The sequence below is a fragment of the Salvelinus sp. IW2-2015 genome, linkage group LG18 (genome assembly GCF_002910315.2).
Source record: "Salvelinus sp. IW2-2015 linkage group LG18, ASM291031v2, whole genome shotgun sequence".
NCBI classification, from domain to species: domain Eukaryota; kingdom Metazoa; phylum Chordata; class Actinopteri; order Salmoniformes; family Salmonidae; genus Salvelinus; species Salvelinus sp. IW2-2015.
The window spans coordinates 55,424,877-55,496,965 of NC_036858.1; the positions used below are offsets into that span (position 1 = coordinate 55,424,877).

The 72,089-nt window shown below is 42.8% G+C and overlaps 4 protein-coding genes across 6 annotated transcripts; 2 read left to right on the plus strand and 2 right to left on the minus strand.

The window, feature by feature from the left end:
* The first annotated feature begins 2,224 nt into the window (after positions 1-2,224).
* On the plus strand, positions 2,225-8,087 carry LOC111977885 (leucine-rich repeat-containing protein 59). Its single transcript, XM_024007651.2, has 8 exons — positions 2,225-2,427; positions 2,713-2,823; positions 3,096-3,155; positions 4,323-4,481; positions 5,528-5,632; positions 5,930-6,002; positions 6,902-7,096; positions 7,195-8,087. Exons 2-8 carry the CDS (start codon positions 2,725-2,727, stop codon positions 7,536-7,538), a joined length of 1,035 nt encoding a protein of 344 aa, XP_023863419.1. The 5' UTR covers positions 2,225-2,427; positions 2,713-2,724; the 3' UTR covers positions 7,539-8,087.
* Positions 8,088-8,191: 104 nt separating this feature from the next.
* On the minus strand, positions 8,192-11,292 carry nat9 (N-acetyltransferase 9). Its single transcript, XM_024007653.2, has 7 exons — positions 11,227-11,292; positions 10,762-10,854; positions 10,302-10,411; positions 9,950-10,090; positions 9,730-9,789; positions 9,499-9,593; positions 8,192-9,202 (listed from the first exon to the last, which is right to left on the minus strand). Exons 2-7 carry the CDS (start codon positions 10,836-10,838, stop codon positions 9,041-9,043), a joined length of 645 nt encoding a protein of 214 aa, XP_023863421.1. The 5' UTR covers positions 10,839-10,854; positions 11,227-11,292; the 3' UTR covers positions 8,192-9,040.
* A 4,002-nt stretch (positions 11,293-15,294) lies between these two features.
* eme1 (essential meiotic structure-specific endonuclease 1) lies at positions 15,295-45,031 on the minus strand. Of its 3 annotated transcripts, none has more exons than XM_024008337.2 (9): positions 44,897-45,031; positions 28,591-29,345; positions 28,283-28,410; positions 26,723-26,812; positions 21,892-22,007; positions 21,422-21,566; positions 18,701-18,816; positions 18,372-18,561; positions 15,295-18,273 (listed from the first exon to the last, which is right to left on the minus strand). In XM_024008337.2, the coding sequence occupies exons 2-9, from the start codon at positions 29,312-29,314 to the stop codon at positions 18,097-18,099; spliced, it is 1,686 nt and encodes a 561-aa protein (XP_023864105.1). In that variant the 5' UTR covers positions 29,315-29,345; positions 44,897-45,031; the 3' UTR covers positions 15,295-18,096. The 3 variants fall into 3 exon arrangements, with proteins under 3 accessions (XP_023864105.1, XP_023864103.1, XP_023864104.1); XM_024008335.2 differs by having other exon boundaries at positions 21,892-22,013; XM_024008336.2 differs by lacking the exon at positions 44,897-45,031 and adding an exon at positions 42,390-42,453 and having other exon boundaries at positions 21,892-22,013.
* Positions 45,032-45,223: 192 nt separating this feature from the next.
* LOC111978332 (large ribosomal subunit protein bL27m) lies at positions 45,224-59,587 on the plus strand. Its single transcript, XM_024008339.2, has 4 exons — positions 45,224-45,326; positions 58,433-58,561; positions 58,703-58,770; positions 59,062-59,587. Exons 1-4 carry the CDS (start codon positions 45,287-45,289, stop codon positions 59,266-59,268), a joined length of 444 nt encoding a protein of 147 aa, XP_023864107.1. The 5' UTR covers positions 45,224-45,286; the 3' UTR covers positions 59,269-59,587.
* Positions 59,588-72,089: the final 12,502 nt, after the last annotated feature.

Below are 72,089 nucleotides of genomic sequence, written 5' to 3' on the forward strand. Positions count from 1 at the left end.
TTGGACCATGATCGTTTGTTGATGATGTGGACACCAAGGAACTTGAAACTCTCGACTCTCCACTACAGCCCCGTTGATGTTAATGGGGGCCTGTTCGGCCCACCTTTTCCTGTAGTCCACGATCAGCTCCTTTGTCTTGCTCACATTGAGGGAGAGGTTGTTGTCCTGGCACCACACTGCCAGTTCTCTGACCTCCTCCCTATAGGCGGTCTCATCGTTGTCAGCAAACTTAATGATGGTGTTGGAGTCGTGTTACAAGCACAGTTTTGTTTCCACTTTTCCTCTCCTCGATTAACTTAGTAACACACGTACTCTATGCCTCTGACTATATGATGACAGTCTACTACTTCTATAGATCATGTTAAGTGCATTCATGACTGTTCATTATTCCTCCTAACTTATTTTAAACTTTATTTAACAAGGCAAGTCAGTTAAGAACAAATTCTTATTGACAATGACGGCCTACACCGGAAAATGCTGGYAKAATTGTGCGCCACCCTATGGGACTCCCAATCACYGCCAGATGTGATGCAGCCTGGATTTGAACCAGGGACTACAGTAATGCCTCTTGCACTGAGATGCAGTGCCTTAGACCACTGCGCCACTCGGGAGCCCATAATGCATCACATAGATGTGGATAACTGAACTGTGCTYTATAGCTGACAGGAGCTGTTTTTGTGTAACTTTTCTTACCTGGGGGTTAGAGATAGGTGACCCTACAGCTAATTTAGGATGTCAATAACTGCATGTATTATCAGTGTGTGTATTGTTCATCTCCAAGGACATRCTCCTGACAATCTACCACAGCAGGATAACAACTCACCTGGACTACTGTGCTCACAGGAGGCTGCTGAGGGGAGAACAGCTCACAATAATGACCAGAACGGAGCAAATGGAATGGCATCAAACACCTGGAAACCATGTGTTTGTTGTATTTGTTACCATCCCGCCTACTTTGCTCCAGTCATTACCACGAGCCCGTTCTCCACAATTAAGGTGCCACCAACCTCCTGTGACTGTGCCACAGTATGGCGTCCCTGCCTACGTCAATGCAATAAGACAGGTTTTAACCAGCTACAGCGTATCATCAACAGGYCTGCTCGTATCAAAATCGGGCATTCACAGAAGGAACACATATAAACAGGTTCTTCTGCAAAAAGCTGTAATCCAACCACTGACGGACAGGATCCATTACAACAGCCTAGTGACTGTTTTCAAGCGACACAGCACAAACTGCCTGAATACGTCAGATCTGTTCAGGTGGGAGTCTCCACCCGTCCTCCAGGGGGCGTACCAGAGCAGCAGCCAAAGTCTATGACCAATAGGACCCCCACCTACTAGCACTACTTGTGGCAGTCTGCAGWTCTTTGAAACATGTCTCTGGAACAAGCTGTACTTATCCACATGACAACTAGCCAGCATGTCCACCTTCAAAAGAGCTATACACATATCTAGATCAGTGGAGGCTGCTGAGAGGAGGACGGTTCATAATAATGGATGAAATGGAATGGCAAATTGTATGTTTTTGATACAATTCCACWAATTCCCACTCCAGCCATTACCACAAGCCTGTCCTCCCCAATTAATAAGGTGCACCAACCTCCTGTGCTGTATATGCTTCAGTGTATGGTGTGTTTTAATTGATTCTTTGGAACCCAAGACTCCCTGGAAAACAGTGGCATTTGTTACTGAGTGGACTATCCTGGCTAAATAAATACAAATTAAGAAAATATCAAAGTGTACCTGCCTAGTGGTTAGAGCGTCAGGCTAGTAACCGAAAGGTTGCTGGATCGAATCCCCTAGCTGACAAGGTAAAAATCTGTCGTTCTGCCCCTGAGCAAGGCAGTTAACCCACTGTTRCCTGGAGGCCAAAGACGTGGATGTCGATTAAGGCAGCCCCCTGCACCTCTCTAATTCAGAGAGATTGGGTTAAATGCGGAAGACACATTTCAGTTGAAGGCATTCAGTTGTACAACGGACAAGGTATCTCCCTTTCAAGCACTATAGAAAGAGTACTTATGTTACCCAACTTTGTTCCTGGTTATAATAAACTGTGTGCTTTTCATGTCATTTTTCAACTAAATAATTGTATTGTAGACCATGCTGAACAACAATAAAAAAWAAAAAAACCTTCATGTGTGTGTTCGTGTGAGAGACTTGCCAGTTGCTCCTCCAAAGCTGTAGGTGGCGATAATGCTCTGAAATGTCGCGTCATTGCCCCACCGCCAACTGGACTGCGAGTTCAATGAATGACGTGGATTTTCATTGTAACAACTAACGCCACACAAATTATATTTGTCAGCGATTTAATCGCACTGTACGAATATTTTGCCAACTGTCTTTAAAGTAGAGATTCGTGTAGTATTTATTAGTAGGAATAGAAGGTCTGAGACGCTTGAAAACGGTTGTGATATCTCAGTGAAACATGTGAGTACTTTGACTAACGTTACCAAGAAAAGGTTACGTTGCTGTGTAGTCACTGTAGCGACCAACAAAAGAAAGTCAATTTGTAGCTAACTAACGTTAGTCAGTTTAGCTAAGAAGTGATTACAACGACAGTAAAATAATAACATTGCAACAACGTAGTTTACGTTAAATAGCATGTTGGCTAGGTGGGATACAACAGCTAGCAAACCATAATCACCATGTCAGTTAGCTATTCTATTAGCTATGAAAGTTTCTGTTTACAAAATCATGTGTATTCTCCCCCAGCCAAAACTCAGGATGAGTAAAAATAAGGTGTTGAATCTGAAGGACAAAATCGATGGCAACGAGATGGATCTGAGTCTCTGTAACCTCACTGAAGTTCCTGTTAAAGAACTAGTAGGCCCACAACGACACACACATTACCTTTATAAAGCCATATATTGTAGGCAACAGTGGAGGCTGGTGGAATGAGCTACAGGAGAACAGGCTCATTATAATGGCTGGAATATAACAAATGGAATGGAGTCAAACATGTGGTTTCCATGTGTTTGATAGCATTCCATTTATTCCATTCCATCCATTACAATGAGCCTGTCCTCCTTTAGCTCCTCCCACAAGGCGCAACTAGTATGGAATAGTCATGTTGTCATACACTTGTGTGTTTTCAGGCTGCCTTCCCTAAAGTCACAGTCCTGGACCTGTCCTGCAARAATATCACCTCCCTGCCTGTGAGTAACCTTGAGTTAACCTAGTCCCAAAGGTGGTGATTCTTTCCATTGTGTACAGCATAGCCACACACATTTACATATAAAAACAAATTTATGTGAGAAATGGCGGTGGAAACACCTTAATGCCCAAATATTGATATAATAACCATCATATAGAAGCAAACTTGAAGTCACGCGATGACATTTGTGTGGTCCTCCCAGTACGAAGCATGCAGTTTATTAGGCTTCAGATAAAATATGTAATGAGGAACTTCACAGGATGGTGAAAGTGCAKGGTGATGAGTTTGTTGCTCCTTTCCAATAKATATCAAGGGTCTTATTCTGGTGACATGATCGATCTATCTTTGGCAGCCATTTGACAAATAAAAATAATCTCTTTTATCTATTATAATCTCATTTTGTAGGCTAGCCTACCTGCACTGTATCTGCGAGCTGTGGGCTATGCACACTTTCCAAGACCAGAGTGGGCACATTTGCTATTTAACGCAACAGTCTTTGTGACAAAATTATCGGTAGAGTTGAAAATGCAATGGAAACACATTGAACTTTTTATTCGGTACATGAAATTGTAAGCAATTTAAAGTACCTATTATGTGCACTACGTCATCACACACTGCTTTTTATCCGCAACAAGTCAGTTTGGTGGTAACACACCACTGGTGGGAAAATGTGCATATTTACTTTATGCAGATTTTAGAATATTTGCATGAAAATCTGTCGCCAATTGGATGGAAACTGCAGTCTGATTTATTAGGCAAGAATGAACCCAGCTCCAAAGCCAAATGCTTGTCACCACAGCCTTCAGTTCGGTCAGTTGTGTTAGTGCTAGGCTGGAACTAAAGCCTGCTCACCCTGTTGCTCCCGCCTGAAGACAATTGGCTAATGTCACTGACTAATGTATAGTAGCCAACCCAGCTGGATGGTCAAGGAGTTGTACTATAATGAAGTAAAGGAGGAGAGATGTGTGGGTAGAGCAGGAGAGAAGACGCGTAGGGGGTAGCAGAAGTAGTGTACAGTACCTTGAGTTTCCTCTGAGTGTTGCACTTGTGCAGACATTCCACTGTCTCCTGTCAGTGGATCATAGGCGCCATGGTGGAACATTGCAATAGGAGTGGAGAGAGATGATTATTACAGACTGTACATAACAGTGTGTGTGTGTGTGTCCAGCTGGAGTTCTGCAGCCTGAGTCACTTGGTCAAGGTGGACCTTAGTAAGAACCTCATGACCGTTCTACCTGATGATCTGGGTCGCCTTGGCAACTTGCAACACCTGGACCTGTACAACAACAAGCTGACCATTCTGCCTGTCAGCTTCTCCCAGCTCAAGGTGGGTAACAAACACACACACAATAGGGCTGGGAATTGTCAGGGACCTCACGATACTAAACCGTATCTAATCACTGAACTTAGCATTTTTTAAAGGGGGAAGCATGTTTCACCATTGGCACCCATGTTACAGAAAGACACAGATAATGAAACATATCTGCCTGGGTGTAGTAGTTAGTTCCCATCATTACCAAGCTCTTCTAGAGTAATWGTTATAGCAGGGAAACTACAGCACAATATAAGGCCCATGTTCATTGATGCAATTCTGCTGGAAATAAGTTGGACTAAGAACTAGAGAGAATGTATTCAAAGCAATCACCAGTCCCAACTAAGTGGGCAAAATTTGTGTATGTGGAAATGCTGCTGACTTGGCAAAATTAGTTGGTGATGACTTACATTTCTCATGTAAATAAGAGGAAAAATAGACCTTTCCCAAACATCAGTGTACAGACAGCCCAGAGAACCTGCTTATGCAACCATTTGATTGTGTTAATGTCTCAAGCCAGAGGGACATAGTGTTCCTATGTTCCAGGAAGCAATACAAGCTTCAAATSATGCGCTGGTATGAAAAACATATTCACCCCGTGTCCCTAAAGTCCCTSTATTCTCCTGGCATTTTCAACACTATTATTCATTAACATCATCATTAGTATAGTAATCTGCTTAATTCTATAATATATAGTCATATTTACTGATACTTAATAACTTTTTGGCAGAAACATTAGTAAAGCCCTGGGAATAAACTTTGAATCCGCCCATCAACAGTAGGAAAGGCTAACTGTAATCAACCAATCCATAACGTTTTACAACAATCAGAAAGTTCTATTGTTTGTTCATTACAAACAGGTTTAAAAACAGTGAGTCATACATCCCTTTCATGTCCAAGACTATACAGTAAACTACAATAAGGATAAGCCAGCTATCTTTGAACTCTGTAAACTCCAACATGACCAGTGGCATATGGACAGAGGTTGAAGACAGACAACAATTCACACAATCGCAACAGGCTTATTTTTTTCCTGTGTGTGTGTGTGTGTGTGTGTATAGAACCTGAAGTGGCTGGATCTAAAGGACAACCCTCTGGAAATCAACCTGGCGAAGGCTGCAGGAGACTGTCTGGATGAGAAACAGTGTAAACAATGTGCTGCCAGGGTAAGACTGGGAGGGAGGCGGTGGGAAGGGAGGTAGAGGGAAGTAGAGGAGATTCCACAACTCTTGGAGGACAATGGAAGTTGATAATAAAGCTTATTCATTGTTAAAAGAAGCAGGGAGGTAGGGAGGAAAAGATGGACTGAGGGAGAGGGAGGGAATAAGAGGTAGGAAGGGAAGTAGAGATGAAGAAATATGAGAAATTAAGGGAGAATTGGGGAGGAAGGAAATGTTGTGACAGACTAGAGTTATTTGGTTCCAGCATGGTGCAATATCATTTAGACTACAATATGATTGTAGGTTCTCCAGCACATGAGGATCCTTCAGGACGAGGTGGACAAAGAGAGGGAGCGGCGCTTCCTAAAGGACAAAGGTGGGTACTACAATGCAGGTGCCAGTGGTCAGTCAACCTAGGTCTGTGTCCAAAATGACACCCAATTCCTTATGTAGTGCAGTACTTCTGACCAGAGCCCTATGTAGGGAATAGGCTGCCATTTCCTGCCCTAGTGGCTATGGGTTCGCTCGTGTTATTTCATAGTGTTTTAACATTGTTAGCACAGAGCAGCTGATATTACTGACTTTATAGCTTTCCATGCTTATAGTGTGGAATTTGAATACATTCGATAAACATTATTATTCCTCACTGGGTAATCATTGAACGAGACAAAAAACAGACAAAAAACGTTAACGGAAGCCGCGGGGCAGGAACACCTGCTCTTTCCATGACATGGACTGACCAGGTGAAAGCGATCTCTTATTGATATCACATGTTAAATCCACTTCAGTGTAGATGAAGGGGAAGAGACAGGTTAAAGAYGGATTTTTAAGCCTTGAGAGAATTGAGACATATATTGTGTGTGTGCCATTCAGAGGGTGAATGGGCAAGACAAAAMATTTAACTGCAACGCTGCTAGGTTTTTCATGCTCAATAGTTTCTCGTGTGTATCAAGAATGGTCCACCTCCCAAAGGACATCCAGTCAACTTGACACAAGCATTGGAGTCAACATGGGCCAGCATCCCTGTGGAACGCTTGACACCTCGTAGAGTCCATGCCCCGGTGAATTGAGYCTGTTCTGCGGGTAAAAGGGGGTGAAACTCAATATTAGGAAGGTGTTCCTAATGTTTTGTACACTCAGTACATTGAACATGATAGAAAGTGAACGTCAAAGCTTACGAATTTCAATCTCGTTACAGTTTGGGTTCGGGATATAAACTGAATGGCACATTTAACTGTTAATCTATTTTCTTTCGTCCATCCCTCATCGCATTAGAACTGGAGAAGAAGAAAGAGACGAAGCAGAGAGAGAGGGAGGCGAAAGAGAAGGAGGCGCGTAAACGAGACAAGGCAGAGGAGAAGGAGAGGAAGAGGAAGGAGTACAACGCTCACATGGCTGCCTTGGCCATCCAGGAACAGAAGAATAAGAGAAAAGAGGAGAAGAAAAAGAGGAATGGACAGATGGCAGCAGGTATGCAATGGGRGTGTTCCAGGTTGTCCTTAATGCAGTCGTGCAGCTCACATGTTGACTACACAGCGCACGTCACTTACTCCCATCTCTCTCTCCAGATAAGAAAGCAGCAGCTGAATCCGCCCCCAAAGCCCAAAGACGCTCTCTTATTGGCCTGCTGTTCAAGCTCCTCCTGCTGGGATTGGCTGGCGTCGTGGGGGTGTGTCAACTGACGGGGCTAAAGGAGGAGGCAGTCTGTGTGCCAATCAACATTGCTGTGGATGACGGCCTCTCCTGGGTCCGGGAACAGGAAGTAGATGTGAGAGTCAGAGAGCTGGTGGAGGAAGTGGATATCAGAGCCAGAGAGCTGCTGCAGAAACTGTCTTCTCTGGTGCCACAACTCATGGAGCCGCTCGGAGTCGTACCCACGGCAACGGAACCCATGGAAACGGTAGAAAACTGAGGATGGACTGACGAGAATGAAAAATGGACGATCAGCTTAAATTCCTATGGAATTGTCCTGTCGTCGCTCCTGGTATGCGCTCTGTTTTTAACCAGTGGCTGGCTGCGTCAAAGTTCACTTACACCCTAGTTCCCTACAGTATGTGACTCTAGTCCAAAATAGTTCACTATTAAAAAGGAATAGGGTGTGATTGGAGACTTGCCCTGTGACACATGCACACTCCCAAGTCAACTCCCAGCCACTGTAGATCTGAAAGATCTGGATAGGTGTACTGGCATTCAATATGATGGAAATTCACTTGCCTAATAGAGGGCAAGCTGAAGCAACTATATACTGCTTATACCTGTCCTATTCCTTTCAAGTCTACACTGGTGCACAGGYCGTAAAAGGTAGGGGTTGATTTGGGATTGGGCAATAGTGACAGGCCCCGCCTGTGCTGCATTAATCTGTGCATCTTAGATCTGGGGTAAGTTGGCTACACTCGGTTTTGTAATGCATCATCTCTGCTCAAGGACGGTCAACATTAATAAATGGCTATAAGCTTGAGAATTGTCTTTGTTTAGAGACGTGTACATGACAATGGAGCATCATGGCATGCCTCAGTTGATTGAATCAATGGAAAACCCATAAATATAATTGGGGGGAAAAACCTCTTACCACTTTGGCAATTTTAATATCTACATAGTACATTTGTAGAGTTACAAAACACTGACAAACAACCTTGGATGGCAAATATACGTTTCTGTAAAAATAAAAGACGTAAGACACTTGACACGATTGGAATAGGTAGACGACTACTGACTACAAGCTCTACAATACATTATCATCCAAGCACAATACAAYTAACTTTGTCCCATTATATGGGTGAAAACTGTACTTCTATGAACAGTGTTTCTGACAGGGCGTATCACCATCAGAAAATCTACTGTGCTGTGTGGAGTCTAGATAGCAAGCGTGAATAGAGTTCAGGGAATCCTTTGTAGACCCACTGAGTAGCCATTAACTATTATTATGGTTATTAGATTTGAGGCCTGGAGTTTTCCCCGGCCATGTATAAACAACACAGAGTTCCGTTCAACGGTAGCCTATAGCAGCCACAGGCCATGGGGTCCTTCGCCCAATTAAACTCTCCATTCCAGGTATTCGACTGTACCCAGAATGCCTTTGTCTGACAGGAGGAAGTTGCCCCTAAGCGCTGATCTAGAGTCAGTCTTACATTCCCTCCCTAATGGTTAAGATTYGGGGAGGGGGTGCTGATCCTAGATCTGTGCCTAAGTGCATCTTCTACCAAAGCCAAATTCTGTTTCTTCTCCTCGAAGTGTGCACCTGTACACTGCCCCTTCCCCCTATGGATTTAAAAGGAATGGACAGAGGTAGAAAATGTGTTAAAGTCCCTCTAGTCTAACCCATGATTACACCCATCCAATGCTTTCTAAATGGGGGGAGTGAATGAACGCACACTTCGTGAAGGAGGAGGGTAGCGAATCTMTAGCAGCAGTGGTTCACAGGGTGGCGTGTGACGACGTCACTTCCTGCCGGCTGTCCCGGTCCTTCCTGTACTCTCTCTCCTGCATGAAGGCCATGTCCCCCAGCAGCCGGGTCCGCACCGCCTGGTCCACCGTCATGCCCAGGGTGACCTCCCGGAACACCTCGCTCACTGACAGCTGCAGGGGGCAGAAGTCAAGGGCTAGGGGTTAGGGTGAATATACAGCTACAAGAGTATCATACTTTGGAAAAGACCTAGAGAAATGAGGTACTCTGACTGCATATACAATAAATACACTTGAACAATTTCAGTGTTTTCAACGTGGCCTTTGAGTTGGGGAAACTGAACTGATATACAGAGCTATAATAATCCTTCTTTAAATAACTAAAGTAAGGATYACCAACATATTGCAGTCGTTTATAAAGTTTTCCCCTGGTAGGGGATGTGATTAACACCACATAAAACCCTGCTTACCTCGTGGAAGTGGAACCTTTTGAACATGGCAATGCTGACTTTGTTGTCCAGACCGATCTTCGCCTCAAACTTCCGGATCCCAAGTTTGGTCACCCCTGACAATGGAARACAGCACAGCTGTTACTATGGCAGCACAATCACAATGTTCCAAAACCCTGATTCTAAATTKTAAACATTTTAAAATCTCAATATTAATCTAAATTTCTGTCAGTGAAATATCTCTGTACGTACCGTAGCAGATCATCATCCGTGTGACCTCTTTTCCCAGGCCTTTTCCTCTGTAACTGGGCTCTACACAGGACATGCAAAAGCTGTGTGACTGATAGAAAACCAGGAGTATGTGACCAATTACATTAATTGACAAACTGAGTGCCAACAAGGAACGAGTGAAATTGTGCACCCTTGTTGTAGCATGTTTATTACACATTTATTATAGGTGTGTGTGTGTGACCTGCGATCATGATCTCCAGCTCAGCGAGGGAGGAGTCACTGGGGTCCGTCAGGAAGATGTTGACATCTCCCACCATGCACTGCTCTTCCTGTACGGCAGGGTCCGCCCACCGRTGTTTATCCAGGATGATGAAGGTGCACTCTGAAAAACAGAGTTTGGGAATCAAAACAAGAAACTAAAAAAGTGTATTTTAAAATCCCCTTTACTGGGTCAAGACCCTACATACATGAAACATTCATGAGAGAGAGAGCAAGACGGAGTGACTACAATAAGGGCGTTAAAGTGTAGAGACCATCCTAAAGAGCGCCTTAAAATACCACAGCTTGTGTGTGTGTGTATGACGAAGGCTCACTGTCATCATCCTCCCTCCAGCTCCTCTGCATGTCATACTCCTGCTCCAGAGTCAGCGGCTCAGATGCAGTCAGCTGCTGCAGCTCAGGACAGCCCATCCACTGGTGGTACCTGTCATGGAGAGGTAGATATATAGATACATGCACAGGTCACGGGTGCAGAAAGGGACAGGTAGATACAGATAGGAGATCAGGAGAGCTGATCCACGGGTAGTAGCTGCAACCACACAGACGGGAGAACAGGTAGATAAAAGGTAAATGGTGAAAAACGATGCAGGTAAATAATGTATAAGTTCAAGCCTATACAATATACTACTGCTAATTATTACATTCTGCAACAACAGAACGTAATCTTTGTATAGGATGCACCAAAACAAACAATATGTGATTTCACGACTAGAATAAGCAATTACAGCGGGACAATCAATGACAGTGAATTGATAAAATTCGTTTTTTTCCTACCTGGGWACATGATCTGCGTTGTAAGGCACCAGTACGACGCTTTTCCCCTCCAGTAAGGTATCTTCGTTTATTCTCATGATGAGTGTTACCTGACTGACACGACAGGCGACACAAACATAAGCTAACGTTAGTTATCTAGCTAACTATCCATATGTTTGTCTGCTATGGATAATTGTATGTTATTTGCTGACAAAGCATTTATTTMGATTTTCTGTCGTTGGAACAGCTCGCTAGAGACAACTTCACAAGCTAGCTATTCATTCATGTCAGCAAAACTAGGCAGCTAGCTATTTACTAGCTAACTAGACCTAATCTCATTGGCATTTGTTAGATATGCAGGTGATGAGATCTTTCATTAGAGACTTTCCATAACGAAATCTGTGCCATGTTGTCATGTTTTAGTAGCTAACGTTACAGTTGTCAGTTTTCCTAGCTAGCTAGCTAACTAACTAACTGGCTACTTACCTCTGAAAAAATAGCTACTTCCTTATTCTTCTTCTATGATATCATGGCGGTTCGCAAACATACGTTAAAGGTGCATGCCGCCACCTACTGTTCTGGAGTGTGCGATCAATCATGGCTGCAGTCAAAACTCTAGGGCTGCATTCCAAACACTTAAAAGACACACCCTATACCCTCAGCCCTCAAATTAAGTGGACACTTCTGATGACCTTTCATGACGTCTGACGACTATACACTTGCAGGGCAAGGTACGAGGGAGWAAGGAATTAATTTTAAATGGACCGCCCTTGCTCGGAAATTCATCACTCGTTCATCCCGCGATTATTGTGTTTTCAGCGACCGGTAGCTTGTGTGTGCTTTATATTCGCTGCAGTCAATTATGATTGCATGTCTACTAATATTAACTATATCATTATTAATATACGCCTACTGTATGATAGTAGCTTACGTTGCAAACTTCACTTGCTTGGCTAATCATTTGGGCCGATGACAAATATGGCCACGGAGATTCACCCAAGGGCTGAGGGTTTAGGGCCGTCGACTTTTGAGTTTGAAATGCAGCCTAAGGTTGTGTTTCAAAGTCATAAAAGACACACCCTCGTCCACTTACCCTCACCTTATGCCCTTTGGGGAATCCCCGCGGGCCATATTTGGAGGCAAATGTTTGAGGTTTTTAATATGATAACTGATGATCAATGGGCACCACCGTTGTCGGTAAATCGACCCTGCTTACTAGAAGTTTAGATAGCTGACCACTAGACTAACACGCAATGTAAAAAAAWYTTTTTGCTGACATGGGCTAGTTGAGTGACAGTCGATTCACAATCACATTTCAAAATTACACATTGTGTATTCTATTACTCTAACTCTCAACAGTAAGTTGAGACCCCGACTGAGTAACTAAAAAATWAATAAATTGCTCCCAGGCCTACATAAGGGCGCCCTGCAGCCGCAAATGTWTTACAAATAATAAACAGAAATACCTTATTTATGTAAGTAAATATCCTTTGCTGTGAGACTCGAAATTGAGCTCAGGTGCATGCTGTTTCCATTGATCATCCTTGAAGTCCACCTGTGGTAAATTATATTGATTGGACTTGATTTGGAAAGGCACACACCTGTCAACTGTCCTGCTAAACCAAGCCATGAAGTTGAAGGAATTGTCCGTAGAGCTCCGAGACAGGATTGTGTCGAGGCACAGATCTGGGGAAGGTTACCAAAAAATGTCTGCAGCATTGAAGGTCCCCAAGAACACAGCGGCCTCCATCATTCTTAAATGGAAGAAGTTTGGAACCACCAAGATTCTTCCCAGAGCTGGCCGCCCGGCCACACTGAGCAATCGGAGTAGAAGGGCCTTGGTCAGGGCGGTGACCAAGAACCCGATGGTCAGTCTGACAGAGCTCCAGAGTTCCTCTGTGGATATGGGAGAACCTTCCAGAAGGACAACCATCTTTGCAGCACTCCACCAATCAGGCCTTTACACTAGAGTGGCCAGATGGAAGCAGAGAATTAGGCCTACAGGCGAACCCTTTTTCTCTCATTTGGATTTGTTTACACTTCAAGGATATCCATACACAATGCGTCTTCAACTACCTRTGGAGGTGGTCAGGAAGATCTAATCACAATCAGATCACAATATGTCTTTTGATTGTCTACACCTGTCGAGAAATGTGGACACAATCAGAATGTGGCCACCATCAGGACAATGGACGCATGTTAGAACCAGGTATAAATGTGGCCAGGTAGTATGCAATCAAATATTTATTTAAAAAAAATATATATATTTTTCTTTCACTTTAGAAATGTGAAGTAGGTAGTCTAATTTAATAACTGTTTGGGTCGCTCTCCACCCTCTTCATTGGCATTCAAGGTACTAGAAGCTGATTGGCTTAAATCGTAAATATGCTAAACATATTAGCATATGTGGATTCAACAATTGATTAAAAAAAAAGTAATTATCGATATAAACAAATCAAATTTTTATATCAAACAGTTTGATATAAATCCAATTATTGATATCAATAATTACATTTTATATATAAAATTACAAATCTTGGTAAATTTGAATTGTCAAAATCAAAAATGGGTTTCTCCATTGAATCCTGATTTAAAAAAAAAATATGTATATCAACAATTCTTTTTATATATTTATTTTAATCTCTATCTGAGCTGAGACAACAACTGGAGGTTGTCTGCAAGGAAAAACTGGAGAAGATATCTAAAACGGGTGTGTAGAGAAAAGAAAAGATTGGGTTAAGTTGCCCATGACACGGTCACTGATCACTTAAACCTCTACGGTGGGACAGTTGAGCTAACGTAGGCTAATGTGATTAGCATGAGGTTGTAAGTAACAKTATTTCCCAGGACATAGACATATATCTAATATGGGCAGAAAGATGAACAAGAATTGYAGCTAACTGCACTGTCCAATTTACAGTAGCTATTACAGTGAAATAATACCATGCTATTGTTTGAGGAGAGTGCACAATTATGAACTTGAAAATGTATTAATAAACCAATTAGGCACATTTGGGCAGTCTTGATKCAACATTTTTGAACAGATATACAATGGTTCATTGGATCAGTCTAAAACTTTGCACATACACTGCTGCAATCTGGTGGCCAAAATATAAATTGTGCCTGGGCTGGAATAATACATTATGGCCTTTATCTTGCATATCAAAGATTATTGTAAAAAAACAAAATGCATGTTTTTTCCTTTGTATTATCTTTTACCAGATTTAATGTGTTATTCACCTACATTAATTTCACATTTCCACAAACTTCAAAGTGTTTCCTTTCAAATGGTATCAAGAATATGTATATCCTTGCTTCAGGTACTGAGCTACAGACAGTTAGATTTGGGTATGTAATTTTAGGTTAAAAATTAACCTAAATTAAAAATTAATTAAGGTCAGTTTAGCCTAGGGCTCGTTCAGGACGCAATGTTTTGGAACGTTCAGAAGAAATATGCTTTGTAGAACTAACATGCCTCTCTGACATGTAAAAATAAGATATCAGGTAAGCTCTATTCTTGGAATTTCTATCTGCAGCGTTCACCGTTTGGCTACTGATTGTGGCTCTCGTGTTGACACTAGTGTGTGATGACTTGTCTTTATGTCCACAGAGGAAGTCCATAGTCTACTGAGTAAATGTGAGTATTTTCTTGTTTGATAAAGATGGTTCGATTGTAGCCAATGACATGTCTTGGGAGCTAGTTTAGCAAAATCAGCGAGGTTGCCTTCCTGAGACCTGAAGTACTATRGCCCCTGACCAATAAATACTTTGGTGGTAAGCTACAGGGTCCTGATGCTAGCAATACTAGTTAAGAGGTCAGTACTGAAAGATCATTCTGATTTTGTGTGTGGTAAATATACAAATGTAAAAGGCACTCGCACATCTGGGCTATCTGTTTTGCAGGTGCATGGTAACCGTTGGATAAGATGAGAAAAAAGGAACCCGCAAACTGCACTTTACGTATCGGCCTCACGGCTTTTGTGAGTTTTTTGAATTGGCACCCTTTATGTAGACCTAGCCCCACCCACATCCGTTCCACGCATTGAATGGGTTGGCGAAGGAAAAACAAATAAGTGCTACCAAATATAACAATATGCATTTCATAAATGTTAGAKTAAAGTGTGTCCATAAAACATATTAGTAAAATCACAATGAGGACATCGACCTACCAAGCAAGTTTTCATAAATCAATGGGTACAGCTTAAGAAAAACAGAGTAATCTGAAATAGGGGCATAATTCATGTTCAAATTTACAACATAACATACTTAGGCATTTCATCATTAAGACCTTTAGGAAATAATGTCTGGAGTGTGAAAATCCCAAAACATTTATTTTACTCAGAGTATTACATATCACCTCCCTTGTCTGATATCTTAACTTTACGCCACAAAAATCTGTGTGGTAAATATACATTGCTTTGTATAACAGTATCTGCTGAAGACCAGAAGCTCCATAAACAACCTGTTAAGGTGGTACATTACTCCCTTTTTACTCTTCTTTCGCTCTCTCCTACAAAATGAAATCTCCTGAAAAGACAAGCCCAGGATCCCCCAAAAGTTTCTAAAATGTAATTTAATATACACACACACACTTATGGATGCAAGTATACACACATGCAGACATGCACACACCCAAGCTCATAGCTTTCAATGTTAATTAAATTATTTCTAATTTCTAGGGCAGCTGAAAGAGAACGTGATCATTGAAAGGCTTTTTTGTCTCTCCCGTCAGATGCCTGTGAGCTCACATTGGATCCAAACACAATACATTATGATCGGTCTATCTGAGGGGAACAAGGTGGCATGGGGGGGAAAGAGCGGAACACATCCATGGTATGGTCACAGGTTTACCCACAAGAGGCAGGTGCTGTGTGAGCCGATGTTACTGGGAGGCAGAGTGGAGTGAGGGAAGATGTACCGTGGCAGTGACATATACGTTTGCAGACAACAGTAGTAGGCCTGATTACCAACAGTGACGAGACAGCCTACAGGGAGGTGGTGAGGGCCCTAGCGGAGTGGTGCCAAGAAAATAACCTCTCCCTGAATGTCAACAAAATTAAGGAGCRGATTGTGGACTTCAGGAAACAGCAGAGGGAGCACGCCCCTATCCACATCGATGGGACCGCAGTGGAGAAGGTGGAAAGCTTCAAGTTCCTTGGTGTACATATCACTGACAATCTGAAATGGTCCACCACACACAGTGTGGTGAAGAAGGCGCAACAGCGCCTCTTCAACCTCAGGAGGCTGAAGAAATTCGGCTTGGCCCCCAAGAACCTCAAACTTTTACASATGCACAATTGAGAGCATCCTGTCGGGCTATATCACCGCCTGGTACGGCAACTGCACCGCCCACAACCGCAGGGCTCTCCAGAGGGTAGTGCGGTCTGCCCAACGCATCACCGGGGGCACACTGCCTGCCCTCCAGGACACCTACAGCACCTGATGTAACAGGAAGGCCGAAAAGATCATCAAGGACATCAACCACCCAAGCAACGGCCTGGTCACCCCTCTATCATCCAGAAGACGTGGTCAGTACAGGTTTATCAAAGCAGGGACCGACAGACTGAAACAGCTTATATCTCAAGGRCATCTCGAGCCGGCTAACACCCAGCACCTTAGAGCCTGCTGCACTATAGACATGGAATCACTGGTCACTTTAATAATGGAACACTAGTCACTTTAATAATGTTTACATACTGCTTTACTCATCTCATATGTATGTAGTGTATTATATTCTACTGTATTTTAGTCAATGCCACACCGACATTGCTCATCCTAATATTTATATATTTCTTAATTCCATTCTTTTACTTTTAGATTAGTGTATTGTTAGATACTACTGCTCTGTTGAAGCTAGGAATACAAGCATTTTGCTACACCCGCAATAACATCTGCTAAATATGTGTATGTGACCAATAAAATTTGATTTGGTTTGATATAAAGGAATCAGCCAGTGGGGATGGAATAATTAAGCTGTGCTTGGAAACAATGACAAATCCTGGTCTCTGACTAGTAGTTAGTGTCAGGCACAACAGTGTCAGGCACAACAAGTATGCGCACATCTCAGAACTCTACCCCAGCTCCAACAGAGTAAGAGTATCTGGACTGGACAGCTGGCATTTTGTCTTTCTACAGTGTCTTCTCTGGCACACTGACCCATCTGTACACATTCGAGCCCCTCTAACCAACATTTGCGGTTGATTCAGTGACTTTGCGCCAGGTAGCCAATACTGCACAATTTAATACGGCACTTCCCCCCAATCCCCCAGTTCCCTGATACATGTGTAAATATGGTATTTTAAATCGTGCCTTCCTGTATTAAACTCATGCTACACAGTGTATTCTATTCTACGGAGCCATTTACTTTATGTTTGTATCCTTATCTTTTATTATTCTTATAGTTTTTGCATTGTCAAGAAGGAACCTGCAAGTAAGAATTTAATTGGAGAGTATATACACCATGTGTATCCTGTACATACTTGAAACTAGAGTAGCCTCCTGTGTCCTGGAGGAACACCTGACCTGAGTATTCAGAATCACAATCTTCTGTGAATTGTGGCAACTGCAAGATGAGATATTTTCAACTCTATTCAAKCAGATAAATACTCACATAACTTTCCACACTGGAGTCACTAATAAACTATGTACTGTTAATTAATATTTATGCAAGTACAAGACAAGGAACATTTTATCTTTTCCCCTGTTCATTATTGTKATTTGGAAATAAACCACAAAAAAACTTTTTTAGAAACTCTGGTTGGATTTAGAGTTATTGTGGTGCTCTTGTCTAAACTTGTGAATGTACCTAATCCAAAGATAGGGAAAAGTTTAGAAACAGCAAAAAAAGAGCATTTGAGACAACTCACTAGTCTTATTTAACATACAGGTTTCTCTAACCCACCTGTGTGCTATGTAATGTAGGTGGTGTCTATTGACTATCTATTTTGGTCAAAATCCCATGATTGTATTAGACGCTTTAATAAAATAAAATGTATGTATATTACAAACCAAGGTGGATGTCATAAAACAAGACACTATCCAAATCAACATTGAAATCCAAATGTCACTGTGCTCCCATAGTTCACGGAGTGTATTTCAAACCTGTTCCTGAGGACCCACATATGTGTTCCAGCCCCGAACTAACATGTCTGACTCAATGGATCAGCCAATCACAAAGTCCTTGATTAGTTGAATGAAGTGTGTTAGTGCTGAGCTGGAGCAAAAGCCTACACATCATATAGGTCCCCAGAGGCAGGGCTGAAGACCAGTGATGAAGAACACAGATTTAAAACATCAGTCTAACTCCACTCTTCCACTACTGAGGTCACTGGTCAGATGCATGACATCATAAAAGGGTCAAAGCGTGGAGTCCAGGGTCTGCTGGGGGTCTGATGATGTCATCACCAGGCAGAGACGTTTGGAGAGCTCAGGACCAACCCGGCGAGTTGTGGAAGTCACGCCCTCCCCTCTGCGAATCAGGAGGTCCAATAGCAGTGACAGTTTCTCACGCTCTGACTTGCACCGACTGTACGCCTGCCAACGACATCACAATGCGGAGAGCAATTGTGAGATTCAGTGTGGGGAAAACAAAACATGCTGTATGTGTGCGTACGTATTGTGTYTGGTTTTACCTGGTTGAGTAGCTGTGGAGAGGGGTAGGCAGCGAGGATGGCAGAGGCCATATCTTGGCTGACTCTGTTCAGCTGCTGGATCTGTCTCTTCCAGACCTGCAGCAGTCCTTTCCCAGCCCTGTCCACTTTCTGGCCTCCAGCCCACTCACTCTCCAGGTAGAACGAGAAGCCTGTCTTCTCCCTCTCTCGTCTGGAGACAGACACACAATATATGAGATGTTACTCCCTTACAACTCTGCACAGCTGTATATTGTAATGACTTACTGATTAAGTGGTTCTATATTGAAATTACACAGTTGACCATTTATCTGTCACAGCAGCTCACTCACTTGAATGGGGCCTCAGCTACTGCTTTGGTTGCCATGGCGATGTGGTCAGAGAACTCCTTCCAGGTGGACAGGAAATGCACCTGAACCCCCGTGTGTAGCTGCAGGTGTACCACGGCCTGATGGGATGGATGTTGGAGGACCAAGAGAGACTGTTACAGAGGTACTTTGGAAAACTGTCACACAAGTGTCCTACATGACATGAAGCATGTAGGCTTACCTTTACTCCATACAAGTGGACATGGGTGTGCAGGGGAGTCATACACTCCAAAAATCTGAGGGGGCCCAAAGTACGTGAGGATGGCTGGGGGGTGGTCTGTAGGAGTGCTAGGCCTCCCGACCGTAAGTTTGAGAATTTAGCATTTTTCAAACACCTGAAAACAGCTTTTTCCTGCTATCTAGACCCATAATGTATGTAAACAAATGTCTATTTTTCTACATATCTAAGCATACCTCGAGCTGTCTGTATCCTCCTGAGGGTGGTTCTTTTTTTAAAGAAACTAAATATGCTTCTCTGCATCTCTACTAAAATCTGGGAAAAATTTAAAGTGGCGAACCGTGACTATTGGACTTAGGCCTTCAGTTGAGATTTTTTTCTCTCCAATACTTCCTATCCAAAATCATGAAAACAACCGATACAGAGCATCACTTAATGCGCCCGACATAATATTATGTAGTCGGACCATTCTAGTGCAGACTCTAGCACAGGAGAATAAATGCTTTTTGATGACAAAATCAAAACGGGCCTGAGCTGTGCTTCAGGCTGCAGCTCACACAGAGACAGCACAGGGACACAATAGCAGCGGTGTGTGTAAATCATGGGGGAACCAAGCCAGGGGAAAAAAGCCATATTACAACTTATGTTGTGATAATTGCGTTGTTAAGGCTACTCTATACCCATTAGAATTGCATTCATATGCCACTGTGATATACACAGTGTACAAAACATTTGGAAAAACTTCCTAATACTTTGTTGCACCCCTTTTGCCCTCAGAACAGCATTAGGGCATGGACTCTACAATGTATAGAAAGCGTTCCACAGGGATGCTGGCCCATGTTCACTCCAATGCTTCCCACAGTTATGTCAAGTTGGCTGGATGTCCTTTGGGAGGTGGACCATTCTTGATACACACAGGAAATTTTTGCGCATGAAAAGTCAAACAGCGGCGCAGTTCGTCACACTCAAACCAGTGTGCCTGGCACCTACTACCATACCCCATTCAAAGGCACTTAAAATATTTTGTCTTGCCCATTCATGCTCTGAATGGCACACACACAATCCATGTCTCAATTGTCTCAAGGCTTAAAAATCCTTATTTAACCTGTCTCCTCCCCTTCATCTACACCAGGGATGGGCAACTGGCGGCCCGTGGGCCACCCCCCTTTTGAAGGCCCTCGGATCAATCCTCCCCTCCTCCCTGAACGCAACATGTAAAGTGTTGGTCCAATGTTTCATGAGCTGAAATAAAAGATCCCAGAAATTTTCCATACTCACAAAAAGCTTCTCTCTAAAATGTTGTGCACAAATTTGTTTACATCCCTGTTAGTGAGCATTTCTCCTTTGCCAAAATAACCCATCCACTTGACAGGTGTGGCATATCAAGAAGGTGATTAAACAGCATGCTCATTACACAYGTGCACCTTGTGCTGGGGGCAATAAAAGGCCACAAAAATGCAGTTGTCACAACACAATGCCACAGATGTTTCAAGTTTAGAGTGAGCATGCAATTGGCACCAATTGCTACACTGTCCTTCTCATAACACATATCAAAGCTACAAGCTAAGGTTAAATCTACACRTGGTTTCCTCTATCGTAATCACTCCTCTTTCACCCCAGCTGCCAAACTAACCCTGATTCAGATGACCATCCTACCCATGCTAGATCACGGAGATGTAATTTATAGATCGGCAGGTAAGGGTGCTCTCGAGCGGCTTGATGTTCTTTACTATTCGGCCATCAGATTTGCCACAATGCACCTTATAGAACACATCCCTGCGCTCTATACTCCTCTGTAAACTGGTCATCTCTGTAAACCTGAAGCAAGACCCTCTGGTTGATGCTTATTTATAAAACCCTCTTAGGCATCACTCCCCCCTATTTGAGATACCTACTGCAACTCTCATCCTCCACATACAACACCCGTTCTGCCAGTCACATTCTGCCAGTCACAAACTGGACAGTTTTATCTACATTCAAAGACTCAATCATGGACACTATTACTGACAAATGTAGGGCTGCTTCACGTGATGTATTGTTGTCTCTACCTTTTTGCCCTTTGTGCTGTTGTCTGTGCCTAACAATGTTTGTACCATGTTTGTGCTGCTGCCATGTTGTGTCACTACCATGTTGTTGTCATGTTGTGTTGCTACTATGCTGTGTTGCTGCCATTCTATCTTAGGTATCTCTTTATGTAGTGGTGTGATGTCTCTCTTGTTGTGATGTGTGTTTTGTCCTACTTTTTTATTTTTAATCCCAGCCCCATCCCTGCAGGAGGCTTTTTGCCTCCTGGTAGGCCTTCATTGTATATAAGAATTTGTTCTTAATTGACTTGCCTAATTAAATAAAGGTTAAATAAAAAATAAGTAAGTAACCTTGTCCGAGACAGATCGGCCCATAGTTGAGTTGGTTTCAAAGACTAAAAACTTGCTCATATAGTATTTGCAAAGACAATTCCACACACTATATTATCAAATGATTACCAGCTGCTAATGATGACAACCCACCTCCTCTACCTCAACTCGAGACACCTTGGGCAGTGCATCACCTTCATCTTTCTTCCTCCTCTTTTTCACCGCCCCCTTTCCTGCTGCTTGCTCATCCCCCAGAACCGCATCCCGGAACTTCTTCTGATTCTGGGATTTCTGGGATCTGTAGGCAAAACAATGTTTTTTGGGGCAAAATGGAGGACTTTTATGGGACACAGCTTGACGAAGTTTGATGTTTCTACAAGAAACACTTTTCCTTCCTCCAAGTCACACTTATTTGAAATGCTAACATTTTATAATAACTTCTAGCAATAAACCATTTAATTATGAATGCTTACTTTTTTWAAATAAATGATCAAAAATGCTTTATAAAACTATAAATACCCCCAAGGGGACAGTTGCATAGTACCTTGTCCCTACATAATGCACTTTGTAGGCAATATGGTGCCATTTGGGACACAGACCACATCCCTCTCCAGCCCCCTCACCTGAAGTATTTCTCCAGGTCTATGACCACCAGACTGGGGGTCCTGCCAGGGTTGRGAGCCTGCAGACCCAGGGTCCAGGAGGTCAAAGAGGCGCTACAGTCTGCACCTCCACCCCTCTGTTKCTGGGTAACATACAGACAGGGAGGAGGGAGGGAGGTCAGAATCTGGTCACAGTGTATTGCCTAATAGTTGTAAAAGTGTCCTGGATTGATGCAATTATTATCAGCACAAGTGTTGAGACGGCAACGGTTGTTTTGTGTATTTTTTTACGCATTTTTAGCATTAAATACTGTACATCATCAATGTGTGACTATGCCTTCTTGGTTGTTGTTATTGTTGCTCGACAACAAAGTATTTTTAAGCAATAAGGCCAGAGGGGGTGTGGATTCTGGCCAAAATACCACGGCTAAGGGCTGTTCTTAAGCACAACGCAACGTGGAGTGCCTGGATACAGCCCTTCCCTGAGGTGCCTTATTGCTATTATTAACTGGTTACCAATGTAATTAGAGCAGTAAAAATAAATGTTCTCATACCAGTGGTATACGGGTCTGATATCACAGCTTTCAGACAAAATCAGCATTTAGMGCTCAAACCACCCAGTTTATAAATCAGCAATATGCTACAACAAAACATGCCAATATGCTCTTCTGGGTCATTGTCAATGGTGAGCCCATGTCAGCATTTTAGGATGTTGTGTTGTAGCCTCTGTAAGCTTTTCACTCATCATTATTCATGATACATTCATGTTTTTCCATAAATCGTGGCATTATCAGGATTAATTTAGAACTGTTCAGAAACATGTTCTTCTCTTACTTGAATAGAAAATGGCACAAGACATTATTCACCATTCAATTCTGGTCGTGCAAAACATAACCCACAACAAGAAAAAGCTGCAAATGCATCCAAGGAGTTTGTAGAATTACAAGCTTGATGTCGTCATTGCATGCAAGGAATACAGGACAAAATAGTCAATTTTTGACTACTTTCATACACTTCATTTAGCTCATTAATCTAGAGGTTCACATACTTTTTCCCACAAAGAAAGTGAATGTTGGATCAATTTGCTCAATAAAGAAATTAAAAAGTATAATTGGTTTTGTGCCATTTTTTAAAATCAGATACACTTCATCTATACTCAACAAAAAAATTTAAGCAACATAAAAAGTGTTGGTCACATATTTCATGAGCTGAAATAAAAGATCCCAGAACTTACCATTTGCATAAAAAGCTTTATTTCTCTCAAATTTTTGGCACCAACTGGTTTAAATCCCTGTTAGTGAGCATTTATCCTAAATCAAGATAATCCATCCACCTGACAGTTGTGGCATATCAAGACGGTGATTAAATGGCATGATCATTACACAGGTGCACCTTGTGCTGGGGAKAATAKAAGGCCACACTAAAAATGTCTCAAGTTGAGGGAGTGTTCAATGTCATACTGACTGCAGGAATGTTCACCAAAGCTGTTGCCAGAGAATTTAATGTTAATTTCTCTACCATAAGCCTRCTCTCCAACATTGTTTTAGAGAATTTGGCAGTATGTCCAACAGGCCTCAAATGCAGACCATGTGTAACCACACCAGCCCAGGACCTCCACATCCGGCTTCTTCACCAGTGGGATCGTCTGAGACCAGCCATCCGGACAGCTGATGAAACTGTGGGTTTGCACAACCGAATAATTTCTGCACAAACTGTCAGAAACGGTGCCAGGGAAGCTCAGCTGCGTGCTCGTCGTCCTCACCAGGGTCTTGACCTGACTGCAGTTCGGCGTCGTAACCAACTTTAGTGGGCAAATCCCGGTTTCAACTGTACCGGGAAGATGGCAGACAGTGTGTATGGCGTTGTATGGTTGAGCAGTTTGCTGATGTCAACATTGTGAACAGAGTGTCCCATGTTGGAGGTGGGGTTATGATTTGGGCAGGCATATGCTACAGACAACGAACACAATTGCATTTAATCAATGGCAATTTATATGCAGAGATACCGTGACGAGATCCTGAGGCCCATTGTTGTGCCAATTATCCGCCGCCATCACCTCATGTTTCAGTATGATAATGCACGMCAGTATGTCACAAGGATCCGTACACAATTCCTGGAAACTGAAAATGTCCCAGTTCTTCCATGGCCTGCATTCTCACCAGACATATCACCCATTGAGCATGTTTGGATGCTCTGGATCTGTGGACAACAGCATGTTCCAGTTCCCGCCAATATCCAGCAACTTCGCACAGCCATTTAAGCGGAGTGGGACAACATTCCACGAGCCACAATCAACAGACTGATCAACTCTATGCAAAGGAGATATGTCACCACAATCCTTTATTTTTTTTTAAAGTATCGGTCACCAACAGATGCATATCTGTATTCTCAGTCATGTGAAATCCATAGATTAGGGTCTAATGAATTTAATTCAATTGACTGATTTCCTTACATGAACTGTAACTCAGTAAAATCATTTAAATTGTTGCATTTATATTTTTGTTCAGTGTATTAGTACATTTTAGGTCAAATTTATGCAGAACTAAAGAAAATGCTAAAGTTTTCAAACATTTTCTACACTACCTGTTCAAAAGTTTGAGGTCACTCAGAAATGTTCTTGTTTTTGAAAGAAAAGCCCTTGTTTTTTGTCCATTAAAATAACATAAAATTTATCAGAAATACAGTGTAGACATTGTTAATGTTATAAATGACTATTGTAGCTGGAAATTGCAGATTTTTTAGGCGTAGAGGCCCATTATCAGCAACCGTCACTCCTGTGCTCCAATGGCACGTTGTGTTAGCTAGTCCAAGTTTATAATTTTAAAAGGCTAATTGATCATTAGAAAACCCTTTTGTAATGATGTTAGCACAGTTGAAAACCGTAGTTCTGATTAAAGAAGCAATAAAACTGGCCTTCTTTAGACTAGTTGAGTATCTGGAGCATCAGTATTTGTGGGTTCGATTACAGGCTCAAAATGGCCAGAAACGTGGCCTAAGTGGTCTAAGGCACTGCATCGCAGTGCTAGCTGTGCCACCAGAGATTCTGGGTTCGAGCCCAGGCTCTGTCGKAGCCAGCCGCGATCGGGAGGCCCATGGGGCGGCGCACAATTGGCCCAGCGTCGTCTGGGTTAGGGAGGGTTTGGCCGGCAGGGATATCCTTGTCTCATCGAGCACTAGTGACTCCTGTGGCGGGCCGTGCACAGTGCACGCTGACCAGGTCGCCAGGTGTACGGTGTTTCCTCCGACACATTGGTGCGACTGGCTTCCGGGTTGGATGTGCATTGTGTCAAGAAGCAGTGCGGCTTGGTTGGGTTTCGGAGGACGCATGGCTCTTGACCTTCGCCTCTCCCGAGTCCGTACGGGAGTTGCAGCGATGAGACAAGACTAACTACTACCAATTGAATAACACGAAATTGGGGAGACAAAATGGGTAAAAATAAATAAATAAATAAAATGGCCAGAAACAAAGACCTTTCTTCTGAAACTCGTCAGTCTATTCTTGTTCTGAGAAATGAAGGCCATGAGAGAAATTGCCAAGAAACTGAAGATCTTGTACAACGCTGTGTACTACTCCCTTCACAGAACAGCGCAAACTGGCTCTAACCAGAATAGAAAGAGGAGTGGGAGGCCCCAGCGCACAAATGAACAAGAGGACAAGTACATTAGAGTGTCTATTTAGAGAAAGACGCCTCACAACTGGCAGCTTCATTAAATAGTACCCGCAAAACACCAGTCTCAACATCAACAGTGAAGAGGCGACTCCGGGATGATGGCCTTCTAGGCAAAGAAAAAGCCATATCTCAGACTGGCCAATAAAAATAAAAGATTAAGATGGGCAAAAGAACACAGACACTGGACAGTGGAACTCTGCCTAGYAGTTATTCTTAACTTGTTTAGGCTTGCCATAACAAAGGGGTTGAATACTTATTGACTCAAGACATTTCAGCTTTTCATTTAGGAAAACATAATTCCACTTTGATATTGTGTGACAATTTGACAAGTGACAATTTTGGGGGGAATTTAATACATTTCTAATTCAGGCTGTAACAACAAAATATGGAAAAGGTCAGGGGTGTGAATACTTCATGAAAGCACTCTACATAGGGCAGCAGTCTCTAAGGTGCAGGGTTGAGTACCGGGTGGTAGCCAGCTAATAACYGTGACTAAAGGGCAGGGTACTGGGTGGAGGCTGGCTAGTGTGTGTACACTGAGTGRTCTTTCAATGACAGATTGACCATGTGAATCCAGGTGAAAGCTATGATACCTTATTGATGTCACCTGTTAAATCCACTTCAATCAGTGTAGCTGAAGGAGAGGAGACAGGTTAAAAATATATTTTTTAACCTTGAGACAATTGAGACATGGATTGTGTAAGTGTGCCATTCAGAGGGTGAATGGGCAAGACAAAAGATTTAAGTGCCTTTGAGCGAGTTATGGTAGTAGGTATCAGGTGCACTGGTTTGAGTGTGCCAAGAACTGCAACGCTGCTGAGTTTCACACCAACAGTTTCCTGTGTGTATTAAGAATGGTTCAAAACCCATAGGACATCCAGCCAACTTGACTACTGTGGGAAGCATTGGAGTCAACATGGGCCAGCATCCCTGTGGAACGATTGACACCTTGTAAAGTCCATGCCCCGATGAATTAAGGCTGTTCTGAGGGCAAAGGGGGGTGCAACTCAATATTAGGAAGGTGTTCCTAATGTTTTGTACACTCTGTATGCATGTATAGACCTATGACCATGAACTGCTGTGTGCACACCCCTCCCCAACTAGCACATTCAAGCTAGTCAGCAGAAATAGGAAGTGGGATGAAACCATAGCCATGCCCAACCCAGAGAGGTGTCACTCACCTGAGTGTAGCTGTGGATCAGGTTGATGAAGTCATCAACAGGTACTTGCATCACTGTGTGGGCCTCCGGGATACACAACACCTCACCTGTCTGAGAAGCAACAGAGATTAAGGGCTTTGATTTGATTTGCTTGTTCGACATAGATCAACCACTGCAGTCAGCGACTGCCAAGTGACTGATCTACAAATCACCTGGCATAATGAATACTCATTATTATACTACTCATTATTATTTGTACATCAGTCAATCAGTAAAAATGTACCCATAATGCATCACGGATTCAACACGACCACAAAAAGCTATGGGTTGCGTGTAGGGGTGTGAACGTTTAAAAGAGATTGGGATACATAACGTGAAGAAAAATCCCTAACCATAAAACGTTCCCCACATAATTAAAATCACAGTGCAGTTATCACAAAACATTATTTTCCGTGTTATAGCCTGACTAGACAATAGGCAATAAAGGCCTGGGGAAAGTTGTGTAATTTAAATGAAACCAGGAGAGGAAGAGGGAAACTTTAGGCTACTTTGGTGAATTTGCAAGGCATTCAAGACAAACATTGCGAGATTCAGATTACCAGGACACATGCGCACCACGGTTCTTTGTGCCTGCCCCCTCATTTCTCTCCCTCCCTCGCCATGGCTCGCCTGGGGCGTATTCAGTATTCTGTTGCAAACGTTTCGGAATGGAAGCAAACGGAACAAAACCGGGAGGGACCTACCTGAATTTGTCCAATAGAAACTCTRGTTTAAGTTGCAAACTGTTTGGACTAATGATTACAACCCTGCTCTTTTGCGTCCCTAATAATGCGAGTGTGTGTTCAGTTTTCAGTCTGTTGCGTGTAGAATATCCTCGCCTATTCATTGATGATAGACCCTGCTTTTTACTGAAGTTGCAAGACATTGCAAGCCAAGAAATTGCAAGATACAGCATTTAATTTCGATTTGTAGGCCTAGTGCACGAACTGCCTATACTGTGCCCTACTCCTCTCTCTCTCTGTCCCTCGATAGCTCYCTATGAAAGATGCAAGTGTTCATGTTCTCAGAAGTACAGCAAATAGTCTCCTCCGTTCCAAAAATATTGAATCTTAGGAGTCTATTTGTAGCGGAATCGAATCTTGACACTCAGAAATGGGAGTCGAAACCGAGAGTCGACATTCAAGGAGTCGAGGAATCAATTATTTTGGAGAGCGACGCTCCACCATCGTCGTTAATAGTTGGGAAAATGGCAGAGAAAYGCAACAGACAGCAGCTAAGTCCTGTATGGCAATGAGAAGGTGGAATTGAGGTACAGTAATGATAGTACATGTACAATGTTTACCCATCTGAAAGGGACGCACCATGAGACCCAAACTGTTTTTGACAGCAGCACAGCTGCATTGTGAATTCACATGTAAAATGGCAGTTTAAACATTAAGAAACAGTTTTGATTTGTCACATCCCTAGTTGCGTTGCATGAATAAGATGAAGATAAAAACACACTTGTGCTTGGTTAATACAGTATGGATAAGCATGGCAAGGGGAGAAGCGATAGAGATGTGTGTGTGATGCTCCAGTCACCTGAGTGCTAGGTGTTCTCCTGACCCAGTTGACGCTGCGAGGGAGGGGCTGTTTCTCTATGGCACAGCTGCAGCCCATGGCCTGGAGTGACGTCAGCAAAGGGCCCCCACCTTCCAACTGCAACAGAGCTACACACAAACACACACGTGCACATATGTTGGAAACTGGGAACGACAAAATCCTCTGTGTAGCCCTTACTTACACCTATTCAATGCTTTTAAATCCATGCGGGTGAGACTGTGAGCAAGTGCACACTCTGGGAGAAAGGTAGGGAATCGAAACACAGCCACTGCCTCTCTTCAACACACCTGGATCCACAGACACCACCATGTGTTTGATGCACTCCTCTGGTCGCAGTGCTTTRYCAGCCTCTGCCAGGGCCGCCTTCTCCGCCTTCTGCTTCTCCTGCTGCAGCATCCGCGCCTCCTTGTCCCCCTGTTGCCTCTCCCTGGCCCCCCTCCTCAGCTCCTCCCTGGACCCCTGGATCTCCTCACCAGCCCTCTTGGAGGGCTTCCTCTTGGCAGGGGAGGTGGTGCTCCTAGCCCAGGAGGATGGCTTTGGTGGGGGCCACAGCTGAGGGAGAGCTGCCTCCTCTGGGTCATCCCAGTCTGGTCCTCCACATTTCTCCTTCCTACGATGACTGTTTAGGATCTCGTATGAGGTGAAAATAGGTTCGGACTCTGAGTGACCATTCGGTGCCAACAGACCTAAACCACCAGGAGGGTCAGGTGAGGAGTGATGGTTGTCCTGTCCATTACTGAGAGTGGAGGATGTAGGCTCCAAACCCTCCTGTCTCTGTTTGAGTCTCAGCGCCAGGGGGATATAGGGAACGTCCTCTTCCTCATCACTACTGATCATCATAACATCAGCCAACCCTATGGGGAGGTCTGTATGAGAGCTGTCCAGGACCACCAGGTCTGGTTGGTCTGTGTGGCTCTGGGAGGCTTGGCTCAAGCTACGGCCGGGCTGGAGGAAGTCATACACAGGGAGATCCTCGTCCAGGTCACTGGTGGAGTCACTGTAGCTGCCCATGGTGGGTCCAGTCTCAGATAGTCAAGACGGACTGTGGATGGAGAAAGCAGGTTAAAATCAGAACCATGGTGTTATGTTGGCAGGCACCATTGGATTCTGTATGGTTGGCACTATTAATTATGTTCCATCCAGAATGATAACATGCATAGTTATTGTACAATCTATTGGAGTAGGCCWAAATAAGCTAAAGAGTATCCAAATTGGCCTTCCTCTCTGGCCATACTAGCCTCAAGAGACCGCTAGTGAGTGCTGTTCTTCTGACGTTGTAGTTCCGCTCTAGGTCATCTTCAACCTAGATTCCGCTTAGGGTACAATGTCAGGAAGAACAGCGCTCAATGGATAGCGAAGGTGCAACCAAGAAGAGTAGTAATATGTTCAGATTCTGCATCAGTTTTGTGTAGTCTAAGATCAGGGAAGTCAGAACGTGAGGATTTATATAAATACATTTGATTTGATTTGTGGATAGAAATGATGTTGTTAGGGTTACAAAGAAATGGGATAGAGATTCAATTTTGTTGGATCCCTGCTCAAACAGGAGTCAATGGAAATTATTTAGTAGATATACAGGTGCAATTAGGGAGAGGAGAGGTTAAAACATGAATCCAAAAGTTTAGGTTAGATTGCTGGCAGAGGAAAATATAGTAAAAGGAAATCTGTACAAGAAATTGGGTCTTGTAATGGGAACAGAAGAGATTAAGTAATGTTGTCAACAACAAAAAAATGCTGGGTTAAAAACAACCCAATTTGGATAAATATTGGACAGAACACACGTTGGATTATTTTGAACCAGCCAGCTGGGTCACCTAGTTTGCTTGTTGGGTTATTGATGCTGGGCTATTGAGCTATGACCCACCGGGTCAGATCAGAAGACTGGTGGCGTGGCTTTCGTGTTGGCCACCCGAGAGATTAAATGTCATTCCAGTTCTCTGGTCATCTGTTCTGTTGTTTTTCAAGAGAGTGTAGGATGAGATTAAGGCATATGGGATTGAATTATTTGAACTTGGTAGGGAAGCATGTTACTGGAATGTGTGATGGGTGTATGGTGGAAGAAACGGATGAACATGTTGTATTTTATTGTCAATTGTATGGGAGAGTTTGACAGGGTCAGAGGTTGGACGGGGCTGGGGTGGTATTTTGGGTGGTGGTGGGGGGGTAGTGAGGTTTGTAGGGGATATAGATTAATAGGAAGGCCGTGACTGGCCTCACACTCCAGTGGCTTCAAAGCCTCTCACTGGCCAATACAAAGCATCAGCAATCCAGGGTTTATATCAGGGTTCCCCAAATGGTGGCCAGCAAGCGGTTTTATTTGGCCTCCCAAGTTTTCTGAGCAATATTTWTTTTTTTTAAGACTAAAAACACCAGGAAATCAGCTCCAAGTGATTTTAATTTTGGAGATCTGTTCCCAAGTATTCCCATGCATAATAAAGAGACACGTGATCGTATGCAAATGTAAGCAAGGTTTGAAATGACTATGTTTTGGTCAAATATTATATCTGTTTGGGTATCCTGCGGGTCAATTTTCAGTCTACAAATGATTTATAATTATGTCCAGGCCCCCAGACCATCCGCTCAAGAAAAATTGTCCCGCGGCTGAATCCAGTTGATAAGGAGCTGATCGTGGACTCCAGGAAAAGGCGGACAGGCCCTCATTAACAGGGGCTGTAGTGGAGCGGGTCCACATCACCAACGAACGATCATGGTCCAAACACACCAAGACAGTCGTGAAGAGGGCACGACAACACCTTTCCCCCTCAGGAGACTGAAAAGATTTGTCATGGGTCCTCAGATCCTCAAAAAGTTCTACAGCTGCACCATCGAGAGCATCCTGACCGGTTGCATCACCGCCTGGTATGGCAACTGCTCGGCATCTGACCGTAAGGCGCTACAGGGGGTAGTACGGCCCAGTACATCACTGGGGCCAAACTTCCTGCAATCCAGAACCTATATAATAGGCGGTGTCAGAGGAAAGCCCATAAAATTGTCTGAGACTCCAGTCACCCAAGTTATAGACTGTTTTCTCAGCTACCGCATGGCAAGCGGTACCGGAGAGCCAAGTCTAGGACCAAAAGGCTCCTTAATTAACAGCTTCTACCCCCAAGCCATAAGACTGCTGAACAATTAATCAAACGGCCACCGGATATTACATTGACACCCCCCCATTTGTTTTGTACACTGCTGCTACTCGCTGTTTATTATCTAAGCATAGTCACTTCACCCCTACATGTACAAATTACTTCAACTAACCTGTACCCCCGCACACTGACTGTATATAACCTCGTTATTGCTATGTTGCGTTACTTTATTTGGTAAATATTTTTTTAACTCTTCTTGAACGGCACTGTTTGTTAATTCAGGCTAGGATCTATTTCTCTCAATTTATGCCTGACTTGACGTGCTCAAAGTAAACTGCCTGTCGCTCAGGCCCTGAAGCCAGGATATGCATATAATTGGTACCATTGGAAAGAAAACTCAGAAATTTGTAGAAATTTTAAAATAATGTAGGAGACTATAACACAATAGATATGGTAGGAGAAAATCCAAAGAAAAACCAACCAGAGTTTGTTTTTTTTGAGCGCCCATGCTCTTCCAATGGAACGTATTAGGTAAAAAAATGTAATCTAGCTCCCAGTATGCAATTCCTATGTCTTCCACTGGGTGTCAATTGTCTTTGTTTTGGAAGAACAGAAACAAGCCTGAAACCTTGAACAGACTTGGAAATTCGTCTATGCGCGCGCACCTACGTACGTGGACACGTACCCGCTAATATCGTTTTCCCATTGAACATACTTCTTTCCGTATGAAATATTATAGTTTAATTACATTTTAGGGTATCTGAGGATTAAATAGAAACGTATTTTGTCTTGTTTTAACAAAGTTTAGCGGTAGCTTTTTCGATTCCTTTCTCTGCCTGTTGAACGAGTTGATTACTCAATTCGATGGCGCCAACTAAACTGACCTTTTGGGATATAAAGAAAGATTTTATCTAATAAAACAACACTACATGTTGTAGCTGGGACCCTCTGGATGACAAATCAGAGGAAGATTTTCAAACAGTAAGTGAATATTTAAATCGGCATTTGTGAATTTATGAAACCTGTGCCGGCGGGAAAATATTTTGATGTGAGGCGCCGTCCTCAAACAATCCCATGGCATGCTTTCGCTGTAAAGCCTACTGTAAATCGGGCAGTGCAATTAGATTAACACGAATTTAAGCTTTTAACCGATATGACACTTGTATGTACATAAATGTTTAATATCCATAAGTTGTATGATTATTTATACTCCCTCTGCCCAAGAACACCAAGGTAACCGGTCTTAATGACTATTGCCCTGTAGCCAATTCGTAAGCCGCCCCAAACAGATGACACCATCTCTATTGAACTCCTAGACTATCCTTTCCCACTTGGACAAAAGGAAGACCTATGTGAGAATGTTGTTCATTGACTATAGCTCAGAGTTCAACACCATAGTGCCCTTCAAGCTTATCACTAAGCTTGAAGGACACTGGGACTAAACACCTCCCTCTGCAACTGGATCCTGGACTTCCTGACGGGACACCCCCCAGGTGGTGAGGGTAGGCAACAACACATCCACCACACTGACCCTCAACACAGGGGCCCCTCAGGGGTGCATGCTTAGTCCCCTCTTGTACTCCCTGTTCACCAACAACTGCATGGCACGACTCCAACACCATCATGAAGTTTGCCGACGACACCAGTGGTAGGCCTGATTACTTTATACTTTATTTCACCTTTATTTAGCCAGGTAGGCTAGTTGAGAACAAGTTCCCATTTGCAACTGTGACCTGGCCAAGATAAAGCATAACAATTTGACACATACAACACAGAGTTACACATGGAATAAACAAAACATACAGTCAATAATGCAGTAGAAAAAAAATAAAACAAAAGTCTATATACAGTGAGTGCAAATGAGGTAAGGCAATAAATAGGCCATGGTGGCGAAGTAATTACAATATAGCAATTAAAACACTGGAATGGTAGATGAATGTGCAAGTAGAGATACTGGGGTGCAAAGGAGCAAGATAAATAWATAAATACAGTATGGGGATGAGGTAGTTTGATGGGCTATTTACAGGTGCAGTGATTTGTGAGCTGCTCTGACAGCTGGTGCTTAAAGCTAGTGAGGGAGATATGAGTCTCCAGCTTCAGTGTTTTTTGCNGGAGATATGAGTCTCCAGCTTCAGTGTTTTTTGCATTTCGATCCAGTCAGTAGCAGCAGAGAACTGGAAAGAAAGGCGACCAAAGGAGGAATTGGCTTTGGGGGTGACCAGTGAGATATACCTGCTGGAGCGCGTGCTATGAGTGGGTGCTGCTATGGTAACCAGTGAGCTGAGATAAGGCGGGGCTTTACCTAGCAGAGACTTGTAGATMACCTGGAGCCAGTGGGTTTGGCGACGAGTATGAAGCGAGGGCCAACCAACGAGAGTGTACAGGTCGCAGTGGTGGGTAGTGTATGGGGCTTTGGTGACAAAACGGATGGCACTGTGATAGACTGCATCCAATTTGTTGAGTAGAGTGTTGGAGGCTATTTTATAGATGACATCGCCGAATTCGAGGATCGGTAGGATGGTCAGTTTTACGAGGGTATGTTTGGCAGCATGAGCGAAGGATGCTTTGTTGCGATATAGGAAGCCGATTCTAGATTTAATTTTGGATTGGAGATGCTTAATGCGAGTCTGGAAGGAGAGTTTACAGTCTAACCAGACACCTAGGTATTTGTAGTTGTCCACGTATTCCAAGTCAGAGCCATCAAGAGTAGTGATGCTGGACGGGCGGGCAGTGATCGATTGAATAGCATGCATTTAGTTTTACTTGCATTTAAGAGCAGTTGGAGGCCACGGAAGGAGAGTTGTATGGCATTGAAGCTCGTCTGGAGGTTAGTTAACACAGTGTTCAAAGAGGGGCCAGAAGTATACAGAATGGTGTCGTCTGCGTAGAGGTGGATCAGAGAATCACCAGCAGCAAGAGCGACATCATTAATGTATACAGAGAAGAGAGTCGGCCCAAGAATTGAACCCTGTGGCACCCCCATAGAGATTGCCAGAGGTCCGAACAACAGGCCCTCCGATTTGACACACTGAACTCTATCAGAGAAGTAGTTGGTAAACCAGGCGAGACAATCATTTGAGAAACCAAGGCTGTTGAGTCTGCCGATAAGAATGTGGAGATTGACAGAGTCGAAAGCCTTGGCCAGGTCGATGAWTACGGCTGCACAGTAATGTCTCTTATCGATGGTGGTTATGATGTCGTTTAGGACCTTGAGCGTGGCTGAGGTGCACCCATGAGCAGCTCTGAAACCAGATTGCATAGTGGAGAAGGTACGGTGGGATTCGAAATGGTCGGTAATCTGTTTGTTAACTTCTTGACGCACGGATCCCTTTAGCGGGATCATTTTCGTAAACAACCGCTGAATTGCAGAGCGCCAAATAAAAWAAAWAWATATATATTTATAATCATGAAATCACAAGTGAAATATACCAAAACACAGCTTAGCTTGTTGTTAATCCACCTATCCACCTAAAATATGCTTTACAGCGAAAGCAATCCAAGCGTTTGTGAGTTTATCAATCACTAGACAAAACAGTGAGAACAGCTAGCCGCAAATTAGCTTGGTCACGAAAGTCAGAAAACCAATAAAATTAATCGCTTACCTTTGATGGTCTTCGGATGTTTGCATTCACGAGACTCCCAGTTATACAATAAATGTTATTTTTGTTTCGATAAAGATAGTTTTTTAACCAAAAACCGCCATTTGGTTTGCGCGTTATGTTCAGAAAACCACAGGCCTCGTTCCGGTCCTGAAGGGCAGACGAAAATTCCAAAAAGTATCCGTAATGTTCGTAGAAACATGTCAAACGTTTTAATTAATCAATCCTCAGTTTGACTAAATCAATAAATTTTCAACCGGACGGAAACTATTCAATACTACAGAGAAAGAAAATGTCGAGCTACAACTCTCGGGCACATGAACTAATCAAAGGACACCTGACGCATTTTGATAAATCTCGCTCATTTTTCAAAATAAAAGCTTGAAACTATGTCTAAAGCCTGGTCACAGCCTGAGGAAACCATTGGAAAAGGAATCTGGTTGATACCCTTTAAAATGGAGGGGCAGGCAATGGAACAGGGATTTTTCCAAATAAAAGGCACTTCCGGGTTGGATTTCCTCAGGTTTTCGCTGCAAAATCAGTTCTGTATATCTCACAGACAATATTTTGACAGTTTTGGAAACTTTAGAGTGTTTCTATCCTAATCTGTCAATTTATTGCATATTCTAGCATCTGGGCATGAGAAATAGTCTGTTTACCTTGGGAACGTTATTTTTTCCAAACATAAAAATAGTGCCCCCTAGCTGAAAGAGGTTAACTTGGCTTTCAAAGACCTTAGAAAGACAGGGTAGGATAGATATAGGTCTGTAGCAGTTTGGGTCTAGAGTGTCACCCCCTTTGAAGAGGGGGGTGACCGCAGCAACTTTCCAATCTTTGGGAATCCCAGACGATACGAAAGAGAGGTTGAACAGGCTAGTAATATTGGTTAAAACAATTTCGGCAGATCATTTTAGAAAGAGAGGGTCCAGATTGTCTAGCCCGGCTGATTTGTAGGGGTCCAGATTTTGCAGCTTTTTCAGAACATCAGCAATCTGGATTTGGGTGAAGGAGAAATGGTGGGGGCTTTGGCGGATTGCTGTGGAGGGTGCCGGGCAGTTGACCGGGGAAGGGGTAGCCAGGTGGAAAGCACCTGCTTATTGAAATTCTCAATTATAGTGGGTTTATCGGTGGTAACTGTGTTTCCTAGCCTTAGAGCAGTGGGCAGCTGGGAGGAGGTGCTCTTATTCTCCATGGACTTTACAGTGTCCCAGAACTTTGAGTTAAAGTTACAGGATGCAAATTTCTGTTTGAAAAAGCTGGCCTTAGCTTTCCTAACTGCCTGTGTATATTTGTTCCTAACTTCCCTGAAAAGTTGCATATCACGGGGGCTATTCGATGCTAATGCAGAACGCCACAGGATGTTTTTGTGCTGGTCAAGGGCAGACAGGTCTGGAGTCAACCAAGGACTATATCTATTCCTAGTTCTAAATTTTTTGAAGGGGGCATGCTTATTTAAGATGGTGAGGAAGGCACTTTTAAAGAATAACCAGGCATCCTCTACTGATGGGATGAGGTCAATGTCATTCCAGGATACCCCGGCCAGGTCAATTAGAAAGGCCTGCTCTCTGAAGTGTTTTAGGGAGCGTTTGACGGTGATGAGGGGTGATCGTTTGGTCGCAGACCCATTACGGATGCAGGCAATGAGGCAGTGATCGCTGAGATCTTGATTGAAAACAGCAGTGTATTTGGAGGGGGAGTCAGTTAGGATGATATCTATGAGGGTGCCCGTGTTTACAGATTTGGGGTTGTACCTGGTAGGTTCAGTGATGATTTGTGTGAGATTGAGGGCATCAAGCTTAGATTGTAGGATGGCCGGGGTGTTAAGCATGTCCCAGTTTAGGTCACCTAGTAGCACGAGCTCAGAAGATAGATGGGGATAGATCACTCACGACAATGAGAGCCTATAGGGAAGAAGTCAGAGACTTTGCAATGTGGTACCAGGAAAACAACCTCTCCCTCAGCTTCAGCAAGACAAAGGAGCTGATCATGGGCTATCAGAAACGGAGTGCCGAACATGCCCCCATTCATATTGACAGGGCTGTAGTGGAGCGTGTCGAGAGCTTCAAGTTCTTCGGTGTCTACATCACAAAGGATTTTCATGGTCCAAACTAGGGCTGGGTGGTATACCGTATTTTAGAATATACCAGTATTGATGCACGGACCGGTTTGGGTTTTTCTGCTGTTTCCTGAAGTCCACGATCATCTCCTTTGTTCTGTTGACGTTGAGTGATAGGTTGTTTTCCTGACACCACACTCCGAGTGCCCTCACCTCCTCCCTATAGGCTGTCTCGTCGTTTTTGGTGATCAAGCCTACTACTGTTGTGTAGTCTGCAAACTTGATGATTGAGTTGGAGGCTTGCATGGCCACACAGTCATGGGTGAACAGGGAGTACACTAGGGGGCTGAGCACGCACCCTTGTGGGGCCCCAGTGTTGAGGATCAGCGAAGTGGAGATGTTGTTTCCCACCTTCACCACCTGGGGGTGGCCTGTSAGGAAGTCCAGGACCCAATCGCACAGTGCGGGGTTGAGAGCCAGGGCCTCAAGCTTAATGATGAACTATGGTGTTGAATGCTGAGCTGTAGTCAATGAACAGCATTCTTACATAGGTATTCCTCTTGTCCAGATGGGACAGGGCAGTGTGCAGTGTGATGGCGATCGCATCGTCTGTGGACCTATTGGGGCGGTATGTAAATGGCAGTGAGTCTAGGGTGACAGGTAAGGTGGAGTTGATATGATCCTTGACTAGTCTCTCAAAGRACTTCATGATGACAGAAGTGAGTGCTACTGGGGCGATAGTCATTCAGTTCAGTTACCTTTGCCTTCTTGGGTASAGGACCAATGGTGGCCATCTTGAAGCATGTGGGGACAGCAGACTGGGATAGGGAGAGATTGAATATGTCTGTAAACACCAGCCAGCTGGTCTGTGCATGCTCTGAGGAAGTGGCTAGGGATGGCGTCTGGGCCGGCAGCCTTGCGAGGGTTAACACGTTTAAAATGTCTTACTCACGTCGGCCACAGAGGGCCCACAGTCCTTGGAAGTGGGCCGCGTCGGGGGCACTGTATTATCCTCAAAGCGGGCAAAGAAGGTGTTTAATTTCTCTGGAAGCAAGATGTCGGTGTCCGTGACYTGGCTGATTATCTTTTTGTAGTCCGTGATTGTCTGTAGACCCTGCCACATATGTCTCGTGTCTGAGCTGTTGAACTGCGACTTCACTTTGTCCCTATACTAACATTTTGCTTGTTTGATTGCCGCGGAGGGAATAACTACAGTGTTTGTGTTCGGCCATATTCTCGGTCATCTTTCCATGGTTAAATGCGGTGGTTCGCACTTTCAGATTTGCACGAATGCAAAACTGAAAAGAGGAATATGCAAAGCATTAACATGTTAGCTACATGAAGTAGCTAAGAGAAAACATTCAAAGTAGCAAAAGATTATAGGGTCACCTAGGAAACACGTAGGTTCCTACCCTGTCACAATAACTCCTCCCTGGCGGTTTCATTTGTCGTCATGTCAAACAACACTATTCAAAGTGCCCATTATTATATTCTACTTATAGAATTAGAATAATCATTCCATTTCCATGATTCCAACAGTTCACCTAAGTGTTTTGCTCTAAATCGCAAGTCCAATTAAAAACAAGGCCTAGATTGTTTGCCCATATCGTGCAGCCCTACGTTGCAGTATAGAAATGATCGCAAATCAGAAAATTGTTGAAAATTGCAAAAATTACTTTTGGTTGAAGTTGAATTGAACAGTATAAAACAATCAGAATGGAGAAAGCCCCATTGAAATAATTTKGAATATATGTGTTGCCACCCTAAAGTCACGCACTACTCATAATGCAAATGTATAACTTCTTTATTTAAAAATACATGAAATACTATCAAATAGTAGGCCTGATTACCAACAATGACGAGACAGCCTATAGGGAGGAGGTGAGGGCCCTGGAAGTGTGGTGCCAGGAAAATAACCTCTCACCCAACGTCAACAAAAAAAAAAGGAGTTGATCGTGAATGTCAGGAAACAGCAGAGGGAGCARCCCCCTATCCAAATCGACGGGACCGTAGTGGAGAAGATGGAAAGCTTTAAGTTCCTCGACGTACATATCACTGACAAACTCAAATCGTCCACCCACACAGACAGTGTGGTGAAGGCGGCGCAATAGCGCCTCTTCAACCTCAGGAGGCTGAAAGAAATTTGTCTTGGCAACTTAACCCCTCAAACTTTTACAGATGCACAATTGAGAGCATCCTGTCGGGCTGTATTACCGCCTGGTACGGCAACTGCACCGCCCGCAACCTCAGTGCTCTTCAGAGGGTGGTACGGTCTGCCCAACGCATCACCAGGGGAGTACCAAGGCTCAATCCTAGGCCCCACGCTCTTCTCAATTTACATCAACAACATAGCTCAGGCAGTAGGAAGCTCTCATCCATTTATATGCAGATMATAGTCTTATACTCAGCTGGCCCCTCCCCGAATTGTGTTAAACGCTCTACAACAAAGCTTTCTTAGTGTCCAACATGCTTTCTCTGCCCTTAACCTTGTTCTGAACGCCTCCAAAGCAAATGCCATGTGGTTTGGTAAGAAGAATGCCCCTCCCCACAGGTGTGATTACTACCTCTGAGGGTTCAGAGCTTGAGGTAGTCACCTCATGCAAGTACTTGGGAGTATAACTAGACGGTACAACTGTCCTTCTCTCAACACATATCAAAGCTGCAGGCTAAAGTTAAATCTAGACTTGTTTTCCTCTATCCTAATCGCTTCTCTTTCAACCTAGCTGCCAAACTAACCCTTATTCAGATGACTATCCTACCCATGCTAGACTACGGAGACGTAATTTATAGATCGGCAGGTAAGGGTGCTCTCGAGCGGCTAGATGTTCTTTACCATTCGGCCATCAGATTTGCCACCAATGCACCTTATAGAACACATCACTGCACTCTATACTCCTCTGTAAACTGGTCATCTCTGTTTACCTGTCACAAGACCTACTGGTTGATGCTTATTTATAAAAATCCTCTTAGGCCTCACTCCCCCCATCTGAGATATTTACTGCAGCCCTCGTCCTCCACATWCAACACCCATTCTGCCAGTCACATTCTGTTTAAGGTCCCGAAAGCACACACGTCCCTGGGTCACTCGTCTTTTCAATTCGCTGCAGCTAGCGATTGGAACAAGCTGCAAACACTCAAACTGGACAGCTTTAGCTCAATCTCCTCATTCAAAGACTCAATCATGGACACTCTTACTGGCAGTTGTAGCTGCTTTGTGTGATGTATTGTTGTCTCCACCTTCTTGTCCTTTGTGCTGTTGTGTGTGCCCAATAATGTTTGTACCATATTTTGTGCTGCTACCATGTTGTGCTGCTGCCATGTGTTGCAATGGGCTGGAAACTTTCCAGGAAATTATCTTATAACYGTGAACCTTTGTGGTATACACATAAGGCAATTCTAGGTCTTGTGGCATATTTTGGATAAACTATCCCCAATTCAATGGAATTGCAACCCTCTGCATGCACTGTGCATTCATCCATCACATGTGCAGTGCACTCTTCCATCACATGTACAGCTGATTCTCAAGATCCTGCACACTAATGACATGCTATTGAGCCCACACTACTACACTGTCTGAGCCAAGGACTACATGSTTTCTGGTAAGTTTTGATGACAATACTGGGTGGGGTGAATATATTTTATATGACATGATTTTTTGTTTACTAGTAAATAGTAGCCTACAGCAAAGTGTGTTTAGATAATTTCTAACTTGTTAACAATTTCTCCTAGTTAGTTTTTGCTACCATGTGGGGTTTAGCTTGCTTGAGCCTGCTAACTGAGGAGTGTTAATTCACCTGTTTCCGTACATGTTTCATTTGAAAACAGTTCTTACAAGGGAGTTGTTTAATCTAACTGGTTAACTATTTATCTGTACATGGAATTGCATTTCGTTTTTWTTTTTTTACTCGTTTTTTTCTCATCTTTACAGGAAAATGCCCCGGGCACCACCTTATGTGTGGAGACATTTCACTGCAGCTAATGTAGGAGAAAGCCTGTGTACTTTTAGAGGCAACCGATTATGATTTTTCAACGCAACATGGATATTGGGGGGGGGGGGGGGGGGGGATATGCCAATTAACATACTGATATGACACACTTTTTTAACTTAATCTATTCACATCATTAAAATCATTTAGCCTCAATTAATATGTGAGCGTGTTCATTTGGTTTAAATATGCAAACAACAGTGTTGAGAAGAGTAAAAGTGCAATCTTGTGCCTGTAGAAAAGTAATGGTTTTAAGTTCCTTGCTCAGAACCATGAACATATGACAGTGGTTGGTTTCCTTTTTTAACATGAGTCTTCAATTTCCCAGTAGGAAGTTTTTAGGTCTGTTTCATTACTTATTAGGATTATTCGGGGAACTATTTCTTCTACCATTTGTCATTTCATTAACTTTGACTTTTGGATTTCATTATAGGCACTTTAGTATTGCAGGTACAGTATAGCTTCATCCCATCTCTCGCTCTACCTGGCTGAACGAGCGAACACAACGACTACAGCGACCCTCGAAGCAGCTTACATTGCAGAGGCAAGGAATAACTACTCCAAGTCTCAAGGCGAGTGAGTTTGAACGCTTTAGCGTGCATTCCGCTAACTAGCTAGCCATTTCACATCCGGTACAACCGCATAATCTTGGGAGTTGAATTAGCGCTTGCACGCCAGCGAAGGATGTTCTGGCAAACGCACAAAGTGCTGTTTGAATTGAATTGCTTCACGAGCTTGCTGCTGCTTACCACCGTCGTCACGAGCTTGCTCTACCAAAATTCATAGACTTAGTCTATACATTAATAACACACGGAATACGAGCCTTAGGTCATATACTAGGTCGCACTCCGGAAATATTCATCTCGAACAACAAGACGTTTTATTCTCTTTCAGGAAATCGGAACCGTTCCGAATAGTTTTATTCATTAACGCGGTGGCATCAAATCGAAGATTATCTGTTAACATTCGCAACCCTTCAATGTTATGTCATATTACGTAAAATTCTGGCAAATTAGGCGGCCCAAACTGTTGCATATACACTGATCTCTGCGTGCCATGAACGCAAGAGAAGTGACACAATTTCACCTGGTTAATATTCGCTGCATAACCTGGATTTCTTTTAGCTAAATATGCAGGTTTAAAATAATATATCTTCTGTGTATTGATTTTAAGAAAGGCATTGATGTTTATGGTTAGGTACACATTGGAGCAACGTAAGCACCGCATCGATTATATGCAACGCAGGACACGCTAGCGCAGGACACGCTAGATAAACTAGTAATATCATCAACCATGTGTTATTAACTAGTGATTTTGATTGATTGTTTTTTATAAGATAAGTTTATGCTAGCTGCAACTTACCTTGGCTTCTACTGCATTCGCGTAACAGGCAGGCTCCTCGTGGAGTGCAATGTAATCAGGTGGTGTAGAGCTTAGCTAGTTAACTGTAGGTTACAAGATTGAATCCCCGAGCTGACAAGGTAATCTGTGTTCTGCCCCTGACAGAACAGCAGGCACATTTGTGGCCTGCTGGAGGTCATTTTTCAGGGCTCTGGCAGTGCTCTCTCTTGCACAAAGGTGGAGGTAGCGGTCCTGCTGCTGGGTTGTTGCCCTCTACGGCCTCCTCCACGTCTCCTGATGTATCGGCCTGTCTCCTGGTAGCGCCTCCATGCTCTGGACACTACGCTGACAGACACAGCCAACCTTCTTGCCACAGCTTGCATTGATGTGCCTCCTGGATGAGCTGCACTACCTGAGCCACTTGTGTGTGGGTTGTAGACTCCGTCTCATGCTACCACTAGAGTGAAAGCACCGCCAGCATTCAAAAGTGATCAAAACATCAGCCAGGAAGCATAGGAACTGAGAGTGGTCTGTGGTCACCACCTGCAGAACCATCCTTTATTGGGGGTGTCTTGCTAATTGCCTATAATTTCCACCTTTTGTCTATTCCATTTGCACAACAGCATGTGAAATTTATTGTCAATCAGTGTTGCTTCCTAAGTGGACAGTTTGATTTCACAGAAGTGTGATTGACTTGGAGTTACATTGTGTTGTTTAAGTGTTCCCTTCATTTTTTTGAGCAGTGTATATCCCAATGCAAAAAACATCTACATTTAAATGGTATTAATATTAATTCCCATATTTTCCCATTAATTCCCACAGAAAGTTTCCACCTCTGAATATTCCCCAAAATGTGCAACCCTAGTTGCTACCATGCTGTGGTGTCATGTGTTGCTGCCATGCTATGTTGTTGTTTTAGGTCTCTCTTTATGTAGTGTTGTGTTGCGTCTTTTGTCCTATATTATTTTTATTTTTTTAATCCCAGCCCCCGTCCACGCAGGAGGCCTTTTGGTAGGCCATCATTCTAAATAAGAATTTGTTCTTAACTGACTTGCCTAGTTAAATAAAAATAATATAACACTAGTCACTTTAATAATGTTAACATATTTTGCATTACTCATCTCACATGTATATACCGTATTCTATCCCACTGTATCTAAGTCTATGCCGCTCTGACATTGCTCGCCCAATATTTATATATTTTTAATTCCATTCCTTTACTTTAGATTTGTGTGTATTGTTGTGCAATTGTTAGATATTACTGTTAGATATTGCTGTACTGTTAGAGCTAGAAACACAAGCATTTCACTACACCCGCATTTCACTACACCCGCAATAACATCTGCTAAACACGTGTATGTGACAAATACAATTATTTTAATACCGTCACACCATCAAAAAATTAAAATAAATAGTGATATGATATTTTGACCATATCACACAGCACTAGTCCAAAAACACCAACACAGTTGTGAAGAGGGCACAACAATGCCTCTTCCCCCTCAGGAGGCTGAAAAGATTTGGCATGGGCCCTCAGATCCTCAAAAAGAWATATAACTGCACCATTGAGAGCATCTTGACTGGCTCCATCACCGCTTGGTATTATAACTGCTTGGCACCTGACCCCAGGGCACTACAGAGGGTAGAGCAGGGATGGGGAACTCCAGTCCTCGGGGGACTGATTGGTGTCACACTTTTGTCCCAGCCCCCGTTAACACACCTGACTCCAATAATCAACTAATCATGATCTTCAGTTTAGAATACCAGGTGCTGTCAAAGGAAGGTCCTAACAATTGTTGTCAACGACTGTCCTCTCTACTACGGCACAGAGTACCTACGCACCAAGTCTGGAACCAACAGGACCCTGAACAGCTTCTACCCCCAAGCCATAAGACTGCTAAATAGTTAACTGCACTGACCCCTCACATAAGCTGCTGCTACTGTTTACTATCTGGTTAATAGACATTTGTCGGAGCACGTCAAACGAAAGACTAGTTTCTCAGTGACTCGTTCAATTTAATAATGACTAGTCAGTAAAGAGTCGTTCAAAAATAACGACTCGTTTGCGTACTGCATATCAATACTGCTCAATGTGCCTGCTAGCTACATTGACAAACAGGAACTGAGCTAGCAAGTGATTTTGGGCACTGATAAACCGCGTGTAAGTTAGCTGGTGCTTTATTTACGATAGTTTGACAGCTTACAGAAGATGAAGTTGTAGACATGTTGTTCTCAGAAATCAGTCCTGAGTGAGRAGCCAGACTTTCCCCGACTCGATAGACTATGCAGTTCACTTACTACTTTTTAATGCACATGTTTTTAKTTGAAATACTGCACTAAACACTAAAGCTACAGTTAACGTGTATGCAATTATCGTAACAGTAACATTCGAGGCCTATGGGTTGGGTTAATGTCATACTATTACATTTAGCTAGTAACGTTAAATGTTGTCGAGGCGTGTTAGCTAGCTAACGTTTAGCTACCAATACAAAGTTAATATTAATAATTGAACATAATTATCTACTCACGTTCTTGTAGAAGGGATTCAATATTTTATTTTCAGGACAAAAATTATTTCGTTAACTTTCGAGCTATTTCGTCTTGCTAGCCTTTTTGTAACTGGATTTTAATAACAATTTTGGATTCCGCGGGTTTAGTGGACGAACTAGTTACCACAGCCACAAATATGGTTAAACCCCGCCTATATCTACAATTTCTCTTTTTAACAATTTTATTTTAAACCTTAACCACACTGGCAACCGTATGCCAAAACGTCATTTTTAATTAAGACCAAAAAGCTCATTTTAGTMTAAGATATTTTAGGATGTAGACAATTTTGACTTTGGCTGTGGTAACTAGTGACAAGCGGTCAGTAGTTTAAAATTTGATGTGACAACGCTGACGTCACGTGATCCAACATGGCGGCGCTCGCGTCCTTGATGTTCAAGTCCAGAGCAGGTAAAATATACACATTACAATTTATTTGCGTTAATTCAAACCTCTCTATGAAACACACTAATATACGTCAATGACGCTCATTTATTGTAAAGTTACCCAGCTGGATAACGTGTTTTTGAAGCCAGCTGGTATTAGTCACTCTCTCGTGCCTTCTGCATAGTTTAACCAAATATGTTTTATTTAAGTGGATATATTTTTTTAATTTAACTAGGCAAGTCAGTTAAGAACAAACTCTTATTTACAATCAAGGCTTACCCTGGCCGAACCCGTACAACACTAGGCCAATTGTGTGCAGCCATATAGGACTCCCAATCACGGCCGGATGTTTTTACATTTATTTTACTAGATAAGTCAGTTAAGAAATTATTATTATTTACAACGACTGCCAAGGAACAGTGGGTTAACTGCCTTGTTCAGGGGCAGAACAACAGATTTTTACCTTGTCAGCTCAGGTATTCGATCTAGCAACCTTTCGGTTACTGGCATAACGTTAGGCTACCTGCAGATGTGATGCAGCCTGGATTCGAACTAGGCATTGCAGTGTCTTAGACCACTGCGCCACTCGGGAGCCCACGGGTTTTGTTCGTCGAGGTCCTGCAAACCGTTCCAATATATCCTCAACGCTGTCTTCGAAGGCATTATCACTTTTATACCATGAGTTACCAACATATTAAAATAATGATTGACATCTTTTCATTAAACTTTATTTTGACTAATTTACTCATACTATTTAATCCTTCTGCAAGATAGTCCCCACACAAATCTAGGGTTGCTGAACAACGACCCAGTTCAGTTTTTTTGTTTTGTATCTAAGGTTGTTCATTGAACCCAGTCGTTCATTCTAAAMGTTCCATTGTCATCCAGGCTGGCAACTTTCTTATCCCTTGCTTGCTAGCTAGCCAACTACGGGTAACTTAGTCAAGTCAAAAAAAGTGCAGCCAGAATAACAGCAAAGTAGCCGCACTTGCATTGGCATAGAAAATGTGCTCACTCGTCAGGTCACTGTTATTCAGAGGAGCTAGCCAACGACACAGCAACAGTAACACAATCACCTCAATCGGAAGCTGGAAAAGCTGCAAATGAGCTACTTTTCATTTTACTTTWAAAAAACATATATATCCATAAAAATGGTGCCAGCTGATTCATGATTTCGACTGGCTGAGACACTGCCTGTCTGTCTCATCCCGACTCCCYACACGTTCATTACTATGTGACAGCAGGAGATCGAATTTGAATATTGAAACAATGTTGCAAATGTCGGAGAGGGACAGCAAGGTTTATACAAATCTCCCTGTTGAAAACAAAATGTTTGTCTAAAATATATGTGAGAATGTCTATATGCTTTTTATAGTGGAGATCCAGTTTATAAATTGCCTGGCTGGGCTGATGAGACAGTGGATTGCGCAGTCAAATGGAACAGAGTAAATGGGCCTTTTAACATAATAGATTTAGCGGTGGCAACTTGTGGAATAGACACTGTCTGGAATGCAGTTTTAACCAATCAGCATTCAGGATTAGACCCACCTGTTGCATAAAACTAAGACCACAGCCTGTCACTTCCAATGGGAACAAATGAGTCATAGTAGACAGAACAAGCAAAGATGTGGGCAGAGCCAAGCACAAGCTAGCGAGAGCCTATTGGTGTGTTCTAGCCAACATTTGTATATTTCCGTTAGGGAACGCCTACCCTGTGAAGTGCGCAATAAATCGATTCGCATTTGCACTCCAAAACAATGCAGAACTGTATTGAGATCAAATGTTTGATGATTGAGAATGTGCAAAATGTTGGACAAAATCCAAAGTATCTTAAAATGGTCATAGTGATGTAGAATACACAACCAAATGATCCAGGTGTGCTAGATATAAAGATTATAAATGATTCACACAATTGTGGTAAGAATGTGCCCAAAAAGCTGTCTGAATCGCTGATTTCTGAAGATGTCATTATCAATAATTGAAATATTTAATCTTCAAATGTCTAAAATGGATATGTACAAGTGAATAGTCATGGATGTGAGCTGATTAAAATATGCAATATTGTCCTATGAACCACTTTCATAAAACAGAGGACCAGAAACTTGTAAAATTCCATAAGAATGCCAATACGTTTTAACCAAATATCTTGATGATGAGAGCAGAAAACCATTACACATAGTTAGTTTTAATTCAGATGTATTCTTATTATGGGGCTATAGCAGATTGGTCTGTTACTAGAGTACTAAAATTTATATAATTGTCCACAACAGGCCCAACATTGGATTTTACTACAATGTAATGGAATGTACAGGAAAGGMTTATAGTCATCATAATGAAAACAGTTAAAGGATAACATTGTTTATAATTTGAATCAGCCCACATGATTATTTACATGTATAAATCTATTTTACATGTTTGAAGATGAAGTATTGCAATTAACGATTTAAACATTCTAAAATTAGTGATTCGGCCAGCTTTTTGGACACATTCTTACCACAACTATGTGAATAATTTACCATCTTTACAATGTGGCACACCTGGCTCATTTGGTTGTGTATTCTACATCACTATGAACATTTTAAGATATTATTGGGCATGCTACAATTATATTTCATACAGGTATGGTCATGCGCAATTGAGCCAATAACAGTTGTTTGGCGGCCATATTGGGTAAAGGTTTCTGTGGGGTTGATACATGAATCCTGTGATGGCCCTGTATCTACAAATCTTTTTTAAACCCTGTTCTAGCTGTGTGTCTGTGAAATGTGGCGCCTCTATCACCAAAGTTACAATCCAAAAACATAGCTGCCCCACTACATGGAATTCTATGGCTAAGCTTCCAACATTCAAATGTCAATGGCAGAATATGGGTTATTTTTTAAATAATAGTTGTAGCTGGTGCTTTCAGAGTTGGTTATATTATATATAATTTGAAAGGTCATTTTAATGACAAAGATTAAAGTGTATCAGGGTTTCCATTGTTAAAGCAATTTATACAGGTACATTTAGTAAATTTGCCAGTGGCATACCAAGTGAAAACTACTGGCCCGAAGGAGAGTATTACTGGAAAGCACACAGAATTTCAATCATGGGTGGTTTCATTTGCAGTCTGGGCAAGTAACCAACCATGCAATCTGATATTTAAATCGATTGTTTGAAAAACTAAAATAGCACCATCCCCCCTCAATGATGACGCTTTGATGAAAAGCAATATATTTAGGGCCTGCACAAAGCCAAATATACACTGGAGTTTCTTACCAAGACGACGTTAAACATTCCTGAGTGGCCTAGTTACAGTTTAATATTACATTTACATATYTATTCAGACCCTTTACTCAGTACATTGTTGAAGCACCTTTGGCAGCGATTACAGCCTTGCGTCTTCATGGGTATGACGCTTCAAGCTTGGCACACCWGTATTTGGGGAGTTTCTCTCATTCTTCTCTGCTGATCCTCTCAAGCTCTGTCAGGTTGGATGGGTAGCATCGCTGCACAGCTATTTTCAGGTCTCTCCAGAGATGTTCGATCGAGTTCAAGTCCTGGCTCTGGCTGGGCCACTCAAGGACATTTAGAGCCACTCCTGTGTTGTCTTGGCTGTGTGCTTAGGGTTGTTGTTCTGTTGGAAGGTGAACCTTCACCCCAGTCTAAGGTCCGGAGCGCTCTGAATCAGGTTTTCATCAAGGATCTCTCTGTACTTTGCTCCATTCATCTGTCCCTTGATCCTGACTAGTATCCCAGTCCCTGTGCTGAAAAACATCCCCACAGCATGATGCTGCCACCACCGTGCTTCACCGTAGGGATGGTGCCAGGTTTCCTCCAGACGTGACGTTTGGCATTCAGGCCAAGGAGTTCAATCTTGGTTTCATCAGACCAGAGAATCTTTTTTCTCATGGTCTGAGAGTCCTTTTGGTGCCTTTTGGCAAACTCCAAGCGGGCTGTCATATGCCTTTTAATGAGGAGTGGCTTCCGTCTGGTCACTCTACCATAAAGGCCTGATTGGTGGAGTGCTGCAGAGATGGGTGTCCTTCTGGAAGGTTCTCCCATCTGCATAGAGAAACTCTGGAGCTCTTTCAGTGACCTTTAGGTTATGGTCACCTCCCTGACCAAGGCCCTTCTCCCCCGATTGCTCAGTTTGGCCAGGTGGCCAGCTTTAGGAAGAGTCTTGGTGGATCCAAACTTCTTCCATTTAAGAATGATGGAGGCCACTGTGTTCTTCGGGAACTTCAATGCTGCAGAATTGTTTTGGTACCTTTCCCCAGATCTGTGCCTATCAATCCTGTCTACGGAGCTCTAAGTTCAATTCCTTCGACCTCATGGCTTGGTTTTTGCTCTGAAATGCCCTGTCAACAGTGGGACCTTAATGTATAGAGACAGATGTGTGCCTTTCCAAATCATGTCCAATCAATTTAATATACCACAGGTGGACTCCAATCAAGTTGTAGAAACATCTCAAGGATGATCAATGGAAACAGGATCCACCTGAGCTCAATTTTGAGTCTCATAGCAAAGGGTCTGAACACTTATGTAAATAAGGTATTTCTGTTTTGAAWTTTTAATGCATTTGCAAAAAAATCTACAAACCTGTTTTTGCTTTGTTATTATGGGGTATTGTGTGTAGATTGAGGATACATTTTTTTTAACCATTTTAGAATAACACTAACGTTACAATGTGGAAAAAGTCAAGGGMTCTGAAATCAAATCAATAAAATTTGTTTTGAATACTTTCCAAATGCGCTGTATGTATTGACTCGGGTGTGAATATTTATATCAATTAGATTTCTGTATTTCATTTTCAGTAAGTGTGCAAACATTTCTAAAAGCTTGTTTTCACTTTGTCATTATGAGTTATTGTGGGTAGATGGGTAAGAAAAATAATCAATTTTGAATTCAGGCTGTAACACAAAATATGGAAWGTCAAGGGGTATGAATACTTTCTGAAGGCACTGTAATAGCCAGACGCTGCAGTGCTGCCCAAATGCTCTGTCCAAACGCAAATATACCTCGCTTGTGTTATGATTTTGAAACTTTCATATAAGCGAGAGAATTTTACAAAATCAAAAGATACTTACTGTACGCAGTTTAGCAAAGCTGCACCCGGCTGTGTTTATAAGAACACCAGCTGAAAACGTGGAATGAGATGGCCCAATGGAAATGCGAGCCCAAGGTGAGAAGAGGTGTTGTACCTCTGCTTGGAGGCTGTGTTATTGAAAACAACTTTGCTAAACTACGAAACACCAAGTGTTTTAAAGATTATTTCTCATAGAAATGAAAGTTAAGTTCCAAAGGTTTCCAAAACCGCATTGTAAGCAAGGATTTATATATCAATGCTGGGCCAACTGTGCGCCGCCCAATCACAGCCGGTTGTGATACAGCCTGGAATCGAACCAGGGTCTGTAGTGGCATCTCTATTGCTGAGATGCAGTGCCTTAGACCGCTGCACCACTCGTGAGCCCTATATACACATCAATTACACTACAAATCTAAACTCAGCAAAAAAAGAAACTTCCTCACTGTCAACTGCGTTTATTTTCAGCAAACTTAACATGTGTAAATATTTGTATGAACATAAGATTCAACAACTGAGACATAAACTGAACAGGTTCCACATATATGTGGCTAACAGACATGAAATAATGTGTCCCTGAACAAAGGGGGGTCAAAATCAAAAGTAACAGTCAGTATCTGGTGTGGCCACCAGCTGCATTAAGTACTGCAGTGCATCTCCTCCTCATGGACTGCACCAGATTTGCCAGTTGTTGCTGTGAGATGTTACCCCACTCTTCCACCAAGGCACCTGCAAGTTCCTGGACATTTCTGGTGGGAATGGCCCTAGCCTTCACCCTCCGATCCAACAGGTCCCAGACGTGCTCAATGGGATTGAGATCCGGGCTCTTCACTGGCCATGGCAGAACATTGACATTCCTGTCTTGCAGGGAATCATGCACAGAACGAGCAGTATAGCTGGTGGCATTGTCATACTGGAGGGTCATGTCATGCTGGAGGGTCATGTCAGGAAGGGTACCACATGAGGGAGGAGGAGGTCTTCCCTGTAACGCACAGCATTGAGATTGCCTGCAATGACAACAAGCTCAGCCCGATGATTCTGTGACACACTGCCCCAGACCATAACGGACCCTCCACCTCCAAATCGATCCTGCTCCAGAGTACAGGCCTCGGTGTAACGCTCCTTCCTTTGACGATAAACGCGAATCCGACCATCACCCCTGGTGAGACAAAACCGCTACTCATCAGTGGAGAGCACTTTTTGCCAGTCCTGTCTGGTCCAGCGACGGTGGGTTTGTGCCCATAGGCAACGTTGTTGCTGGTGATGTCTGGTGAGGACCTGCCTTACAACAGGCCTACAAGCCCTCAGTCCAGCCTCGAAGAGTTGTTGTTGCCATCCTGTACTTGTCCTTCAGGTGTGATGTTCGGATGTACCGATCCTGTGCAGGTGTTGTTACACGTGGTCTGCCACTGCGAGGACCATCGACTGTCCGTCCTGTCTCCCTGTAGCGCTGTCTTAGGCGTCTCACAGTACGGACATTGCAATTTATTGCCCTGGCCACATCTGCAGTCCTCATGCCTTCTTGCAGCATACCTAAGGCACATTCACACAGATGAGCAGGAACCCTGGGCATCTTTCTTTTGGTGTTTTTCAGAGTCAGTAGAAAGGCCTCTTTAGTGTCCTAAGTTTTCATAACTGTGACCTTAATTGCCTACCGTCTTTAAGCTGTTAGTGTCTTAACGACCGTTCCACAGGTGCATGTTCATTAATTGTTTATGGTTCACTGAACAAGCATGGGAAACCGTGTTTAGACCCTTTACAAAGAAGATCTMTGAAGATATTTGGATTTTTACGAATTATCTCTGAAATACAGGGTCCTGAAAAAGGAACGTTTCTTTTTTTGCTATATCAATTACACAATACATATCTATATACAAATCAATTACATAATACATATCTATATACACATAATTTACACAATACATATCTATAAACACCAATTACACTATACACATCAATTCACCAAAAATCCTGAAATTACCTTCTCCAACTACAACATTTTCTGACAATATATAACTGCCTAACGGGGCGGAGTTAGCCTGCAGAATTCCGTCATACTATCCAGGTCTGTGCCCAAACAATTCTGTGCCCACCTTTCCAGAAACAAGTCTTTCACCGTTGCCGCTTGTTATAGACCCCCCTCAGCTCCCAGCTGTGCCCTGGACACCATATGTGYATTGATTGCCCCCCATCTATCTTCAGAGTTCGTACTGTTAGGTGACCTAAACTGGGATATGCTTAACACCACGGCCGACCTACAATCTAAGCTAGATGCCATCAATCTTACACAAATTATCAAGGAACCTACCAGGTACAACCCTAAATCCGTAGCCATGGGCACTCTCTTAGATATCATCCTGACCAACTTGCCTTCTAAATACAACTCTGCTGTCTTCAATCAGGATCTCCGCAATCACTGCCTCATTGCCTGTGTCCGTAATAGGTCCGCGGTCAAACGACCACCCCGCATCACTGTCAAACGCTCCCTAAAACACTTCAGCAAGCAGCCCTTTCTAATCGAACTGGCCCGGGTATCCTGGAAGGATATTGACCTCATCCCGTCAGAAGAGGATGTCTGGTTGCTCTTTAAAAGTGCTTTCCTCACCATCTTAAATAAGCATGCCCCATTCAAAACATTTTTTAAACTAAGAACAGATATAGCCCTTCGTTCACCCCAGACTTGACTGCCCTTGACCAGCACAAAAACATCCTGTGGCGTACTGCACTAGCATCGAATAGCCTCCGCGATAGGCATCTTTTCAGGGAAGTCAGGGACCAATATACACAGTCAGTTAGGAAAGCTAAYGCTAGCTTTTTCAAACAGAAATTTGCATCCTGTAGTACTAATTCCAAAAAGTCTTGGGACACAGTAAAGTCCATGGAGAATAAGAGCACCTCCTCCCAGCTGCCCACTGCACTGAGGCTAGGAAACACTGTCACCACCGATAAATCTACGATAATCGATCATTTCTATAAGCATATTTCCCCCTGCAGCAACTTGCTTCTCCTTCCCCCCGCTTCTCCTTCACCCAAATCTAGACAGCTGATGTTCTGAAAGAGCTGCAAAATATGGATCCCTACAATCTGAACCTTCTCTTTCTAAAATTATCTGCCGAAATTGTTGCAACTCCTATTACTAGCCTGTTCAACCTCTCTTTCGTATCGTCTGAGATCCCCAAAGATTGGAAAGCTGCTGCGGTCATCCCCCTCTTCAAAGGGGGAGACACTCTAGGCCCAAACTGTTATAGACCTATATCCATCCTGCCCTGCCTTTCTAAAATATTTGAAAGCCAAGTTAACAAACAGATCACTAACCATTTTGAATCCCACTGTACCTTCTCCACTATGCAATCTGGTTTCTGAGCTGGTCATGAGTGCACCTCAGCCATGCTCAAGGTCCTAAACGATATCATAACCACCATCGATAAAAGACAGTATTGTGCAGCCATCTTCATTGACCTGGCCAATGCTTCCGACACTGTCAATCACCGCATTCTTATCGGCAGCCTCAACAGCCTTGGTTTCTCAAATGACTGCCTCGCCTGTATCACAAACTACTTATCAGATAGAGGTCAGTGTGTCAAATTGGAGGGCCTGTTTTCCGGACCTCTGGCAGTCTCTATGGGGGTGCCATAGGGTTAAATTCTCGGGCCGACTCTTTTATCTGTATATATCAATGATGTCGCTCTTGCTGCTGGTGATTCTCTGATCCACCTCTACGCAGACGACACCATTCTGTATACTTCTGGCCCTTCTTTGGACACTGTGTTAACTAACCTCCAAACGAGCTTCAATGCCATACAACACTCCTTCCGTGGCCTCCAACTGCTTTTAAATGCTAGTAAAACTAAATGCATGCTCTTCAACCGATTGCTGCCCACACCTGCTCGCCCGACAAGCAACACTACTCTGAACTGTTCTGACTTAGAATATGTGGACAACTACAAATACCTAGGTGTCTGGTTAGAATGTAAACTCTCCTTTCAGACTCACATTAAGCAGCATCTCCAATCCCAAATTAAATCTAGAATCGTCTTTCTATTTCGCAACAAAGCCTCCTTCACTCATGCTGCCAAACATACCCTCGTAAAACTGACTATCCTACCGATCCTTGACTTTGGCGATGTCATTTACAAAATAGTCTCCAACACTCTACTCAGACTACATCCAGTTTTCTATCACAGCGCCACCCGTTTTGTCACCAAAGCCCCATATTCTACCCACCACTGTGACCTGTATGCTCTCGTTGGCTGGAAATTGCTACATAATCGTTGCCAAATCCACTGGCTCCAGGTCATCTATAAGTATTTTCTAGGTAAAGCCCCGCCTTATCTCAGCTCACTGGTCACTATAGCAACACCTGCCCGTATCACGTGCTCCAGCAGGTATATTTCACTGGTCATCCCCAAAGCCAACACTCCCTTTGGCCGCCTTTCCTTCCAGTTCTCTGCTGCCAATGACTGGAACGAATTGCAAAAATCACTGAAGTTGGAGACTTATATCTCCCTCTCCAACTTTAAGCATCAGCTGTCAGAGCAGCTTACCAATCACTGTACCTGTACATAGCCAATATGTAAATAGCACACCCAACTACCTCATCCCCATATTGTTATTTATCTTCTGGCTCTTTTGCACCCCAGTATGTCTACCTGCACGTCATCTGCACATCTATCACTCCAGTGTTTAATTGCTAAATTGTAATTATTTTGCGTCTATGGCCTATTTATTGCCTTACCTCCGTAATCTTCTACATTTGCACACACTGTACATAGATTTTTCTATTGTGTTATTGACTATAAGTTTGTTTATGTGTAACTCTGTGTTGTTTTTGTCGCACTGCTTTGCTTTATCTTGGCCAGGTCGCAGTTGTAAATGAGAACTTGTTCTCAACTGGCCTACCTGGTTAAATATAGGTTAAATTAAAAAAAATACACAATACGTATCAATATACACATCAATTACACTATTCACACATCAATTACACTATACATATCTATATATACGTCAATTACACAATACATATCTATATAGAGTCAACCGATTATGATTTTTCAACGCCGATACCGATTATTGGAGGACCAAAAAAAGCCTATACCGATTAATCGGCCGATTTTGGGGGGGGGGGGGAATAATAACAATTACAACAAACTGAATGAACACTTATTTTAACTTAATATAATACATCAATAAAATCAATTTAGCCTCAAATAAATAATGAAGCATGTTCAATTTGGTTTAAATAATGCAAAAACAAAGTGTGTGGAGAAGAAAGTAAAAGTGCAATATGTGCCATGTAAGAAAGCTAACGTTTAAGTTCCTTGCTCAGAACATGAGAACATATGAAAGCTGGTGGTTCCTTTTTAACATGAGTCTTCAATATCCCAGGTAGGAAGTTTTAGGTTGTAGTTATTATAGGAATTATAGGACTATTTCTCTCTATACGATTTGTATTTCATATACCTTGACTATTGGATGTTCTTATAGGCACTTTAGTATTGCCAGTGTAACAGTATAGCTTCCATCCCTCTCCTCGCCTCTACCTGGCTCGAACCAGTAACACATCGACAACAGCCACCCTCGAAGCAGCGTACCCATGCAGAGCAAGGGGAACAACTACTCCAAGTCTCAGAGCGAGTTACGTTTAAACGCTATTAGCTAGCTAGCTAGCCATTCACATCGGTTACACAGCCTAATCTCGGGAGTTGATAGGCTTGAAGTCATAAACAGCACAATGCTTGAAGCATTGCGAAGAGCTGCTGGCAAAACGCACGAAAGTGCTGTTTGAATGAATGCTTACGAGCTGCTGGTGCCTACCACGCTCAGTCAGACTGCTCTATCAAATCATAGACTTAATTATAACATAATAACACACAGAAATACGAGCCTTAGGTCATTAATATGGTCGAATCCGGAAACTATCATCTCGAAAACAAACGTTTATTCTTTCAGTGAAATACGTAACCGTTCCGTATTTTATCTAACGGGTGGCATCCATAAGTAAATATTCCTGTTACATTGCACAACCTTCAATGTTATGTCATATATTCGTAAAATTCTGGCAAATTAGTTCGCAATGAGGCAGCGGCCCAAACTGTTGCATATACCCTGACTCTGCGTGCAATGAACGCAAGAGAAGTGACACAATTCACCTGGTAATATTGCCTGCTAACCTGGATTTATTTAGCTAAATATGCAGGTTTAAAAATAGATACTTCTGTGTATTGATTTTAAGAAAGGCATTTTGAGTTATGGTTAGGTACACGTTGGAGCAACGACAGTCCTTTTTCGCGAATGCGCACCGCATCGATTATATGCAACTTAGGACACGCTAGATAAACTAGTAATATCATCAACCATGTGTAGTTATAACTAGTGATTATGATTGATTGTTTTTTATAAGATAAGTTTAATGCTAGCTAGCAACTTACCTTGGCTTCTTACTGCATTCGCGTAACAGGCAGGCTCCTCATGTGAGGCAGGTGGTTAAAGCGTTGGACTAGTTAACCGTAAGGTTGCAAGATTGAATCCCTGAGCTGACAAGGTAAAAATCTGTCGTTCTGCCCCTGAACAAGGCAGTTAACCCACCGTTCCTAGGCCGTCATTGAAAATAAGAATGTTTTCTTAACTGACTTGCCTAGTTAAATAAAGATTTTTTTTTAAACTATAGTTTGTTAGCAAGAAATTTGTCGAGTGGTTGAAAAACGACTTTTAATGACTCCAACCTAAGTGTATGTAAACTTCCGACTTCAACTGTATATACACATCAATTACACTATACACATCTATATACACATCAGTTACACTATACACTTCTATATACYCATCAATTACACTATACAAGAAAAGCAAACACAAAACGCGACAAGCAAAACACAATATGAATATGGAACCACCACATTCTTCAGTAAAAAGGCCCCCTAAACATCCGCCTGAATTGCACTAGAGACACCAACTCCACCAACTTGGACTTTTGGAGATCATTTCACAAACTAAAAACAGATTTACCTAACTCATGTCTACTTTATGATACAAAATGCAATGATGTGTACTGAACCTATCACCTGTAATAAAGTGCTATGATAAACTGTGTCCAATGGCTTCAATAGTGTCCAACTGTGGTCCATATTTTCAGCTGAGAACTCTAAGAGGAGGCTGTAAAGCCCCCTTGGTGTCTCGAGCTAATTTATTCCCAACATGACCATGCTATCCAGTCCCTGAACAGCAGGGACACTTATAGTAGACGAAAACCTAAATGTCCTTTGTCTGTCACGAATGTTGATAAAAATTATATTTGAACTTACTCTACCAATTGTCTATGGGGTTGGTTCGTTATAGYGTTGAACTTTAGACAACCTTTCCAAAGGAACATATTATTAAAGACTTTGTTGTAGACCCACTTCCTCTCTGCTTTCCTCATGTGAAAATAAAAGTACCCCACAAGTTATTGCTTGTTTGTGCATATATGGCACACGTGCAGGACTTTTATTTCGACATGAGGTAAGCAGCGAGGAAGTGGGTCTACAATAGATCAATGTTTGGAAAGTCTGTTTAATAAAACATTCCTTTGGATATATTGTCTCAAATTCCACCCTATATAGGGAAAGGGATGGGGCCGAAGACATGGATGTCGATTAAGGCAGCCCCCCCCCCCGTACTCTCTGATTCAGGGGGGCTGGGTTAAATGCAGAAGACACATTTCAGTTGAATGCATAAGAACCAACGCTATGGACATTTGCTAATGTAAGTTCAAATATAATTTTATTCAACACTCGTGATAGACAAGACGTTTAGGTTTTCGTCTATGTAGTAATGTGTGGCCATGCTGTCCAGGGATTGGAWAGCATGGTCAAGTCGGGACTATGACTGGTGTATCAGGCTACTAGTAACCTACATTGGAAAGAAGTTGCTAACATAACATGAGCATCACAAATGGTATTGAACAGCCCACTGCCTTCATACAAGCCAGACAGTCATTTATCAACTYTATTGACTGTTTCAAATGTATCCCCTTGCTACAACTGCTACAATGTTTCCAAGCTACAATGTTAACTCAACAAAATTGCAGGTCTTCTGCTCCCTTGCCAGTCCTCTCTTGTGGACTGGGTGCGCTTTGCATCCAAGAAGGCAGGCGGTAGCAGCAAGAACCTCGGGGGAAAGAGTCCCGGTCGCAGATATGGCTTCAAGAAAACAGACGGTAGCTACGTGAATGCTCTTATTTGTCAGTATGCTATGCTTAGTTCTGACATCTCTGTGAGGTGCATGTTATGTATTTTGATCTTACACACGTCATGTTTGCATCATCTAACACTTCTGTTTTGTTGGCATCCACCTTCAGGGAACTATGTCCATGCTGGCAACATCCTAGCAACACAGAGGCTCATGCGGTGGCAACCAGGAGCACATGTAAGGTTTCCCACTTTCACTGTTAATATCCTGAGGTGTATTCATCACATGCACATCATAGCAAATAGTTTAGCACCGCAGCTAAATGTTTTGCAACAGAAACATTTTACTCCAACCAGAAAACTTTTTGGAAGTTTCTTTTAGACAAATTTAGGTAGGTCCCTCCTTGTTTCATTTGATTCCGTTTGGTTCCTAGTGAATACACCCCTGGAAGCCTTCAAATGTCTGCAGGTCGCCGGTTGATGGTCAACTAATCTCTCTCACACTCTATCACCCACCTCTCTCTCTCAGGTGGGGATTGGAACCAACAACACCCTTTATGCCCTGGAGGATGGCATTGTCAGGTTCACTAAGGAGGTGTATGTTCCAGCTCCACGCAGCACTGAGACATTCAAGGTCATCACCAAGCTGCCCACGGGAACTGTGCTCTACAAGACCTTTATCAACATAGTGCCCAACAAACAAGAGGGCAAGTTCAAACTGGTTGACATGTTCTAAAGACTGATGACTCATTCATATTCCACCCTGTGAAAGCTCAAACCCTACTTTTTCTATGGACTTGGCGGATTGAAAGGTTCTGTTCAACCGCGGACTCCTTTGTCGTGAATGTTGTGGAACTGAGCTGCTGTGTGGTGAGGAGGATTCTGGAAGTTCTGAGGGAATTCCTCAAAGCTTCCTGTGTTGTTGTGGTGACCGTTGCCATATTGTCATTGATCCTGCACAATTTGACTATGGTCGAAAGTTTAATCAACAGGCACCTACCTGACTTATTGTGCTGTAAGAAAGAACTCCATCCAATAAAGTTTTTTATAAACTGGGTGGTTTGAGCCCTGAATGCTGATTGGTATTTTTACTGCTCTAATGATGTTGGTAACCAGTTTATAATAGCAATAAGGCACCTCGAAGGTTTGTGGTATATGGCCGCTCCGCTTTGCGTTGTGCCTAAGAACAGCCCTTAGCCGTGGTATATTGGCCATATACCACACCCCTTCGTGCCTTATTGCTTAAATATATAATCATGACATCAGCAGTCTGTTATGGGCATTGTAAGCTTAGTCAATGGAACAATTTCATGTGTATCCAAAAGTATTTAATTTTTGGGAATATTTTTGTATCATCTGGGGGAAAAACTCTGTATGGTTGACAAGGAAAACATGAAACCACCCCTTTATCAAGTGTGTGTGGTCTATAGTTCCTGAACTAACCACAGGGTGTTTCAAGGCTTAACATCAGAGTTTTTTCCCCTCTGATTTCTCCAAACAGGCCACAGAGGGATAATGTGAAGCAAAAAAAATACTACAAAGCAGAGGGAAGTAATATATCACAGTTTTTAGRATCAGACTGTACTCTAAAGAACTCTCCTCAATAATTTACTCTCAGCCCCATGTGGTCTCTTAAAGCAACTACCTCTTTCACATAATTTTGGGTTGATAACACCGGTTCAAGAGACGTTGGGTGTTGACTGGTAACCATTAACTAAAATTTGTATCAGGGGAATTTTGTGTAAACCCATTCACAATCACCAGGATTGACCCATTTTAGAGAAAAACAAGAAACTCCAAATAGACACCCATGGCAGGATGTGTGTAGTATTCCCCAAACATTTTACAGATCATTTTTTACTCTGAGTTTAAGTAATGTGCCATGTTTTTTGTGTGTTGTTTTTAGAGTATGAGTTACAGATAGCATGAATGGTATTTCAACTCCTCTCATAGTGGTATGCAGGGGAGTGTGGAGTACATTCAGAAACCCTTGGTGCTTTCACCATGAAACGACAGCTTGTCAAAACATGTATGATGGAGGCCCTCTCTAATAACTGATGAGTGCTGTAGTTGAGATACATCATGTACAAAAATATAGTATGTGTTATGAGAGTTAAGGGAGGATAATGTACAGTACACACGAGTTGGGGGGGGGGGATAACTCTGCAAAGAGGGAGAGGTCAAATGAGGTTGCTACTCCCTCCACTGATTGACTCACTATCTAGGTTATGGACATATTTGTACCTGGTAGAGAAAAACAGATGAACAGAAGCAGGAGTGTATTCCCTTTTGATATCTTGACACTATATATTATATTAATCCTCATCAAATTGATATAGCTCAAGGTAATACAAATATTTTTTATTTAAGTGCATAGTTCAGCTATTTCATTTAAGCGCATAGGTAATTTAAGCGCATAGGTATTTTAAGTGCATAGTTTACTTTTACTTATTTTTGGGGATTTGGGTAGGACATAATATGAATGTTTTGCATAGTTACGTATCTCAGTCTAAAAACGCATTGAGAAACCCCATTCCAGTTTAGTCCAGAAGGTAAAACGTCAGGGTCATGGTGAGTTTCTCTGCATAGTTAGTTTGACCTGGTTAACCGTCCCTGAGTGAACACTCTGCATCCCAAATGGCACACTATTCCCTATGTAGTGCACTACTTTTGACAATTAGGGTGCCATTTGGTACACAGACATTGTCTGTCTCAGTAGTGTTAATAATTTGTGATGCATTCAACCACAACAGCTCTCTGGTCTGGCCCTACACTCAAAGATATCAGTACATGTTAGGTAGCTAAGTATTCATAGCTCAGTGTTCTTTTGTAACAAGGGGATTTTGATTTTTCATTAACACGTTCAACCCGAGACAATGTCATTGTTTTGTGGTTGTCTACGACTTTGAACATTGTGATGAAGCATCAGATGTCTGCTGCTGAGGTGCAGATGTCACCTTTCCACACACTGGAGCATGTCTAGAGTTTGAAATGTAGGCTTATTTGATTATCTCAGGGGTGTCAAACTCATTTTGCACCAGGGGCCGCATTTGGTCTTCACCGAGGTCCAGAGGGGCGCATTTAAAATCCATTCTATTTCCTCACCATCATAATGTGCAAAAAATAGTCCTATATCAATAACTTTTTGAATTTGTGATGCTCCCTGACTGTCAAGCTTTCACAAGCTGGACAGAGTGAAGAGACTATAAAAGTATGTCCATTATAATTTCTACACAGTTTAGATTTTGTTTTAGTCATTTCAATGTCAATTGAAAGTTTTTCCCCAGATATTTTCTTTTACTCAAACAACCAGTGGGCCGGATTGAATGGAGTTGCGGGCCGGATCCAACCCGCAGGTCGCATGTTTGACACCCCTGATATAACTGATGAATGATACCATTGCCAGTGGCAGGATATCAAGCCATTTACAGTGTACAGTCATGTTTAAACCACTCGCTACTCCAACTGATGACGGTCAGAGCCGAGAGTGGTCTCAGGATCACAAACTGAGTGAAACTGAGTCATGCATTATCATGACAATGTCTCTTTCTTTGTTGATATTTCTTCTTTCCTCTTGCCAAGGGTGTGAAAGTGAGTCTGGTTAAATTGCTGAGTTGAAAACCAGTCGTGCTCCTGTCCTCAAGGAGCCCCTGATCTAGACAGAGAGGGATTCCCGAATGGGGTTCTAAATAGGCTAGTGAGGTGAGGGAGCTGCCTCTATTGTCACTGTGTGTTCAAGGCTAGAGGGGGAGAGAGGGAGGTCTGAGGGAAATGTCTCCACAGACTAGGTCTTCAGAGGAAATGACCATGGACTGGCGAACAGTCTCCTCATACGTCGGAGGAGGCTGTAGGTACAGAYACATTTTATGAGGAAACATTTACTGTAATAAATGTTCTGTATGAATACATCAACATCCTTCCACAGCTTCATTGATGTAAATGAGAATGTGTTCTTAGTCAACTAATTTATACAGTGATTAATTGGACCAGAACATAGGAGTGACTTACCGCCGTTTCAAACTGTGTGGGGCTGAGCCCAAAGCGGTCGGCTATCATGGAGTGGATCTGTCTCTGGCGGTCCTTCTTACGCACGCTCTCATAGGATGGCAGGCGGGGCAGGGGCCCATCCAGGTGGTAGCTGCTCGGCTTACCGATGATAAACAGCCTTCCTGGAAGCTGCAGACACACAAGCAAACATGTTTATATTATATCACATTATCTATTTTTCAATAGTTGATCTGATTGGTCAAAAGACCAATAAGTGGAAAAAGATCCGAATTGGGCTGCCTGTGTAAATTACAGTGATGAGGTACATCAAAGTCAATATTTTCTCCTCAGTATAAGGACAACTGAAATCAAATGGTGCTGGGCATCAATAACACTGTGAAAGCAGCTCAGATGGTTATTCAATAGAGATTATAATAGGGAAAAATGAATGAATGGATAATATCTCTGTGGGTAATACTATGTAAATAGAGAGGCTTTTTTTCACCTGGGACCCCACATTTCCGTGGGTCATGGCAACAGTCTGTTCATCATAGGGATACCCTACTAGAGACTGTCTGATGTTGTACTGGGGTGGAGCGTCCTGGGTAGAGAGAGAAGATAGGCAAGAGTGGTTAGTCTGTCTACACTACAGTGGAGAATTGTCCTACATTTTACCTAAGTTCTGTCTGTGTAAAATAAAGTTATTCTGTTCTATTCTATCTTTACAAGTAGTAAGGCTGCAGCAAAAACAAAGACATGAACAGTTCAATGCAAATGTCCAATTAACCTCAAGTTAAGTTACTAGGTGATGATTGAGCAACTTTTTTAATATATKTTTTTTATTTCACCTTTATTTAACCTGGTAGGCTAGTTGAGAACAAGTTCTCATTTACAACTGCAACCTGGCCAAGATGAAGCAAAGCAGTGCGACACAAAAAACAACACCGAGTTACACATGGAATAACAAACATACAGTCAATAATACAATAGAAAAAGTCTATATATAGTATGTGCAAACGAGGTAGGATAAGGGAGGTAAGGCAATGAATAGGCCATAGTGGCTAAATAATTACAATTTAGCAATTAAACACTGGAGTGATAAATGTGCAGAAGATGAGTGTGCAAGTAGAGATACGTGGGTGCAAAGGAGCAAAATAAATCAAATAAATAACAGTATGGGGATGAGGTAGTTTGATGGGCTATTTACAGATGGGCTATGTACAGGTGCAGTGATCTGTGAGCTGCTCTGACAGCTGGTGCTTAAAGCTAGTGAGGGAGATATGAGTCTCCAGCTTCAGTGGTTTTTGCAGTTCGTTCCAGTCATTGGCAGCAGAGAACTGGAAGGAAAGGCGGCCGAAGGAGGAATTGGCTTTGGGGGTGACCAGTGAAATATACCTGCTGGAGCGTGTGCTACGGGTGGTTGCTGCTATGGTGACCAGTGAGCTGAGATAAGGCAGGGCTTTACCTAGCAAAGACTTATAGATGACCTGGAGCCAGTTGGTTTGGCAACGAATATGAAGCAAGGGCCAGCCAACGAGAGCATACAGGTCGCAGTGGTGGCTAGTATATGGGGCTTTGGTGACAAAATGGATGGCACTGTGATAGACTGCTGAGTAGAGTGTTGGAGGCTATTTTGTAAATGACATAGCGAAAGTCATGGATCGGTAGGATAGTCAGTTTTACGAGGGTATGTTTGGCAGCATGATTGAAGGATGCTTTGTTGCGAAATAGGAAGCCGATTCTAGATTTAATTTTGGATTGGAGATGCTTAATGTGAGTCTGGAAGGAGAGTTTACAGTCTAACCACACACCTAGGTATTTGTAGTTGTCCACATATTCTAAGTCAGAACCATCCAGAGTAGTGATGCTGGACGGGCGGGCAGGTGTGGGCAGCGATCGGTTGAAGAGCATGCATTTCGTTTTACTTGCATTTAAGAGCAGTTGGAAGCCACGGAAGGAGAGTTGTATGGCATTGAAGCTCATCTGGAGGTTAGTTAACACAGTGTCCAAAGAAGGGCCAGAAGTATACAGAATGGTGTCGTCTGCGTAGAGGTGGATCAGAGAATCACCAGCAGCAAGAGCGACATCATTGATGTATACAGAGAAAAGAGTCGGCCCGAGAATTGAACCCTGTGGCACCCCCATAGAGACTGCCAGAGGTCCAGACAACAGGCCCTCCGATTTGACACACTGAACTCTGTCTGAGAAGTAGTTGGTGAACCAGGCAAGGCAGTCATTTGAGAACCAAGGCTGTTGAGTCTGCCGATAAGAATGTGGTGATTGACAGAGCCTTGGCCAGGTCGATGAATACAGCTGCACACTATTGTCTCTATTGATGTCGGTTTATGATATCGTTTAGGACCTTGAGCGTGGCTGAGGTGACCCCATGACCAGCTCGAAACCAGATTGCATAGCGGAGAAGGTACGTTGGATTCGAAATGGTTGGTGATCATATTTATTAACTTGGCTTTCGAAGACCTTAGAAGGGCAGGGTAGGATAGATATAGGTCTGTAGCAGTTTGGGTCTAGAGTGTCTCCCCCTTTGAAGACGGGGATGTCCGCGGCAGCTTTTCAATCTTTGGGGATCTCAGACTATACGAAAGAGAGGTTAAACAGGCTTGGCTATAGAGCTATGATTGAATTCTTCAAGCCAAATAATATACTCCACTAAATTAAAAAGCAGTATTGATCCTTGTCTGATGCATATTATGCAACATAAAAGTGATCTACTACACAATGGAAAATGCCCTGTGCCAAATTCTAAAGTTTTATCCAAAAATCTATTTTTTTATCCCTTCTTAATTTCTTATTCATTCTTTATCCCTGTTGCGGTCTCACAGATACCTTTCTACTACTGATTACAGTGTATGTATTTTAACATGAGACATCATTGTGTACATAATAACACAGCATAATTTCTCATAATCAACATATACTGGTTCAACAAGGAAACAGTGTTGATGTTTTCAATGTAAAATATTGAAATGAATGGAAGGAAGGCAGTGGGAGGAAAATGGGGCTGGAGTATGGCCTTCAATGTAACTGACTAGCATGTGATGCAAAGGAAAAACAGGAATGAAAGCTTTTCTCAGATGAGTAGCCTACGGTTGAATAGCAAGTTATTGTATAGTAACAGAATAATAACAATTTTGTTGATACAACCAGCAAAAAGGTCAAAGGAGAGTTTAGCTGTGGTTGCATTCTCGATAGGGGAGAAAAATATGGATACAAAAAGCAGAGGGTATTGATCTTAACCTTTAATTTACTGAGCTGTCACTGCTTGCGCTCTCAGGTCTGTATCGTAAGAGATACAGAGAAATCTTATTCACGTAAACATTTTAAAAGAGCCATACATTAGATCCCTTTGTTGATAAGATTGGCCCCCCCCATTGCCTTAGATTAGACGATGGTCTCATAATACCACCATACCAGTTACATGGTCAAATCAAATCAAATTTTATTGGTCACATACACATGTTTAGCAAATGTTATTGCGAGTGTAGCGAAATGCTTGTGCTTCTAGTTCCGACAGTGCAGCAATATCTAACACGTAATCTATCAATTACACAACAACTACCTAATAAACACAAATCTAAGTAAAGGGATGGAATAAGAATATATACCTATAAATATATGGATGAGCAATGACCGAGCGGCATAGGCAAGATGCAATAGATGGTATAAAATACAGTATATACACTATCGTTCAAAAGTTTGGGGCCACTTAGAAATGTCCTTGTTTTTTTCCCATTAAAATAACATCAAATTGATCAGAAATACAATGTAGACATTGTTAATGTTGTAAAGGACTATTGTAGCTGGAAACGGCAGATTTTTTATGGAATATCTCCATAGGTGTACAGAGGCCATTATCAGCAACCTTCACTCCTGTGTTCCAATGGCACGTTGTGTTAGCTAATCCAAGTTTATCATTTTAAAAGGCTAATTGATCATTAGAAAACCCTTTTGCAATTATGTTAGCACAGCTGAAAACTGTAGTTCTGATTAAAGAAGCAATAAAACTGTCCTTCTTTAGACTAGTTGAGTATCTGGAGCATCAGCATTTGTGGGTTCGATTACAGGCTCAAAATGGCCAGAAACAAAGGACTATCTTCTGAAACTCATCAGTCAATTCTTGTTCTGAGAAATGACGGCTATTCCATGAGAGAAATTGCCAAGAAACTGAAGATCTCGTACAGGGCTGTGTACTACTTCCTTCACAGAACAGCTCAAACTGGCTGTAACCAGAATAGAAAGAGGAGTGGGAGGCCCCAGCGCACAAATGAACAAGAGGACAAATACATTAGAGTGTGTAGTTGGAGAAACTTACGCCTCACAGGTCCTCAACTGGCAGCTTCATTAAATAGTACCCGCAAAACACCAGTCTCAACGTCAACAGTGAAGAGGCGACTCTGGGATACTAGCCTTCTACGCAGAGTTGCAAAGAAAAAGCCATATCTCAGACTTGCCAATAAAAATAAAAGATTAAGATGGGCAAAAGAACACAGACACTGGACAGAGGAACTCTGCCTAGAAGGCCAGCATCCCGGAGTCACCTCTTCACTGTTGATTTCCTTGCCGGAGGGAATAACTACACTGTTTGTATTCTGACAGATTCCCAGTCACCTTTCCATGGTTAAATGCGGTGGTTCGCGCTTTCAGTTTTGCGCGAATGCCGCCATCTATCAGCGGTTTTTGGTTAGGGTAGGTTTGAATAGTCACAGTGGGTACATCATCTCCTATGCACTTCCTTATAAACACACTCACCGAATCAGAGTATAAATCAATATTATTTTCTGAGGCTACCCGGATCATGTCCCAGTCCGCGTGATCAAAACAATCTTGAAGTGTGGATTCCGATTGGTCAGACCAGCGTTGAAAAGTTCTTGTCACGGGTACATCCTGTTTGAGTTTCTGCCTATAGGAAGGAGCAAAATGGCGTCGTGGTCAGATTTGGCGAAAGGAGGGCGGGGGAGAGCCTTGTATGCATCACYGAAGTTAGAGTAACAGTGGTCCAGTGTTTTGCCAGCGCGAGTGCTACAATCAATATGCTGATAGAATTTAGGTAGTCTTGTTCTCAAATTTGCTTTGTTAAAATCTCCAGCTACAATAAATGCAGCCTCAGGATATATGGTTTCCGGTTTGCATAGAGTCCAGTGAAGTTCCTTGAGGGCCGTCGTGGTATCGGCTTGAGGGKGGATATACACGGCTGTGACAATAACCGACGAGAATTCTCCTTGGAGATAATACGGTCGGCATTTGATTGTGAGGAATTCTAGGTCAGGTGAACAAAAGGACTCGAGTTCGGTGGCCCAAATGACACCCTGTTCCCTACGTGTGTGTCTCTTTGTTAACGACAGCTGGTGCGCGATCTCTAATATTAAGGAAGTCTCAAGGTTCTGCTCGCCTGAGTTAGAATACCTCATGATAAGCTGTAAACCATACTATTTACCAAGAGAGTTTTCATCTATGTWTTTCATAGCTGTCTATTAACCACCACAAACTGATGAGGGCACTAAGACCTCACTCAACGAGCAGCACATGGACATAATAAAACAAGAAAATGCTCATCCAGAGACGACACGCCTAGTGGCCGTTGATTTTAACGCAGGAAAAATTATACCCTTCGTACCTAATTTCTACGAACATGTCACCCCTAGATCGATCACCTTTAGTCCACAAACAGAAACGCTTACAAAGCTCTCCCTCACCCTCCATTTGGCAAATCTGCCCATAACTTTAGCCTCCTTATCCCTGCTCACAATCAAAAACTTAAACAGGAAGGACCAATGACGCACTCAATACGGAAGTGGTCCYATGACGCGGATGCTAAGATACAGGACTGTTTCACTGGTGCAGACTGGATTATTTTTCGGGATTCATCCGATAGCATTGAAGAGTTTATCACATCAGTCACCGGTTTCATTAATAACTGCATCGACGACATTGTCCCCACAGTGACCGTACATACATATCCCAACCAGAAGCCATGGATTACAGGCAACATCCACACTGAGCTAAGGCTTGCGCAGCCACTTTCAAGGAGCCGGAAGCTCATAAGAAATCTGCTACGCACTTCGACAAATCATTAAATAGGCAAAGCGTCAATACAGGACTAACATCAAATCCTACTACACAAGCTCTGATGCTCATCGGATGTAGCAGGGCTTGCAAACRATTGCGGATTATAAAGGGAAACCCAGCCGCGAGCTGCCCAGTGACACAAGTCTACCAGACTAAATGCCTTCTATGCTCGCTTCGAAGCAGCAACACTGAACCTTGCTTAAGAGTGGCAAGTGTCTTCAGTCCCTGTGCAACCGAGGACAGATTATTTTTATGCGCTACGCACTTCAGCACTCGTCGGTACCGTTCTGTGAACTTGTGTGGCATACCACTTTGCGGCTGAGCCGTTGTTGCTCCTAGACATTTCACGTTCACAATAACAGCACTTACAGTTGACCGGGGCAGCTCCAATAGGGCAGAAGTTTCACAAACTGACTTGCTGGAAAGYTGGCATCCTATGACAGTGCCACATTGAAAGTCACTCAGTAAGGCCATTCTACTACTAATGTTTGTTTATGGAGATTGCATGGCTGTGTGCTCAATTTTATACACCTGTGAGCAATGGGTGTGGCTGAAATAGCTGAATCCACTCATTTGAAGCGYTGTCCAGATACTTTCTTATATATAGTGTATGTGAGAATGCTGTTCATTGACTACAGCTCAGCATTCAACACCATAGTGCCCTCCAAGCTCATCACTAAGCTAAGGACCCTGGGACTGAACACCTCTCTCTACAACTGGACCCTGGACTTCCTGACGGGCCGTCCCCAGGTGGTGAGGCTAGGCAACAACATATCCGCCACGCTGAGCCTCAACACGGGGGCCCCTCAGGGGTGCGTGCTTAGTGCCCTCCTGCACTCACTGTTCACCCACAACTGTGTGGCCTGCATGACTCCAACACTATCATGAAGTTTGTCGACAATGGTGGTAGGCCTAATCACCAATGACTATGAGACAGCCTATAGGGAGAAGGTCAGAGACCTGGCAGTGTTGCTCCAGAACAACAACCATTCCCTCAACGTCAGCAAGACAAAGGAGATGATCAACTGGCAACTGCTTGGCATCCGACTGCAAGGCACTACAGAGGGTAGTGTGTATAGCCCAGTATATCACTGGAGCTGAGCTCCCTGCCATCCAGGACCTTTATACCCGGCAGTGTCAGAYGAAGGCCCTTAAAAATTGTCAAAGACTCCAGCCACCCAAGTCATAGATTGTTCTCTCTGCTACGGCACAGCAAGCGGTACTGATCAAGTCTGGAACCGACAGGACCCTGAACAGCTTCTATCTCCACACCAATTACCTCGTACCCCTGCACATCGACTCGATACTGGTACCCTGTGTATATAGCCAAGTTATCGTTACTCATTGTGCATTTATTACTTTTATTATTGTGTTGTAAAATTATATTATTTCTCTATTTTCTTTCTCTGTGCATTTTTGGGAAGGGCCGTAAGTAAGCATTTCACTGTTCGTCTACACCTGTTGTTTACGAAGCATGTGATGAATAAAATTGGATTTTGATTAGATTGAATGATTTATGGATGTTTCCGTAGCCTCAAGTACCACACTCCTATCAGAGAGGGTCTTAATATACATTAGGCATTTATAACATGTTTTCCCTGTTTATAACACATTCATAACATATTATATAATTATAATATATGTAATTTTGCTTTAATCCAAAGCAATTTACAGTCATGCATGCATAAATCTTTGGTATGGGTGGTCCCGGGAATCAAACCCACTATCCTGGCGTTGCAAGTGACATGCCCTAACAACTGAGCTATGTATAGTCTTACTGTATAGTGTTGGGTGGCCTGGTAGCTCCACACACGGCGGCAGAGAAGGTCTTTCCTGTACAGGACCACCAGGAGCATGAGAATCACTACGAAGAACGCCAGGCAGGACACTACAGAAAAGAAGACAACAAGAAGACAGGCATGAAGAGACTTTATACAACATATGTGACATTAAAGTAAACATATAAGTTATGCACGATTGCTTTTACATATTTATTTATAAAAATTCAAAAAGCATTCGCACATCTGAGCAATCTTTTTTGCAGGTGCATGGTAACAGTTGAAGAAGATGAAGGAAAAAYTAAACCGCACACTGCTCTTGATAGTATCACTGATCTTTAATAAGCTTACGTATCCGCCTAACACATGCAAAATATACATAACCTAAACAACCAACAGGTAGGCAGTCCTGTATAAGAGCAAACGGTTTATGTAGCCTGAATGCTGTATGATATGTTTATAGGTTAGCAGACTGCCTAGGTTATGTGACTGCCACCACTCACCCGAGGCCACGATGACCGTTATCTGATCCGCTGTCAGTGTAGGTCGAATAGTTGTAGTTGCAGACGAAGACATCTTAAACTAAAGTAAGTCAGTATAAGTAGCCTTGTAAACCTGSTCCTGCTATGTAGACAATTCTAAATAAAAACGTTGGCTTTCATTCGCTCCATTAGGCTTCTACTGTCCAAACCGCGAAGATTAAACCAATTGAAAAAGAAAATCGATATTATCTTCCCCTTCGTTCGAGGACAGAGCCCCACACTGTTAAATCCAGTTATGCTGCAGGAGTGTATCGCCTACTGTCTGTCCGAATTTGGAACGCACGAGTTGGAGAGAAGGGGCCTAGCATCACGTGTACCCGCCCTTCAATGGTCCATTTACTTATTTGGCTAAGATACAGACCTTTCACGTCTGTTTAGGTGAAAAAAATAGAACTGGAGAAAACAACTTTGCAAGGTTTTGAATGAGGCGCAGCCAACTGGACACATACGATACACGTATCAAAGTATTGTTTCAGTTGCAAACGGGTAGGCTACAGACCAGAAAGATCTTTGGAACCAGAATTATAGAAAGCTTCATTAATTCATAGCCGACGGATCTATGCATCTTAATTCATTCAGTAAACATGCGATGGGATTCTATGACTTCCCCTCCCTGAAACCACCGACTCTGAGTTGACAGGCTCATTAAAATGTGCAATTATCACATCAGAAAGATGATATATCTTCTCATAATAAAGATATGTAATCTATCTACAAATTAAGGAGATACTGAATTATCTAGCTCAGCTCCATGATGCGCTCAGGAGGAATCCCCCAATTGGGATCCTACCCCGTTGAAGTTGAAATGTGAAATGGTTAAGGTAAGGGTTATGGTTATGGTTATGGTTATGGTTAGGGTTATAGTAAGGGTAGGAGTTAGGGTTTAGGGTAGGGACGTCCCAAGGATCCCTGTTAGCACTGACCATTCCCCAACCTCCTCCTCGCACTCCCCTCCTCCTCCTTCAGAACTATCCATGGTGCTGAACACGATTCGCTCTGACGTTGATACACTGTCACGTTGTGCGTTGTGCTGGCTGTAGCTGTATGGTACAGTCAGCCTCCTACATGTCTTACATGTAAGTCATTACAGAGAAAAGCTGTGGGCAACATGCCTGGTATTCGTGTTGGGGGTTTCGTGGTTTCACACAAAGAAAAGTAGGAAGAAG

What these genes read in the sequence shown, in the direction of transcription:
- LOC111978332 (XM_024008339.2), top strand. Translation starts at nt 45,287, where the DNA reads ATGGCGGCGCTCGCGTCCTTGATGTTCAAGTCCAGAGCAG. An exon ending in GATGTTCAAGTCCAGAGCAG is followed by an intron (nt 45,327 to 58,432) that starts GTAAAATATACA and finishes ACAAAATTGCAG; the next exon opens with GTCTTCTGCTCCCTTGCCAG. An exon ending in GGTGGCAACCAGGAGCACAT is followed by an intron (nt 58,771 to 59,061) that starts GTAAGGTTTCCC and finishes TCTCTCTCTCAG; the next exon opens with GTGGGGATTGGAACCAACAA.